At 44.0% G+C, this 72089-nt stretch overlaps 4 protein-coding genes across 4 annotated transcripts in view; 1 reads left to right on the top strand and 3 right to left on the bottom strand.

Moving 5' to 3' along the window:
- Positions 1 to 42011: 42011 nt before the first annotated feature.
- LOC125535167 (probable carbohydrate esterase At4g34215) lies at positions 42012 to 45101 on the top strand. The gene is made up of 2 exons (XM_048698214.1): positions 42012 to 42790; positions 44621 to 45101. The coding sequence occupies exons 1-2, from the start codon at positions 42077 to 42079 to the stop codon at positions 44849 to 44851; spliced, it is 945 nt and encodes a 314-aa protein (XP_048554171.1). The 5' UTR covers positions 42012 to 42076; the 3' UTR covers positions 44852 to 45101.
- A 641-nt stretch (positions 45102 to 45742) lies between these two features.
- LOC125535168 lies at positions 45743 to 50791 on the bottom strand. The gene is made up of 7 exons (XM_048698215.1): positions 50650 to 50791; positions 49459 to 49795; positions 48797 to 48875; positions 48007 to 48098; positions 47785 to 47921; positions 46946 to 47023; positions 45743 to 46158 (listed from the first exon to the last, which is right to left on the bottom strand). Exons 2-7 carry the CDS (start codon positions 49750 to 49752, stop codon positions 46113 to 46115), a joined length of 726 nt encoding a protein of 241 aa, XP_048554172.1. The 5' UTR covers positions 49753 to 49795; positions 50650 to 50791; the 3' UTR covers positions 45743 to 46112.
- A 1180-nt stretch (positions 50792 to 51971) lies between these two features.
- Positions 51972 to 56272, bottom strand: LOC125535166 (ATP sulfurylase 2-like). Its single transcript, XM_048698212.1, has 5 exons — positions 55635 to 56272; positions 53176 to 53581; positions 52837 to 53097; positions 52517 to 52603; positions 51972 to 52416 (listed from the first exon to the last, which is right to left on the bottom strand). Exons 1-5 carry the CDS (start codon positions 56174 to 56176, stop codon positions 52279 to 52281), a joined length of 1434 nt encoding a protein of 477 aa, XP_048554169.1. The 5' UTR covers positions 56177 to 56272; the 3' UTR covers positions 51972 to 52278.
- Positions 56273 to 66011: 9739 nt separating this feature from the next.
- The window catches only part of LOC125534755, a 7278-nt gene continuing 1200 nt past the window's right edge, over positions 66012 to 72089 (bottom strand). The window contains exons 4-5 of the mRNA XM_048697873.1: positions 71426 to 71733; positions 66012 to 66187 (exon numbers count right to left, since the gene is read on the bottom strand). Of these exons, the coding sequence (XP_048553830.1) occupies positions 66109 to 66187; positions 71426 to 71733 (387 nt within the window). The 3' untranslated portion in view covers positions 66012 to 66108. The remainder of the gene's footprint in view (positions 66188 to 71425; positions 71734 to 72089) is intronic.

The raw sequence follows: 72089 nt of genomic DNA, 5'->3' as shown, positions 1-72089 counted from the left end.
TGAAAGCATTGTCTTTTAAACTGGGAATAAATGGAATGGGGTTCCAATCTGCAGGAATTGGCCGTCTCTGCAGTTGGGATAGGTCTTCGGCCGGTGGACTTGTTGTACTTTTTGCTGGAGTGGGATTTTTCTGTGGTATAGCTGGTGCTATGGCAAATGAAATCGGTATACCTTTTGTTGGAGTGCAGGTCCTGTGTGGTGGGGCTAGTGGTTTGGCCACTGAAGTATGGGTACAGTCTGCTGGAGTCCGTCCTACGTTTTGTGTCACTGGTTGTACAGCCAATATAAGTGGGGTACTGTCTGATTTCTCCAGCACCACCATGTTTTTCAAGGACTTTGCTGGTGCTCCTTCAGGTTCAGCAATCACCCTCTTACTTTTTGATGTCTGATGCACAAGAACAGCATTTGAGTGGAAAAACATGGTATGATGACAGATGGAATATGTATTGATAATGGATGGGCATGGCATCTCGACATATATGATGAGTAAACTAAGAAGACGGCGGTGCAACAAAGTAGAAGAAATGCAAAACAACATATGCAAGATACCCGCAATCAATAAAACATTGCCAATTTAGAACAGGCACCTTGATGGGTGAACAGGACAGGCCATCTGCCTTTGACTCCTCGAGGTTAGAATAGTCATTAGGATCATATTCTGAACAAGAATCAACAGGTGGGGAGCGTATGAGTTTCATTGCATCCAGAATGGCACTTAATGCCTTGGTGCCAATTTTGTAAGTCATTGCGGTGTTTAGCTTCAAGAGTGGACTGTTGCTAGTGCGACACAAAGCAGCTACATAGATCATAGTGTAGATATAACGGGAAAACCTTAAGCATCAGAGTAAAATCAGCAAAGTGGAACTTGCTAGAATATATGTGCTAGTATTGCCAGTACGGCTAGAAAGGCTTCGGATACCAGCTCTCTTCAAGTGAAGGTGCGGTGCTGTTAATATCAGTGTAACTCTCAAAGGCGACACAGCTCCCCGCATTTCCTTGCTATTCTTATAGGACTCAAGTGGGCAGGCCACTACAAATCCTATTCCTATGTTTACAAGATCCTATGAATCAAAGAGGCTCAAAGTGTCCATCACAACTGACCATATAGACCTCTACACTGCAAATGTCCCTGCTCATCTTCAGTACAAGGAACATACTGTACTACTACCATACTCCCTCTGTTCCAAAATATAAGTCTTGGTAGAGATTTCCACCATGGATCACATACAGATGTATCCAGATACATTTTAGAGTGTAGATTCACTCATTTTGCTCCATATGTAGTCCATGGTGGAATCTATACAAAGACTTGTATTTAGGAACGGAGAGAGTACATATTAAAGAAGAACGGAAGAGGAACATGGTAAAGAAGAGCAAGCAGATTTTGGATAATAAAATGTTGGTTGCGCAGTGCCCACACATGATGAACCAGAGCGCATTAAGAATGCAACTCCCAGCTGTCTCTCGACCATTTCAGGCGGTTGGATGAAGATCATACGTCTCCTAACCCTTCTTCTTCCTCGTCTCTGATTCTTCCCATACAGAACACCGCACGGGCCGCCGGCCGGACCACCGGCCCCCACCGCCTATGTTCCTCCGCCACCCCCATCCCCCACCCCCGCCCCAACCCCTACACGCGTTGAGTTTTCTTCGTTCGGCAAGGCCCCACAACCACCCGAGCCCCTTCGATCGCACCGGCGAACTTCGGCGAGCTCTGAAAAATCGACTGACCCAATTTTGAAATTTAGTCTACTGTGATTTAACTAGTGTGGAATATAAAAGGGGAAAACCATAAGCATTGGGAGTATAGTGTTGAGCGTGCCATGGCGGATCTGAAGGTGCAAACCGGACAAAGTCAACTTCGCAACCAAGACAAGAAATCAGAGTAAAGCAGTGGTGATCTATTTTCTTGGTGCGATAAATAAGTTGAGCAGATACGAAAGAGTACCGCCTCTGGTGCGGCGCCGTGTACGCATCTGCTGAGAATTTGACGATGCTGCGGTAGCGATGGCTGTCGGTGGCGTGGAAGCAGATCTAGGAGGGTAGACGGTGGCAGCGGGGCGCGGTGGATGAGATGGTCGTAGGAGCAGCGCCGGCAAGGTGGACGACGGCGGGGATGAAGCGAGAGGACGGGATGCAAGGGTCCCGGTCCGAAGCCGTGGATGAGAGAGGTCGATCTCTTGTAATGGAAGGCGGCATCGGGGTATCAGCTCCGGCATAGTGGAGGAGGACGGTGGTGGATGGGGTGGCGGACGGAGGAGGGTGGGGTGGAGAGGGTGTTTTGGTGCCCACGGAGTACGAATGGGGAAAAGGGAGGTAGAGAGGAAGTGGGGAACCATGTATTCAGGGCACGCTTGTCTCAAATGCGAGGAAATTTACAAACTTAGCCCCCGTTTCAAATTTCTACTACATCACAGCAACATTAGTCGGTTGGGGATAGGACGGTAATCTCGCATACACCGAATATTTGCCGACGAGAGTTTGTTTTTGGCGCCCACCGTGTATGAATATGAATCGGGGAGGGAGTCAATTTCGGTCGAGGGCACACTGTGTTTTGGCGCCCACCGTGTATGAATCCGGGTGAGAGGCGGTTATGTCACGTTTGGGTGAAATTACAAACCTACCCCTATCGAAACCTATAGAAATCCAGCAGATAGGCTTTGCGTGGCAGGGATAGGCAGTAGTGATTTCCATCTCGTAGATTTTGGTTTCGGGCGGTTACTACGACTTTCCCCGCTTCGTTCAAATTTTGCAGAGTGCACGTTTACCGTGCCAACTCAATTCGAATCCCGTTTGTATTCTATATTTTTTTGGGCGGGATCCATTTTCAATTGGAATTTCATTATATATACATCATTTTTATATATACTTTCAAAAGCACAACAAAGAATTCTGCTCCTTTATATGTATAATATGATTTACAAATACAACGATCTCGAAATCTTAAGGTTGAATTTGAAAAAATTTAACCAAATTATGTTCTACTAAAATGTATGGATCAGTAATATCTACATATTAAATAACATAGATGTGCGTGAATTCATATGAGTATGCATGTTTGATAGATCCATTTTGGTTCGAGTATGGATTACATGTATCATCATCTCGAATTCAAATATTTGAATCCCTTTTTTGTTCACTCCTTTCACGCCCATCTCTCTCGCATGCATGCTCCTTCAGGAAGCTATCACTCTCTTTTCTCCAGCTCACCCGCACGCTCACTTCATGTTTCTCCTATCCTCGCAAACATGGTCTCCCGACGTCTCCCTTGAGAAGTGTAACACTCTCCTTATCATTATACATTACATGGTTTTCATTATCTCTCACGTCTCTACTGTTCTCTGGTATCACTCGGTACCTAAGCTTTCTTTTTCACCGCCACACACACAGTCTCCACTCGTCTTTCACTTTGTCTTTCTCTCTATGGGATTCTCTCACACACCCTATATGTCTCTACATATGACTCATACCACTAAAATTACTCTCTCTCTCTCCTGTACACACAACATTTGTTGCGGTCTCCTTTTCGTCTCCATCCCAGACTGACATTATTCATTTGTTTACCGATCAGACAACCCCGACTACCGTCTCCTCTCTCTCTCTCAGACACACACACAACTCCTGCTTCCACTCCCCTTCCCGACTACCGTCTCTCTCACACACACACAGAAAACTCTCGCTTTCGCACCCCGACTCGTATTTCTCTCACAAACATTTATCGACTAGCTAGCCTCTAGATAGGTTTATACACCCGCACACTCATGCTTCCACCATCGCATGCATGTCTCTCTCCCGCTCCTTGTATCTATGTAGATTTTTCTTCCCTTCTTGAGACACGCCCTCTCGATCGTGCACACACACACTATCGCCTCATTTTAAGCTGATACCTATCACACACACACTCCTTGTGTCTTTGTCACACATGCAATCCGTCCTCCTCCACTCTCCCTCTATCACACACACATGGGCTTTTTGCAACAACTAGCAAGATGCCCATGCGTTGCACGGAACATCAAGATGCATTTGTATGAGTAGTTTATCTTGTGGTGGAAAAGGATGAACGAGGGAAGGCCTTATTTACAAATGTGGAGAGGGGTGTGGGTATCTTTTTGCAAAATTGCCATAGTTTCCTTCCTATCCGTCAGATATAGATCGGACGGCCTATATTGCAGGATGGTAGGCACACGATCATCACCGACAATGATTTTTATAAGAATAGGGATAAAAATAGAGTTGGTGATGATGGTGGGCCTGCCATCCTGCAATGTTGGTCGTCCGATTTATATCTGACGGATAGGAAGGAAAATATGGCAATTTACCCACACTCTTCACCACATTTGCAGATAAGGCCTTCCCTCGTTCATCCTTTTATCCCACAAGATCTTGATGTTCCGTGCGACGCATGGGCATCTTGCTAGTAAGAGTAGAAATTAGACATATACCACTTCTCGAATCTTGAAACCAACAACATTCCTCCCTTATCTCATCAAAACCGCCAAAGGAATATATTTTGAGTGAAACATAACATATTTTTAGTGATATACGTATTTCAAAACTAGACTTTTTTCTATCAAATCGGTGAATCTGTATTAATCTACTTTGATCGTGTGGCAACGCATTGGCACATTGCTAGTAGTTATTATAATTTTTTGGACACCAGACAAACGGTGGAGTACATATACGAAGAGAAGAGGCGCACGCACGCAGTCGGCCTCTCGCTGTCTCGCACACATGAGTGTTACGTAAAGGCGACGTTAACAAATAAACCCTAAAACCCTAGGTGCACGATTGCTGCATTCGCGGGTACCGGGTATGTGGTGGAGCACCTTTGTAGGAATAGTCAGCTCGCGTGATAATTTGATCCGTAGGAGTTGATGGTCGGGACCACAGGTGAACGACTTGGAGCGCGGTGGCTCGCCAGTTGCCACAGATCAAGTAGCCACGTTTAAAATATCGTTTTTTAAGCGGGGTTAAGAGTTCTGATTTTCAATGGCGCGTTATAAGTGGTAAGTAGTTTTTAGAACGATTGGTATGGAGCAAAAATGGAATCCATACTACTACGTACCTCCTTGGCGTATGGTTGTATGGTTTTTTTGCGATGGAGGTTGTATGGGTTTATGTTGCGAGATGTTTAACCTAGTAGTTCTAGGGCAAATACTATGGTTTAGATTTAGATGCTGGTTTTCAGTAATGAAAATCGGAAGGGGAAACCCTTCTTTGATTAAAAACACTACTACCTCCATTCTGGTTTACTAGTCCCCATCGTACTTTGGGTCAAAGTTTGTCCACGAATTTTACTTGTAAAATGTGAATGGAAAACGAGATGCATGCATGAACACTAGTTACTCTAACCCCCCCCCCCTCTCTTCTTTAATTCTTTGCCATATCAGCATGTTTGCTATTCCCGTGTGCATGATACCAGCTAAGATACCACCATTATGGCCAGCCTTAATCATCGCATGCAATAATTTAGTGCACCTTGAAGTATGAACATGTGTGGGGTGTGTATGTTTTCAATGACTTGAGACTATACCTAGCCTGGCAAGCAAGATGAATTATTATGCACCGTTCCCCATACCTGCAGGAAGCCCGTTCGTCTCCAAATATTTTCCTCTCCATGTGTGGAAACAATATGCCTGCCAAACTCTCCTTCTCCCTCCGGCAGTCCCACCAATCCACCCCGTGTGAAAAAATCTGCATGCATGACTCTCCTCCCCCCACGCTCATCCAATCCGTTGTGACCAGCAATATTTCCACCCCTTCGCTCCCCCATAATTTACTCCAACAAATATGCCCACGTAGATGTTACTCAACTGCAAGTGCATTGGGTCACAGACATATGGGCCCAACAGGGGTCTGGCCCACATGTCAGTGATGCAATTGGACCTACAGTTAAGTCAGTGTAGCACAGTCCATATCTTACGTAGGTGTGCCATTGCTCGCTATAAATACTACGCCTCCCACGACATCGCTATCTCCTCCCCCTCACATTCACGTTCATCACTATCTCCTCCCCCTCCCTCTCACGTCGACCACCATGGCATCGCCCCTCCCAAGCCCTAGGAGCCCCTCGCTGCACCGCGCGGACGGTCACGCGTCGCCGTTCCGTTCCTCGCCGCCACTAGTCGAGGAGGACGCGTCGGTGTTCCGCTCCTCGCCACTACGCGGCGCATCACCGTTCCGTTCCTCGCCGCCACTAGTCGAGGAGGACACGTCAGCGTTCCGCTCCTCGCCGCGACGTAATGCGTCGCCGTTCCAATCCTCGTCGCCACTAGTCGAGGAGGACGCACCAGCGTTCCGCTCCTCGCCGCGACGCGTCGAGGTGGACGCGTCGGCGTTCCCAATCTCGCCAGCACATGCGCCGGAGGACGCGTTGGCTCCCCGCTACGAGGAGAACGTCGCGCCGCCCGCCAAGCCCCCCAGCCTTGAGGAGCTTTGGAAAGAAATGGATGTCGCCTTATAGGAGGCTTTGCCTCCAGCAGAGCGCGCCAAAATAGAGGCGGAGAAGAAGGTCGAGGAAGAGAATTGCACCGCGGAACAAGCTGCCTGGGAGGCCTATGTCGCGTCCGAGAGAGTCAGGCGATTGGCTCTTTGGCAGAAGGCTCGTGCGAGGGCCGTGAGGGTGGCGGAGGATGCCCATGCCGACGCCCTGAGTGCAGTCGGGCCCAAGCGCCTCATCTACGCTTGGTGGTACGTGGACCGGGTGCACGCTTCCAGCGAGGAGGAGTACCTGTTGGCGCCGGATCACCACACCGGTGAGATCACGCTCGACCGCCGGCAAGCCGCCAATGAGCACCTCGCGAGTTGCGAAGCTGAGGAAGAGGTGTTGTGTTGACGCGCTGGGAAACGGCCGCGCACCAGGGCACTCGTGGCGCGCCGCAAGCGCTCCTGTGAGCGCCGTGGCTTTTAGGAGGAGTATAATTTTTGTTTCGTAAGGCGATCTCATTAGTTTTGGGACGCAAATGATAAATCCCGAACGTTCAGGAATTTTTAGCGTCCTTAATTAAGTATGTAAAAGGGAAAGTTTGGAAACCTTGTGTATTCGTACGCATTTTGCAAGTACGTGCATATAGCACAAACTTTACTATATACTATTGCACTACACGTCTCTCTCGATATATGCTTGCAGACTGTGCTACTCCCTCCGTCTAGGTCAATAAGTCATCTTTGGTTGTGCACCGTGACCAAGAAGGAGGGAAGACTTATACACCTGGACGGAGGGAGTACTACTATTACTTATGTACATGCAAATGCACGTTTTAACATTACGATGCGGTTTTTGTAAAAGTAGAAAAACAACACTAGTCAAGCTTGTGAAACGATTCAATCCAAAACAAATGCAAAAATGCTCGTTTGATTGTTTACTTTTAGCTTCCTTCTCTATGGTTATTTCTCTGTCGTACTTTGTACGGAGTATCTCACTGGTTGGAAAGGCATGCAAATTCCCAAATGTCAGTGCATGTCACATGCACTACTCCATTCGTCTAGGTGAGTAAGTCATCTTAGGCTGTGCACCGTGACCAAGGAGGAGGAGAAAACGAGAAATGCTAATGTTTATTTGCTAATTAATAGTATTGCATGCAATGAACTAACCACTGCATGTTGTGTTTGATATCTCAAGTCATTAAAAGCAAGCACACTCTTTATCTCTTATTGGTTGATATGTCAAGAAACAAGAAACGAGGTAGAAGTTAATGCACCGCGCACAAGTGTTTTGGGATTATTTGGTTTTCGTAAGATGACTTACACACCTAGACGGAGGGATTACAATGGTGAGGAATAAACCAGTTAAATATTTGGTCAAAATTTAGCACAAATTACAATGGTGAGGAATAAACCAGGACGGAGTAGTAGTTTAGAAGCCCAAATAAATGAGTGAGGCGCCTTGTGGGAAAAGCTGGGGAAGCCGCCAAAAGAACTGGCCCTAGGAGTAGTAGCTAGGGATCGAGTGTGCGAGATGAACCGGAGAAAGTAAATGCAGAGAGATGAAATGCAAAAAAGACGAAGGGATGTGACGGTTGCTTGTCCGTTTATTTTACCAGGCCACTTATTACTGGGAGTGGTTGGGTTTTGTGATATGACGGCTTTACTGCCGCACCACGAGAGGGGTGAGAGGTGAGACTCCCGTGCAGCGCCGCCCTCTACACTTGTACTACATCGGTCGTGGTTTATTAGTCCCCCATTGAATTTGACTGAAGATTTAACTAACAAAATGTTAGTGCATGTCAACAAAAACTATATCATTGGATTCGTATTTGAACATAGTTTTGAATGATATAATTTTAGGTGACATGCATCAGCATTTATCGTACTATATATAATGTTAGTTCAATTTTTGGTCGTACTAATCTATAGTACTCCCTCCGGTCCTTTTATCTTTGTGTTCTATGCTCGGCCCGCATACCAGAGGGAGGAGAGAGCAGCAAAAATCGGACTATTTTGTCCCTGGTTTGCTACAGAAAGGACGCTGGGTAGTTATTGTGCGCATGCAACGATTGGCTCGACACCCTGTATTCTCGCGCCCACGTTCTCCTTTGTCCACCTCTCTGCATGCATGCGGTTTCTCTCTCTCCGCTCAATCTCTGCATGCAGGCGCATGCGTCTCTCTCTCTCTCTGTGTGTGTGTGTGCAAAATCTTCTCAGCATCCATGCCAATCTCTCACCCATTGCATGGCGTTTGAGCATGAAGAACGCCGAGGCAAGAAGAATAGCATCGTCGCTTGATATTGGTGGAATTGGAGCCAAAACAATTCATTTAATTTTGGTAGATGAAATCTTTCCGCCAAAATTTTCAACTCCCTCCTAAACTGAACAGCCCGCCATAGATTAGCAGCTCGACCAGCACCCGTACGACGTGCTCAAGCGCGTGGACGCCACCGTCATCCAGGTGCATGCTGCAGTCTGCGAGCGCGCCGTCTTGCACGAGTGCATCGCCATCCGCGGGCGCGCCGCACACCTGGAATACATTGCCTAGCTGCAACACATTGTCGTCAGTTAGCGCCCCGTCTTCCACAAGTGTGTCGTCGTCCACGAGCGGGAGCACGCTTCGGTACGCGAGCTCGATGTCGTCCATGTCAAGCAAGCTTTCATCCATGGTCTCACTAGGGTTGGCTATCCTACCACAACCACGATGGGTGCATTTCATCCATGGAGATGTACGGGATGTAGCAGAGATGGGAGAATGGGAAGGTGAGATGGGACCGGTGGGGACTCAGGAGGGGAGTAAGAGGTAGGCGGCTGGCTGCCTTGGGAAGGCACGAAGGACATGCATGGGAGAGAGAGAGAGATGGGAGTAATTGCAGGCATGCGTGCGAGCGAACATAAAGGAGGGGTAAATTTGGAAAGAACAGCCCCAACACGCTAATACGCAAAGCATTGCGGGAAAAATGGATTTTCTTAAACGCAGACTAAAAAGGACCGGAGGGAGTAGTAAGATGCCCGTGCGTTGCACCGAAGAGTGAAATGCATTGATCGGGGAGTTGTTTATTTTGACAAAGGATGTGGGGGTCATCTCATGTGTAACGGGTATCGATAGGTTTCTTTGAATATTATTTCATCTCTAGAGCTCACAAACATCCGGGTGAAATAGATAAAAAGGTATCTTTTGCAAACAAAAGCGTTCAACTATTCAACCTGCATCCAAAACTTGTGAAGAAATAACACTTATTGTGCTTTGCAAGAAATGATCTTTAAGAATTAGTTTTTGAGTATCGATTGTTATACATGTTGGCTACAGATGACATGGCACTTTCTTATAGTCAACAGTTGGCTATACTATTAAGTAATATTAACCATGCCCTTATACACCTAGATGGAGGGATTAAATCAGGATGACTTGCAAGCGGGTAGAGGAGCTGTAAGAAATGGTTCATCGTAAGTCTTTCACCAATACTGTAGTAAAAAATCATACATGGAAGATTCTAGACTAAACCATAGACGGATACACTTTTATTCATGCGCGATACTCCAATAGAGCAAGATCCTGCATGGAAGTCTCCACATGCTTAGATAGCGGATTACATTGAGCGAAGACTAATGATCAACATTTAACTTGATAATGCGTATGTCCAGGTGAACCTCCTTGGATTTCAAACAGGAAGGACAGAAACACATACGGTGCAACGGGAGCAGCACCGTTGGCGTTGAGGTTGTCGCCCATGTCCAAACACCATGTAGACACGGTCTTTGAGCATGGTTCGTAGTCATTCCACGCTCGGGCATTGAAGTTTGTAACTATTTTAGATTAGAATATACTACTCCTCCGGTGCTAGTAGTAGAGCAGAGTCCTACTCTACTACTCTACTCAAGCAAGTTAGGGCATAGCACTGTAGGGAGTACCAGTACTGTGATCACTCAAGCAAGTTGTCTGGCATCGACATGATCCTACGCTGCTGGTATGTGTCTCGTAAGTCAAGCGGCGTGTTGTAGTCATCATCACCTGTCCACTTCCTGCGGAATACAATCATAGTCACTGCAAGGTCTTTGAGCAGGATCCCAGCTTCTCTGGGCCTTCAGGAATTTTTGACTGGAGGCTGGTAAGTAGCCTTGGTACACGCTCTCTGTTTGTCGGACTGAATTATCCGATTAACTAGGAGATAACCAACGGTAAGGATCATGATGGCAGCGCGGTTTCGTTCATCAGGCAAAACGGTGTGTACACAGCGTACCATGCGTCTCTGCATGCACCATACCCTGATATGTGCCGCCACGCTCTGCAGCACAAAGTAGGAGAGAGGGTCACAAGTATCAGACTTCGACCTACTGGCTGGAATTTCCCCCTTCAGGCACCCATCTGGTTCAAGCCGTCAGCCAATCTCCACAACTTAATAAATAGTAACGTCTAACTGAGCCAGTTAGTTAGATGCGTACACTTGGTGTAGTAGGATCTTTATTTAGTTTGATTCATACACTTGTTCTTTTTTGGTAGCCCTTTTGTAATGATGGCTGATGTTTGGTTTGGAAGAGAGAGCTGCGTCTTCACTCTTCTGGCCTGCTTACTGCTTCTGTTGCACCCCCAGCCCTGGTTGCTGCTGCTGCTGTTTTCAATGTACAATCAGTAGTATATTTCGTCTGTTGGTTGAATAAATGTGTTGTTAGAACGACAAACACAATGTTTTGGAAGTCGTTGCACGGTTCGATCCTTTAGTGCCCCGTACCGTACGTAGCGCATACTATTTTTCGTACGGAACACATTTTCCACTTGTTGATAACATGCAGCCCACTGATGAAGGCCCAATAGAGAAGCCCATAATTAACTGGAAGGAAGGCTCTCACATGAATCCGGCCCAGGTACATGCTCATGGTCCCCTAAACATAAATAAGTAAATAAGTAAATAAATAAAGCTAAATGCTCATGCACCAGTTCTTTGGGAAAATAGGTAGCCCAGTATTTCTTTTTGAGGAATACCCAAGCTAGCCCTATTTGTTTTCTCCAAATTACTGGGCTGCAAATCTTTCAAGACGAGGGATGCATTCCGGCCTGGCTTAAGAGTATGGTCAATGTCTGTTAAAAGTAATATCAAAAGGGGTTGAAAATTCCAAAAAATTTATAGCAAATGGGATATAAGTTTCTTTTTTCGTTTTTGTTCTTCACTGATATCTTATACGTATTTCATTGGATTTAACATGACATAGTACTAATTTATTTTTAAATTTGTTTTAGTATGGCTATTAATTTTTGGATTAAGAATATTTCCTTCCCCAGCAAAAATTTGCGAATTTTCAAACTTTCCCACATATTTAGTTAATTTTTTGACCGTGGTACTGACCAGAAAATGGCCAGCAATTCTAAAAATGGAAAACAGGCTGCAATAAATTCCATATGAATTAGAAAATGAGTAAAAATTATAAAAATAATAGCAGATGGGCTGTACACGCCACAAATTTCGAGGCTGGCTTGTTTACGCAAGGCTTTGTCAGTGAACACACGATTCTAGCAGCAGTGACTGTTGGATGTCCATCCAACGGCCGACATGCTTCTTCAATCTTTGATCTTCCTGCTCCAGCCGCCTAAACTAGCGCCGGCGGGACTGCCTGCTCCCTCCTCTTGTGGCCCGCTGTGATGTCGTGCAGGCTTCCCCGACCCACCCTACTCCCTCCACTGGCCTGGCCGCACGCAATCAACTGCCTCCTTATTACGCAAAAAAATGATTCCTCCCACTGACATCTGGGGTGCACCGGTTGGGAGGCTGACCTGTGGGCCTACTAAGTTGACGCATACGCAGGGCTTGTCAACTTAGTCAACAAACAATTCTAGCAGCAGTAACCGTTGGATTTGAATCGAACGGTCCTGCTGCTTCTTCAATCGCTGCTCTTCTTGCACCAGCCGCCCAAACCAGCTCCGGGGAGACCGCCTGCTCCTGCCTCCAGTGGCCGGTTGTGCTGCCGTTGAGGCCTCATCGCCCCCTACTACTCCCACCGCTAGCCAGGCCCTGCGGTGATGGCATCCTCACACCGCAGCCGAACCAGTGAACCCTCGTACTCCTGTCCGCGTGGGCATCCACTGCCGCGTCTTCCCCAGCTCCGCGTCGTCCCCTTCCTAGGCCTCGCCGTCATCCACCGCCTTGGTGCTCTCGGTGCGGCGTGGTCAACGTGGTCAACGACATTCCATCGAAAGAGTATTGTACGTGGAGAGGCTGACAGTTGGGTCTACGGCCACAGCCCAGTTTTTTTGTGATTTACCAAGTAAGTCGTTTTGTCAGGCCTGTTGGGCTGCAAATCTTTCAAGATGAAGAGAGCTTTCATTCGGCTGGCCGAGAAAATGGCCCATCAGTAATGAGAAATGGGTTGTACATTTTTAAAACACATCAAACCGGCAATTAGTTTCAAATATCTTTTTCTTTATTTCGAGATTTTAAATTACATTAATTTTTATGCGTGGAGAATTTGTTGGATTTTATATTGATATACATTTATTTTTAAAATCAGTTTGAATGTGAGTCGAAATTTCGGGATTAAAAACAGTTCGGACCACACCGAAATATGCAAAATTTCGTATAATGTTTTAACCGTGGCCACAATATGGGCTGTAATGCTAACAAAAAGAATATGGTCCCCAAAAAAACCTTAATAATTAGCAAATGGACTGTAAATTATTAGAAATAATGGCAGATGGGTTGTATGCTGTTTTCCACAGATTTGAGGCTTTCCTAAAAAAAGTTGACGCACAAGCAGTGACTGCTGGATGGCCATCCAACGGCCGCCGTGCTTCTTCAATCTCTGCTCTTCCTGCTCCAGCCGCTCAAACAAGCGCCGGCGAGACTGCCTGCTCCCTCCTCCCCACGGCCGGCTCTACTGCCGCGCAGGCCTCACCGTCCCACCATACTCCCATCGTTGGCCTAGCCATCCCTCTACTCACACACACCTGCTGTTATTCTCCGGCGACGGTAGACGAACCAGTAAACCCTCGTATAGTCGTACTCCCCTCCGCGTGGGAAACAACTGTCGAGTCTTCCCTGCCTCCGTGTCGTTCCCTTCCTAGGCCTCACCGTCGTCCACCGCCCTGGTGTTCTCGGCGCAGCCTGGTCAACGTGGTCAACGACCGACATGCATCTGAAGTGGACTGTACGTGGAGAGGCCAACAGCTGGGTCCACAGCCGCACGTAAGGAAATGCCTCCTTATTACGCGCAAAATAATGATTCCTCCACCTGACATCAGGGACCCATCGAAAGTGCCTCTGTATTTCGTGAAAAAAATGTTTTCCCCCTGACTGCTGGGACCCACCAGCTACACCTTCGCACGCAAGGAAGTGTGTCCGGGCAAAAAAAATGATTCGCCCCCTGACTACTGGGACCCACCAGCTACATCTTCGCAGGCAAGGAAGTGCCTGACAGTCGGGACCCACCTGGTCGAAGCGTACGTAGCGTTGTCATTCTGGTCACAAACATGTACGTACATATATACTGGTGGATATAGAGGCGCGCACGTGTCGTAGTAGAGGCGCGTACGTGTCGTAGTAGAGGCGCGCACGTAGCATGTACACGTACGTACAACGGCCAGGGTGCAAGAGAGAAAATACGGCCACGTATGTGTACATACGGGCGGGGTCTCCAACGCCTACTCGCGCATACGTACGGCCAGGGCTCATGTAAATGGCTGGGTCGGAACGGAGAAACCGTGTCGTCGTCGTGTTCATAGGGAGGCAACGGAATGCATCGTGTTCATGGGGAGGCAACGGAATGCGTGGGAGCCAACTGGCTGGGTCGGAACGGAATGCGTGGTCGTGTTCATCGGGAGGGCTTGGACGGAACAGGCGATGGAAACGAGGCCTGGCGTACCGCACAACAGAGGAAACGGACCTCCTACGTTCGGAACAGGGTCCTGTTGATCGGGAGGGGTCTGGCGTACCACAAAACGGAGGAAACGGACCTCCTACGGTCGAAACGGGGGTCCTGTTGATCGGGAGGGGTGTGGCGTACCGCAAAACGGATGAAACGGACTTGTGTTGAAGCGCTACGGTCAAAACGGGGGTCCTGTTCATCGGGAGAGGTGTGGTGTACCACAAAACGGGACTCCACGGGATACTGTTCATCTCCACCGTCGACCTCCTCCAGCCTCCACGGGCTCCTATTCATCCAACCTCCACCGCGCGCTACTCCACCGGCTACTGTTCAACCACCCCTCCACCGCCTACTGTTCATCCAGCCCACCACACCAGGGGGTCCTGTTCAACCACCCCTCCACGGGCACCCCTCCACCGTCTACTGTTCATCCAGCCCTCCACCACACCACGGGGTCATGTTCATCCAGAGGCAACGCCACCGCTCACTGTTCATCCAACCCCCCCCCCCCCCCCCCCCCCCCCGCGCAACACTCACTGTTCATCCCATCGATCGGCTTCAGTTAGCAGCAGTAGCGAAGGAATTGCTCGATCGGGTTCAGTTAACAGCCATCGATCGATCGCTCGGGTTCAGTAACGCGTAGCCTGCAGTGCAATCGCTCGAGTTCAGTTAGAGCCCAACGCCTCGCTCGGGTTCAGTTAGAGCCAACTCCTCACACACACGCGCGTACGTGTACGAGAGAAACGTGCATCGCTCGCCCCCCGGCCTCCCACCGTAACTGGGAACTCCCTGAAATTTACCTCGCCCTCGCTTCTACCACGGTTTTTTCCGTCATGGAGGGCCCAAAGAATGTCATGCAGCTGCGTCTCCGGCCCGCCCAGGACGAAAAGCCCATTTTTTGTCATAGAAGTACGAGCCCACCACATCTATGATGATACTGGTTTTTGTCACAATTATCGTCATAGAAGTGTCATATGTATGACAGAAAAAAAATTCGTTTGGCCCGAAATGTCACGGATGTGTCTTTTTTTTGTAGTGTATATCCGAAAGAATTAGCACTGGGGCTGTAACTAAACGTTTCTTCAACTCCAAAAGGTTTGACCTTTTTTCCTGAAACTTTGCATGCAACATTTGGATGTGACTATGAATACAAAAAAATGTTACGATTCTTTTGAAATTTCAAAAATCATTTTCACACATAGGAGGATGTGCTCCCAAGAGCCAAATTGGATTTTCGGTTGTACACACTAGTGCAGAACCGGGCAATAGCACCGGTTCGTAAGGCCCTTTAGTGCCGGTTTGGTAACCGGCGCTAAAATGTAGGCACTAAAGCCCCCCCCCTTTAGTACCGGTTCAGCACGAACCGGTGCTAAAGGGCAACCACGTGGCACGAGCCAGCTTCGAGGGCAGGGAGCCCTTTAGTACCGGTTGGTGTCACCAACCGGTATTAAAATGTTGGGGGGGTGGGTTTATGATTTCTTTTTCATTTAATTTTGTGTTTTCCATTTAATTCTTTTTTGTTTGCTGGTATTTTACGATACTACATATTGTACACGTTATGCATATATATAAATAGAATTTCTAGTAGAACCGATCATAATATATATATATATATCATCGAATGTCTCACACAACCACCATTAATTAATTCACACATATATACACACATGTATATATATACAATTTCTCCTAATTGGTGCCTTCGGAGCCAGTGGCATTAGCCTAGCTAATTGGTGCCTTCGGAGCACGATAACAATTGGAAGTGGTTCATGGGGGCGGTAGCGGGTAATAGTATTCTCCTTTGGGATCTATGACCTGGTCGAGCAAAAATCCCGCTATTTCCTCTTGAATTGCTTCTATGTGGTCCTGTGCTAGGAGCTTGCCCCGCACCTCTCTGAACTGTTAAGAAGGAGATCAATATGCATGTGTATTAGTTGTCTGACTAGATATCGATAATGGTGTAAAAAAATTGAATAGTGTTCTGACAATCGATATCGTACCCACTCGTGTCTTTGAGATTTGCTCCTTTCGGATGCCATCATGTGAATGTTCTCGCAAACGTAGTATGCACATAGATCATTCCTCGGCTCCTGCTTCAGGGCCTTTACGAGAATGGAATTTGATCAGATAGTAATTAATCAAGCATGATAATTAAAGAGATGGCAGCTAGCTAGTACTACTTAATTACTTACCTTGGGTCGATACCATTTCAGCTTTTGTTTCCATGCGCCTGGAGTGGCCCTGATGAACTTTGCCCAAGCCCTGCCCCGCCGACAAAGAAAATGAATAAATGGGTTATTAAATAGTTGTTATCAGGAAATGACAAACTAATTAAATAGGCCGAGATATAGTTAATAATGATTGAAATTACCTATTGACTATCCCCTTCACGATGGTGTAGTCACTTGCTTTCTTAAGTAGCGAGTCTAGTACTTCAACTATTCCTTCATCAACTTTAATGATTAGCAAGATCCAGTGAAATCTGCATGCACACACGTTTGCATGTCTTAATTAAGCGGGCATATGTAAGCAAAAACATGTAGCTATAGCTAGTAGGGAAAAACAGAATTTGTAGTACAAGACAGTGTGACTCGCTAGAAGTTGTAAGGAAGTAGTATATCTTCATTGTATTTGAGTTCCTTGAAGAATTGTAGCATGCTTTCCTCTACACATTTTTCGTGATATGGATCTATTTTCCATGTGTATTCATTAATGGTATTTGGGTCAACGAACCCAATGCCATAGCCTCCACCTTTTTTCATTTCATAAATCTTCATCCTGCATAATACCACAGAAAAGAATATGGTGAGGATAATTACAGGTGATGATTGATCAAAATGATCACTACAGCTAGCTTGAGACTTAAATTATAGAAAGAAATCACTTACAGATAATACCAACTGACGATAGATTTGTCGAGTGCGTCTTTATTGTATAGCTGAAATAGTTCTGAATACTCAACGGTCATAGCTTTCTTATGGTAGTAATGCTCCTCGTTGACATTCACCATGAGGGACTCTCGATTGGAAATCTTGGTAATGTCCATGTACCATTGATGCAATTCATACATTCTCGTTGGGAGCTTATTGACCTCCTCTGGCTCGACCAAAGGTTGGCCCCGGGCATATTTCCGTTTTATTTCCTCCTCTCTAGTCGGCGACATGGGCTCGATATCGAGGAGTTGTCCAACAGTGATCCCGATCGATTCAGCCTGCGCAATATGCTCCTCGATTATTACCACATCGCCCACCCCGGGAACGTTAACGGTTTGCCCACAATAATATTGGGCGCGCCTACTCTCATGTGTTGTTAGCACAACAAGCGGGGGGATTGATTGCGCCGCCTGTTCTCCCAGCTGGGGAACGGTTTTACCGCTCCTTTTGCCAGCTGATTTGCTCGAGCTCGCCTCTTTCTGTAGACGTGCTCGATTTAACTTCCTGAGGTGGCGCTCATAGTCTGTGTCACAGGCTTGGGAGCTGGTGGTCTAGCCATACGAATGAAGTGGTCAATCTTTTCCACAGGCACTTTCTCCCTTGGCGGCGGTGGCGGTTTTGGTGCAAAATGGGCTTCCACCTCGGCCTTCGATATGGCTACGTTTTCCTCCTCGGACTTGTCGTAAGGCCTCTGCTGAAGAGGCGCGAGGCTTGGACCATATTGAAATCGCTTGCCTCCGCCTGTACCTGCAGTACTACCTCGACTTGTACTGCTACACACCATAGCTGAGGTGGCTCTCTTCCGTGATTGCTGAGGCGGCGAAGACGGCTGACGTGGCGGAGTTGGAGGAGGAGGAGTGGCCTGAAGTTGTGCCGGACTTGGAGGAGGAGTGGCTTGAAGCTGTGCCGGACTTGGAGGAGGAGTGGCCTGATGCTTTGCCGGACTTGGAGGAGGAGGGGCCTGAAGCTGTGCCGGACTTGGAGGAGGAGTGGCCTGACATGTTGGTGGACTTGGAGGAGCGGGAGTCTGCTGAGTCGATGGCGGACTGCGACGAGGAGTCGGATGACGCGGTGTCGGTGGCCTTCGAAAGATGATGCAATCCTTTCTCCATAGGATTATACGATGGTTGGCCTCTCCTAGTGTGTGCTCATCGTCACCTCCAGGAATATCAAGCTCTAGCCCCGAATATTAGTCCACCACCTCACCAACCAAGAAACGAGCATAGCCCGCTGGAATTGGGTTGCAACGGAAGGTTGCCTCGGGGGGATTTGTAAAAGCAAGGGCGTCCGCCACCTTCATGGATATGTTCTTCATTTTGAAGTGTAGCTCGTAGTTAGTGTTCTCCATGATGTCATCCACTAGGTAGCTATCCAGCAATGCGTCGCCCGGGGCGGAACCCACGCTGCTTCTCGGCATGGATGGATCGGTGCTATCCATTGGTGGATCATCCGCTAGCTGCTGAGACCCCCTTTGCTGGCTAAGTGAGTCGATCTGCTCCTGCTGCCGCTGGAATTTGATTGCCAAGTCCGTGTGCGCTGATTCTATGCCTTGAAGGCGTTCATAGTCTAGCTTCCTCTGCTTCTCCTCCATCTTCCTCTTCTTCTCCTCCGCAATCTTCTTTCTCGCACGGGTTCTGTAGTCCGCGTTCCAATCCGAAAACCCCTCATACCACGGAATAGCGCCCATGCCTCGTGTTCTTCCCGGGTGTTCAGGATTTCCCAGGGCACGCGTAAGCTCGTCGTTCTCTCTGTTGGGCTCGAACAACCCGGATCGAGCCTCTTCTATTGCAACAAGTAGCTTATCTTCAGCTCCATCCAGACATGCCTTCTTCAAAACTTTGCCAGTCTTCGGGTCCAACTCCCCCCCATGCGCATAGAACCAAGTCCTGCACCTGGGGGGCAGCTCAATGTTTCTGGAGTGACACCTGCATCCAGCATCTCTTTCTCAGACTTATCCCACTTAGGCATTCCCACCACATAGCCACCTAACCACAGCTTATGGAACTTATCCTTTTTTGCGGCATTGGCCTTGTTTATTCTCGATCGTTCCTTAGATAATTCCGAATCCTTGAATTTCACGAAATCGTCCCAATGAGCACTTTGGTTCTCTAGTGTTCCCTCGAATACTGTAGTCTTCCTTCCTCCTTGACGTACTTGGCCCATTCACGAATCTTGTGGTTCTTGAATGCAACCGCCATCTTCCTAAGAGCAGCGTCCTTGACTTTCTCCACATCTGCATCTGTGAAATGATCTGGTAGGGTGAAATGTTCCATGAGCATTTCCCAAAGCAAATGTTTTTGTCTATCGTCGACAAAAGTAACTCCTGGACGTGGCTTTGCTGGCTCTCTCCATTCTTGAAGGGAGATCGGGAGTTGGTCCTTCACAAGAACTCCGCACTGACGAACGAACTTGTCCGCAATCTTCTTAGGCGCGAATGGTTCGCCATTAGGTCTGATTGCCTCAATATTGTACTTTACGCCCTCCTTCAACTTTTTGTTCGGGCCTCGTTTCGTCCTATTGCCTGAAGATTTGCTCGATCCGGATGGCTGAAAGAAGAAAGATCGATTCGTTAGTATATCTTCAAGTCATTTAAAACATGTGATGATCACCAGATGCCTGCTTATATAAATATATATACCTCGCCGTCTTTGTTGTTTCAAGATCAACATTTTCTTCGTCATGTTCATAGTTCATGACTTCATCAATTCGGTCGTCGCGATCGAATATCATATCACCCTCCCCGGTGTTGTTTAGATATTCGGAGCCGTCATAATCTTCTTCATTCTGATCATCATCTGGCCCGTGAGGATTGCGTATGATATTGCACAGGGCCTCTTCTCCCTCTCTGCCGGTATTGTCCGCCATAGGTTTTGTTTAACTAATCCAAAAGAAATATATTCAAATTACAATGCATGGGTGCAATCAATTAATAAGGAAAAACTGAATCAATCATAGTACATAATAAGCATCATCGAATATAATCTCGAATACGTCGTCTCGAATAATAGATATAATCTCGAATACATCGTCTCGAATAATCGATATAATCTCGAATACATCGTCGGATCATGCGGCGCGGGCGGTGGACACCCAAAGAGAAGGAACCCTCACAGGATCATAGATGAAGTGAGATCCCTGAAGAAACTGCCAGGTATTGGAGAACCTGCCGCCCTCTAACGCAACCATGTAGCGATGGGCGTGCTCGTCCTCCTCCCTGACACGGCGACGTACCACCTCCGGCGGGGCCGGCTCCCTCCACACCGAAACTGGCCCACGCGAACGCCACCAAACGAGATCAGGGTCGACGACCGGGGCCGGGTTCCTCATCAAGCAGCGCCCCTCCAGGCAGCACCTCCCAGTGCCAGCCCGGCGGAGCCCAGTCCCGGACATGGGTCAGCCGGACGTCGTCGCGGACGGGTCGACGGCGAGGATGCGGGCCGGGCATCGTCGAGAACAAATACTAGCTATATGCCCGCAAAAAGTAACATTTTTTTAATGATTGGATTTTGATAACTAAAATTTCTAACATTTCTATATAACTAACATTCCTATAACATTTCTAACAATGCTATATAACTAACATTTCTATAACATTTCTAATATTTCTATAACTAAAAAACAGAAGAAAAAATTATAACATTTATATATATATAACTAACATTTGTATAACATTTCTAATATTTCTATAACTAAAAAAAGAAAAATTTCTAACTTTTTATAACTATTTCTATAACTAAAAAACAGAAAATTCCTAACAATTCTAACTTTTCTATAACATTTCTAACAATGCTATATAACTAACTATTTCTATAACTAAAAAAATAAAAATTTCTAACATTTTTATAAATATTTATATAACTAAAAAACTAAAAAAATGTATATGTGTGTGTGCTCACCGGCGAGGCGAGAGGCGACTGGGGGCGGCGACGGGGACGGCGACGGGCGCGGCGACGACGGGTATGGCGATGACGGGGACAGGGACGGGGCGGCGACGACAGGGACGGGCCGGGGCGGCGACGACGGGGACGGGGCGGCGATGACGGGGACGGGGACGACGCGGGACGGGCCGGGACGGCGCGGCGGTGACGACGGGGACGACGGGGACGGGGACGACGGGGCGGCGACAACGGGGACGGGGCGGCGACAACGGGGACGGGGCGGCGACGGGGGCGGTGACGAGGGATATGGAGACGGGGGCGGCGGGCGACGGGACAGAGGAGAAGAAGCAGATGAGAAACTGAAATTTTGAAGTGTTATTTATATAGGATGGACCTTTAGTACCGGTTGGAGCCACCAACCGGTACTAAAGGCCTGTTTTGGCCAGGCCAAACGGCGGGAACCGCACACCCTTTAGTACCGGTTGGAGCCACCACCCGGTACTAAAGGGGGTGCGCTGGCAAGGTGCTGTGCGGCAAGTTTACTCCCACCTCGCTAGCCGAGGGGCATCCGCACTGGTTTATAAACCCCCGTGCGGTAGCTCTCTCGAGCTCCTCTCCAAAGCAGGCCTACTGGGCCTACATGTTCTATGCTGCCTTGTGGGCCTACTGGGCCTTTGCGGGCCTGCATCCTGGCCCAATAACTGGTTGGGTTTCTAGTCGTATGCAGGCCGCTCTGGCCCAGTAGGCGGGCCTTTTTATTTATTTATTTTTCTTTATTTATTTTTGAGTTGTTTTTTTGTGTATTTAGAGTTTCTTTGTGAATATTTTTGCTTTAGGTACAAAAAATTACAAACTTTCTGCTAGTGCTTGTAGTTTTCAAATTTGAATAGTTTAAATTTTGAATTATTTGAAATTAGTGTGAATCACTAGTTTGTGAATAACTTAAATTTAAAAATCAGTAAAGGCATGAAATAATTTGTTTGCACATAAAATTTCTTCGCGTTTCAAATGCCAAAACACATAACTACCCTAACTATTACAGAGATTCCCTCCTGGGTGTGAAACACAGAAGAAAGTGATGATAGTGAAGTTGATCACATCCCAGATCTTTGGGTGTGAAACTTTTTCTTCGCGTGTGTCCCTTTGCGCCGTAACCATGGAAAATCTTCATCATTTAACGGGATGCTCGGGTTAATATTCACTGTGAATGGAGCAATTTCATCAAACTTTTCATAATCTTCTGACTTGTCTGTCTTGTCATCCACTCCCACGATGTTTCTCTTCCCAGAAAGAACTATGTGCCGCTTTGGCTCATCGTACGATGCATTCGCTTCCTTATCTTATCTTTTTCTTGGCTTGGTAGACATGTCCTTCACATAGAAAACCTGTGCCACATCATTGGCTAGGACGAATGGTTCGTCTGCATACGCAAGATTGTTGCGATCCACTGTTGTCATTCCGTACTGCGGGTCTTCCGTTACCCCGCCTCGTGTCATATTGACCCATTTGCACCGAAACAAAGGGACCTTCAAACCACGTCGATAGTCAAGTTCCCATATGTCCTGTATATAACCATAATATGTTTCCTTTCCCGTCTTGGTTTCTGCATCAAAGCGGACACCACTGTTTTGGTTGGTGCTCTTCTTATCTTGGGCGATCGTGTAAAATGTATTACCATTTATCTCGTACCCTTTGAAAGTCATTATATTCGAAGATGGTAACTGGGACAGCAAGTACAGGTCATCTTCAATAGAGGTGTCATGCATGGTACGTGTCTGCAACCAGCTGGCGAAACTCCTGGTTTGTTCACGTGTAATCCAGTCATCAGACCGCTCCGGGTGTTTGGAGCGTAGCAAATTCTTGTGTTCATCCATATATGGAGCCACCAAGGCAGAATTCTGTAGAACTGTGTAGTGTGCTTCAGTGAGAGAATGTCCGTCCATACATATTATTTGTTCCCCTCCTAGCGTGCCTTTTCCATCCAATCTGCCCTTATGCCGCGATTCAGGAACACCAATCGGCTTAAGGTCAGGAATGAAGTCAATACAAAACTCAATGACCTCCTCATTTTCATGGCCCTTGGAGATGCTTCCTTCTGGCCTAGCACGGTTATGAACATATTTCTTTAAGATTCCCATGAACCTCTCAAAGGGGAACATATTGTGTAGAAATACAGGACCCAAAACATTAATCTCTTCGCATAGGTGAACTAGGACGTGCGTCATGATGTTGAAGAAGGATGGTGGGAACACCAACTCGAAACTGACAAGACATTGCATCAAATCATTCTCTAACCTTGGTATGATTTCTGGATCGATTACCTTCTGAGAGATTGCATTGAGAAATGCACATAGCTTCACAATGGCTAATCGAACGTTTTCCGGTAGAAGCCCCCTCAATGCAACCGGAAGCAGTTGCGTCATAATCACGTGGCAGTCATGAGACTTCAGGTTCTGGAACTTTTTCTCTGCCATGTTTATTATTCCCTTTATATTCGACGGGAAGCCAGACGGTACCTTAATACTAAGCAGGCATTCAAAGAAGATTTCCTTCTCTTCTTTGGTAAGAGCGTAGCTTCCATGACCCTGATGTATGCCGTCTTTTCCGTGCATACGTTGTTGGTCCTCCCGTGCCTCAGGTGTATCTTTTGTCTTCCCATACACGCCCAAGAAGCCAAGCAGGGTCACACAAAGATTCTTCGTCACGTGCATCACGTTGATTGCGGAGCGGACCTCTAGGTCTTTCCAATAGGGCAGGTCCCAAAATATAGATTTCTTCTTCCACATGGGTGCGCGTCCGTCAGCGTCATTCGGAACAGGTTGTCCATCAGGACCCTTTCCAAAGACCACCTTCAAATCCTTGACCATATCATGTACATCAGCACCAGTACGGTGGCGAGGCTTCGTCCGGTGATCCGCCTCACCTTTGAAATGCTTGCCTTTCTTTCTTACGGGATGCCTGCTCGGAAGAAATCGACGATGTCCCAGCTACACATTCTTCTTACAATTAGCCAAATATATACTGTCGGTATTGTCCAAACAGTGCGTGCATGCGCGGTATCCCTTGTTTGTCTGTCCTGAAAGGTTACTGAGAGTAGGCCAATCATTGATGGTCACGAACAGCAACGCCTTTAGGTCAAATTCTTCCCCCATGTGCTCATCCCACGCACGTACACCTGTTCCATTCCACAGTTGTAAGAGTTCTTCAACTAATGGCCTTAGGTACACATCAATGTCATTGCCGGGTTGCTTAGGGCCTTGGATGAGCACTGGCATCATAATGAACTTCCGCTTCATGCACAACCAAGGAGGAAGGTTATACAAACATAGAGTCACAGGCCAGGTGCTATGGTTGCTGCTCTGCTCCCCAAAAGGATTAATGCCATCTATTCTTAGACCAAACCATACGTTCCTTGCGTCATCTGCAAACTCCTTCCCATACTTTCTTTCGATTTTTCTCCACTGTGACCCGTCAGCGGGTACTCTCAACTTTCCGTCTTTCTTACGGTCTTCTCTATGCCATCGCATCACCTTGGCATGCTCTTTGTTTTGGAACAAACGTTTCAACTGTGGTATTATAGGAGCATACCACATCACCTTGGCAGGAATCTTCTTCCTGGGGCGCTCGCCCTTGACATCACCAGGGTCATCGCGGCTGATCTTATAGCACAATGCACCGCATACCGGGCAAGCGTTCAAATCCTCGTACTCACCGCGGTAGAGGATGCAATCATTAGGGCATGCATGTATCTTCTGCACCTCTAACCCTAGAGGGCAGACAGCCTTCTTTGCTTGGTATGTACTCTCGGGCAATTCGTTGTCCTTTGGAAGCATATCCTTTATCATTACCAGCAACTTTCCAAATCCCTTGTCAGATACACCATTCTCTGCCTTCCATTGCAGTAATTCCAGTGTGGTGCCCAGCTTTTTCTTGTCACCTACGCAATTTGGGTACAACAATTTTTTGTGATCCTCTAACATGCGCTACAAATTCTTCTTCTCCAAATCACTTGCGCAGTTTCTCTCTGCATCGGCAATGGCCCGACCTAGATCATCAACGGGCTCATCCAATGCCTCTTCTTCAGCTTCTTCCCGCATTGCCGACTCGGCTTCTTCCCTCATTGTTGTATCATTGTATTCAGGGAACCCATGGCCAGGATAGTTGTCGCCGTCCTCTTCTTCTTCATTGTCTTTCATCATAACCCCTCTTTCTCCATGCTTGATCCAAACATTATAGTGGGGCATGAAACCGGACTCAAACAGGTGGACGTGAATGGTTCTTGACGTAGAGTAATTGCGACCATTCTTACAGCCAGCACATGGACAATGCATAAAACCATCCGCTCGCTTGTTTGCCTCAGCCGCAAGTAGAAAAGTATGCACGCCATTAATGAACTCGGGAGAGCATCGGTCATCGTACATCCATTGCCGGCTCATCTTCAATACACAGCACCGAAAACATCAAATTAATACAATACATAAAGTTCATACATAAAGATCATACAACACTTAAATGCAACAAACAAATAACTCTCTAGCTAAAGAATTTAAACGCAACAACAAATGCGATCAAGATCGCAACTAAGGTAACAATTGATCCAACAGCATAATGATACCAAGCCTCACTATGAATGGCATATTTTCTAATCTTTCTAATCTTCAAGAGCATTTTCTCCATCTTAATCTTGTGATCATCGACGACATCGGCAACATGCAACTCCAATTCCATCTTCTCCCCCTCAATTCTTTTCAATTTTTCCTTCAAATCCTCGTTTTCTCTTTCAACTAAATTTAACCTCTCGACAATAGGGTCGGTTGGAATTTCGGGTTCAACTGCCTCCTACATACAAATATCTATGTCAACTTGATGGGCATAATTTGTCATAAACACGAAATGCAATGAATAGTTTTAAAAGAGAATATACCACATCCGAATCATAACCCGGGCGAGGGCCGACGGGGACGGATATCAAAACCATGGCACTATGCATAACAAATAACGTATGGGTAAGATAATTATACGAGTAACTATATATCCAAATCACACAAACATCATTTTTTTATATAAAACTTCATGAACAAGAGGCTCACCACAAGGTGGTGCCGGCAACGGGACGTTGCGAGCAATCGACGGTGGTTACAACGGAGATTTAGAAGGTACTAAGTAAACCACACCTACATATGCAAAACTAAGTGTTATTTTTGACCTCAAATTGCATATAAATCAAATACTAGCACATATATATAATTCCTCCCAAATTACTAAACTCAAAAATCAATCACTATATAAAGCATTGCATGAGCTAATCTAGCAATGAGAGATGAAAGGAAAAATTTGCTAACCTTTGTGATCATTTGAATGGATGGGGGCCTTCAAATCTTGGGCAAAATGTGTGATGAGCTTGAGAGGAAGAGGGAAAAGAACAGAGAGGAGAGGGGAAAGGGGAAGAACAGAGCGAGCTCGGGTGGACGAAGGGTCTATGTAGGACGACCTTTAGTACCGGTTCGTGATACGACCCGGTACTAAAGGTGCTGGAGGGGCCCCGGACTGACAACATCCTGCCACCACTCACTTTAGTACCGGTTCGTGGCACAAACCGGTGCTAAAGGTTCGCCACGAACCGGTACTAATGAGAGCGGCCCGGCTAGCCGTTGGAACCGGCACTAATGTACACATTAGTGCCAGCTCAAATTCAAACCGGCACTAATGTGCTTCACGTTTGACCCTTTTTCTACTAGTGACACTTACTGATTTTGACAAACATATGTTATTTAGTGGAACCATGATAGTAGATCAAGCTTCGTGCAACCAAATACTTTTTGGATGCATATGAAGTTTAGCCATACATATTTATCTCATACGTTTCTGAAAATGTTTAGTTTTTGTGATGTGGAAGTGTTGATGCCTTATGATGAAAACCAGAAGTTATATATAAGAAACCTCACATAAGTTTGTAAGTAGTAGTAACAAATTAAAGTAAGATCATCTAAAAGAAAAGGAAGTTTCCATCACAGACATGGATGGACTCTGACAACCTTATGAGTTGCACAAAAAATAGAGCAAAGGAGAGTGTGACACTAGGGTGATACAAAAGCTTCATGAACAACAAGTATACCTTCGTCGGTGCATGTTGTTGTGCTGACAAGTGTGTGGGAATCATGAAAAATTACCCGAGTACAGAACTGAATCACACAAATAAAATTACATTCTACAAAAGTATAAATTCGTAAAATTCACGCCAAGTAATGAACTGTATGATTTTGATGCAAGTTGTTGAGTATGCAACCGTCATATTGACTAACTATTGTCCTCTTCATGAACATAAATGGTAAAATGATAAATAAATTGGTACTAACTACAAGCTAGAGCAGAAGTTGACTTTCAAGGACAAACTATTTATTGACACTTCATACACTCTACTATTCTCTGTTTAGTTACAACTAAACTTCATAGTCTTCTATTTTATACACATATGTCAAGTTATTTAGTAAATTTCTATAGTCTAAAACACTCCACCTAGTTCTATAGATATTTAAGGATATTATTTCTGATGAGCACTATAATACATTAAGGCCATCAATGCTTAGACCACATGAAAAAATTCTGTTGTGTCTTGCATGACCCCCCCCCCCACACACACACACACAAAACCAACATAAATATGCACACATTAAATTAGTGCGGAGAATACAAAAAATAGCATGTCTTAAAATTCTTTTATTTTAATCCACGTATGATCAGGAAATGATGGTCTTCCAATCTAGTGTTTCTCTGTTACTTAATTTGAATTTGCTACATCAAAATACACTACCAGGACTTAGTCAAAAATGAATTAAAACAAAATAAAAATGTTTAGTATAAATATGTGATCATATCCAATCAGTCGAAGCCAAAGACACTCCACCTAGCTCGAGAAGAAGAAGCTCCAATCAACTTAGTAGATTTCTAGTCTAAAACACTCCACCTAGTTCTACAGATATTTAAGGATATTATTTCTAATGAGCACTATAATACATTAAGGGCATAAATGGTCAGACCTCATGGAAATTTTCTCTTGTGTCTTGCATGACCCCCCCCATCCAAAAAACACACAAATATGTACACATTAAATTAGCGTGGAGAATCCAAAAATTAGCATGTCTTCAAATTCCTTTGTTTTAGTCTGGTATGATCAGGAAATGATGGTCTTCCAATCTAATGTTTCTTTATTAATTAATTTGAATTTGCTACATTAAAATACACTATTAGGACTTAGTCAAAAAATGAATTAGGACAAATAAAAATGTTTAGTACAAATATGTGATCATCTCCAATCAGCCGAAGTCAAAAACTCGACCTAGCTCGAGAAGAAGCTCCATAAAGTACGACAAGATGACTAGAAGACTAAGCTTGAAGAACTCACATCCCTCGATGCCAAGTAGATGATGTCCATTGATAGGCCGACAAATCAATGCGCGAGAGAGAAATTGTTGCAAAAACTATGTAGATTCACTATTGATATTGGAATCAAGATCTATTTTGACTTCTTTGTGTTCATTGTCCTCTTAATGTATTGTGTGCTTGGTAGAAATTAATATCCATCATGTGATGTAAAATGTGCTACAAGTTCCGGATTGATATGTTGTTGATCTATTGCTATGATTTGCTTGAAGATGGTATATTTGGATTATCCAACCTGTTAATGAAGACGGTATTGGTCTTTTGTTTTGGTTTCTATCATTTCTCTTTAAGTTCACCTTTTTTTGGTACTGAATTGTTGATTGTCCCTTCTCCTTATGGGCTTCTTTTTTAAATGCACTTCACTAAGCTTCGTTATGGGCTTCAGAGCACATATGATGAAGTTTGAATGTTGTGCCAATACTTGAATTGAGTGCATCTAAACAACTTATAGGAACATGGACAAATCCATTTATTGGATTAATGTCTTCTTTCTGTATTCATATGCACATTAAAAAAGAATCAGATAGTTCAAACTCAGGCCAATCACCAATGTAGAGGAGCCCAAAAGGTTGTGCCAGATTCCCTCTTTCCTTGAGATGCCTTCTTTGTTATGTAACTAAACAGATAGACTATCAACGAATGTTAGATTCTAAGAATATGATCATACTAACATTCAAAAAATCTGGTGGGTTGACCATTTTTTGCAATGTTACAAATAACTATTGAACTCAATTTTGTGTAAAAATATTCCATGGATACTTAGTGGCAAGTGCATGGACGCGAAATTATGGTTATGGGAACAAGTATTAACGGCAGCAGTTAAAGGAAGGGGCCTTGGTTTGAAGGTTGGAAGAAGTATATTTGCATCGGAATACATGCATTTGGAAACCAGTATCGAGCTACCAATATGATGATTAATGGTCTATGAAATCTTGAGATGGTTTATGTTTTTTTGAACGCATAGTGATTTTAGCCAATACACTTGTTTGATATTACTAGTAAGATGCCCATTATCGGTGTGAAAACCGGTAGACCTCGGGGTAGGGGCACCAACATGTGGATCTCAGACTAATGGTAACAGGAACAAGTAGGCGATGTTTACACAGGTTTGACCCCTCTTGATTGAGGTACAACCCTACGTCCTGCTCTTGTTTACACTAGTAGAAAAAGGGTCAAATGTGAAGCACATTAGTGCCGGTTTGAATTTGAGCCGGCACTAATGTGTCCATTAGTGCCGGTTCCAACGGCTAGGCGGGCGGACATCATTAGTACCGGTTCGTGGGCAACCTTTAGTACCGGTTCATGCCACGAACCGGTACTAATGAGGTTGTGCCGGACTGTGGTCAGGCTGGGGCCCCATGAACACCTTTAGTACCGGTTCATGGCACGAACCGATACTAGAGTTTCTTAGTAAGCTGATTTTTAGTCCCACCTCGCCAAGAGAGAGGCAATAGGAGTGGTTTATAAGCCGTGAGTGCAGAGACAATGAAGGAGAGGCGCAATGCTCACCTGCACGTTGCTTAGCTTCAAGCCTTTCGGAATAGCATAGATTGCATGGAGCTATGTGCAGTGCAGTCTACACTATTCCAAAAGGCTTGAAGCTAATTAACCAGCATTGCACCTCTTTTTTATTTTTAATAACTTATTTGAACTCTAGAATTTTTTTGCGTTCACTATGCAGCATTCAAAGCGACGTCATCAATTTCCAACACGTTCTGACATCATTTGCTGTTTTTCAGTCATTTACCAATTTGTTTAGAGAGCTAAATGACCGTGAAATTGAAAATCAGTACAAAATGAAGTCTGAAAATGTTGAAACTTGGCATGGTATCATCATTTCACCTGCATAGCATGTGCTAAAGAGTAGAGAGGGTCACGGCAAAAACTGGATGCACTTCATGTACAAACTGGACAATCTCTTTCGGAGTATCAGGGTTTCAGACGAGAACTCATCTGTTACACGGGCACTTCAATGTTTTTTAAACTTATTTGAACTCCAGAATTTTTTTGCGTTCATTATGCAGCATTCAAAGTGACGTCATCAATTTCCAACACGTTCTGACATCATTTGTTGTTTTTCAGTCATTTACCGATTTGTTTAAAGAGCTAAATGACCATGAAATCAAAAATCACTACAAAATGAACTATGAAAATGTTGAAACTTGGCATGGTATCATCATTTCACCCACATAGCATGTGCGAAAGAGTAGAGAGGGTCACAGCAAAAACTGGACGCACTTCATGTACAAACTGTACAATCTCTTTCGGAGTATCAGGGTTTCGGACGAGAACTCATCTGTTACACGGGCACTTCAGTAAATAGAAGAAAATAAATAAAGCACAAAAAAGACTACTCAGAAATAAATAGAAGAAAATAAATAAAGCAAAAAAAACTATATAAAAAATTACTCAAAAATAAATAGAAGAAAATAAATAATGCAGAAAAGAAAAAACTATATAAAAAATTTACTCAAAAATAAATAGAAGAAAATAAATAATGCAGAAAAGAAAAACTAAAAAAATTGTTGAATTAATATTAACTAAAAATTGTTAGATGAGATTTGAACTAGTTGAATTAATATAACTAGTTTATTTTTAGTAAGAAAATAAATAGAACTAGTTTATTTTTAGTAAGAAAATTTAGGTATATGAGATTATTTGAACTAGTTGAATTAATATAACTAGTTTATTTTTACTAAATGCTTAGCTGAACTAGTTCAATTAATAGAACTAGTTTATTTTTAGTAAGAAAATTTAGGTATATGAGATTTGATGATCTAATTAAAATATTACTATATATAGCTACTTTATATATTTTAGTAAGAAAATTAATAGAACTAGTTTATTTTTAGTAAATTCTTAGTTGAATTTGTTGAATTAATAGAACTTCTTTATTTTTAGTAAGAAAATTTTGGTATATGAGATTTGATGATCTAATCAAAATATTACTATATAGAACTACCTACTTTATTATATAGAGATTTGATCATCTAATTAACATTTTACTATATAGAACTAGCTACCTTATATTTTTAGTAAATTCTTAGTTGAATTAGTTGAATTAATAGAACTAATTTATTTTTAGTAAGAAAATTTAGGTATATGAGATTTGATGACCTAATCAAAATATTACTATATAGAACTACCTACTTTATTATATAGAGATTTGATCATCTAATCAACATTTTACTATATAGAACTAGCTACCTTATTTTTAGTAAGAAAATTAATAGAACTAGTTTAGTTGAATTAGTTGAATTAATTAGTTGAATTAATTAGTTGAACTAGTTAGTTGAATTAGTTGAGCTACTTTATTTAGGTATATTTTTCGTAAGTGCTTAATTGAATTAGTTGAATTAATAGAACTAATGAGTGTTTAATGTTTCACCTATGAACATAGGAATGTCGTCTGACGACGAACACGATTTCATTATGTGTGAATACTGCGAAGACCAGCGCGGCCTGTGCGGCAGAAATTTTCTAGTTGATGATAGGCGCTTCAGCATCAAGCTGGATGACAACTTCGAAGTGGATACAGTAAGTCGGAACGATAAGTCTTTTTCCGTAATTAAGCATGACTTATGCTTCATTTGCTTCAACTTTTAATTTTAATTTTTCACTATTCTACTAGCGTATCCCCTGCCATGCAAGAATTTTTGTCTTGGATAAGATAGGTTTCAGTCCTAACAAAACTATGGGGTAAAAAAAGTTTACTTGAAGACCGACCATGGTTATACCTTCAACGTCAAATTATACAATGCAGACACATACACCTATTTTGAATGCAAAACTTGGCAAGCACTATGCAAGGCTTATGCATTTGAGCCTGATATGGTTAGCACCTCTGATATTCGTCCGGAAGATGATATTGAAGGTAATATAGACATCTGGGTCGATGTGCAGACGCCTCCAGTTCTACCATTATGTGAGTTTCTCAACCATATTTATTTCTTTGATATTGTTTATTCAAAAATAGTTGACAAGTAATTTATATTGACAGCTTATTTCCAATCAAGCAAACATGTTCGGCGCTTGGTAGACAGGGCCGTCCACTATCCCGGGGCTGAACTAAACTGTGAGGAGACAAGTCATTATGTTTCATGGCTTGAGGATCTTGATGCTGTCAAGACAAAAAAATTCCTGCACTTAGAAATGTTAGTACTCAAAACGTGCGACCAATAGTGTCCGTACTGAACTACGGTCACATATATTTAGGAAGGATGGTAAGATTTCTACTATTTCTCCTCAGTGCATCTTTTGCATACATTATTTCTACTATACGATGTTCTTCAACAGGGACTCCCGATGAATGTTGTGCCTGATTGGATTGAGACTAAAGGTACCATGAATATTGTTAGCTTACGGCCAAGATATCCTACAATGCACTTTAGTGCATTCAGGTTTTCTAATAGCGAGGAATGCTTAATAGTAAAAGACTGGAGCAAAATTGTGAGCGATCACAGAGAAGTACTAGGGGGCAGCAATCAGAAGCGCAACCCATGATTAGGAGACAGGTTCATCTGCATGCTCCAATATGATGAATCAGGAAAGCTATACATGTTCTATGCTATTTTACCTGAGAGAGAGCAGCGGGAGTGATTAGCTAGTTCATGCTCTTAGTACTTGTCCTCTCATGTCCGTGTTCTTCGTCCTGAACTTAATCTCAAAGAGTGATTTGCTTTTGTGGTGTTATGAACGCTTATAATATCATTACCATGTTGAACTCGATGATATCTTTGCTTTTGGTGCAAGTGAATGTTTCTTCTTTAAGCTAGTGTTGGTGGTGATTAGATAGCGGTAATGACTATATGATGATTAAGTAGTGGTAATGAGACGACTATTATATGATGATTTTTAGCTAGCTATGAAAACTGTTGTTGGTGATGATATATATGATGCAAGAGTTTTTATATTATGATGACGATGATGATGAGTTATTATATCATTTATGAAAGAAACCGCAGATTAGTTTCAACTGGATGGATTCTAGCTAAGTGATCAACTATATGCCATATCCATATTACCTCGATCACTTAATTAGGTGATCAAGTATATATAATATGGATATGGCATATACTTGATGACTTATCTAGGATCCACATGCATCCAGTCAAACTAATCTGTGGTACTTTCACCTAATGATTTAACAACTCATTATAATGTAAAACAATCACTAAATTAAATTGGAAACACAAAATTAAAGTAAAAATAAAAAATAAAACCAAAACACACCCAAACATTTAGTATCGGTTGGTGTTACCAACCGGTACTAATGTCCTATGTGCCCTCGGAGCTGGCTCGTGCCACGTGGTTGCCCTTTAGCGCCGGTTCGTGCGGAACCGGTACTAAAGGGGGGGCCTTTAGTCCCCACACTTTAGTGCCGGTTACCGAACCGGCACTAAAGGGCCTTACGAACCGGTGCTATAGCCCGGTTCTGCACTAGTGTTATATTGATGGAGATGTATCAAGTACAGAGTTGATCTACCTCGAGATCAGCAGATGTGTTCTTACTCTAGGGCTAGGTGAACAAGATTGCGTTGATGTCCCCTCTATAGGCTAAACCCTATGGCTTATATACATGTCAGGTAGGGGATCTAGGGTTATAAGGTCGGTATCTTGGCGTGGAGGCGGCAGGAGAAATCTTGGAGTATACGACAAGTCTTCAGTAGATGAAGTCCTGATCGCTCCCCATCGTGCAGCTTGCGGAGTCCATCTTGAGAAGAATGAGGGCCCATCATCCCAACCCGAGGAGCATGGGCCGACCAGGTTAGTACCCCCTAGTCTAGGACACCATTAGTAACCCCTCAACTAGTCTTCGGCGACTAGGACGACATTGTTAGACTTCGGTCCTAGAGTCTTTGGCTCGATAGGTGAGTTCCTGTGAATGATTCCTCCAGCTCAATTTCAGAAAGTCTTCAGCCAGGTTAACGACCCTGTCGGGCAAGAGCAACCCATTGCACGTGGCATCTAATTTCTGACCTTGGTAACCACATCTTATGGGAAATTGGACCATTTATGGCAAAACATCGAAGCGTCGTCCCTTTCCCCTTTTTAATCGCAAGTCGGGTGTGCGGATTTACCACACACCCCCAACTCCTCTTTCCAAGCAAATCACGCAAAGCGTTCCCCTTCCCCTAGGTCCAGCCCTAAGAGCTTCTCATGGTGAGCGGCGCGGGGTCTTTGAACCGCCCTCACGGCCCTATCAGAGGCGAATGGGGCAGTTGCGCCGTCTCGTGCATCCAACTGGAGCGCCTGGCCAAGCAAGGATATTTGCCAGATTCAGATCTGACAGTACCCGCTCAGGATTGACATTGTAACCCACAAGTATAGGGGATCGTTTGTAGCCTTTTTCGATAAATAAGAGTGTCGAGCCCAATGAGGAGCTAAATGTAGAAAAAATATTTCCTCGAGTTCTATCGACCGCCAATACAACTCTACGCATGCTTAACGTTTTCTTTACCTAGAACAAGAATAAAACTAGAAGCACTTTGTAGGTGTGGATAGGTTTGCAAGATAATAAAGAACGTGAAAATAAAATTTAGGTGTTGTTTAAATAAAGAAACAATTAATTTTAGTAAAACGAGTGTGGATTGGTAGTGTTAGGATTTGCGGAATTGTCCCTTAGCAATTGACTACAGTACTAGACCGATGGCAAGTTTTTATGTGGGAGAGGCCACTGCTAGCATGTCGTCCCTTACATGGAATTCCATGCACTTGTGATTGGAACTATTAGTAAGCATCCGCAACTACTAACGTTCATTAAGGTAAAACCCAACCATAGCATTAAGATATATATTGGTCCCCCTTCAATCCCATACATATCAATTTCTATGTTTAGGCTGAAGCTCATATCACCCTTGCCCTCCAATGCATAGTCCTATCAACATACTACTAACCCTATGGTTTGATCCACACGCGTGCTCATATGATGAGCACCAAAGGACAGCAATATAACCACAAGCAAATTAAACCAACCATAGAAATTCACCAATTACCGACAACAAAAATCTACTCAGACATCATAGGATGGCAACATATCATTGGATAATAGTATGAAGCATAAAGCACCATGTTCAAGTACCGACAACATATCCTTGTTTTTGAGTTTCGCAGAAAAGGAATATCAAACGGAGTCCAAATGGAATAAAACTTTGCGATGATTTTTATTGGACCAGAAGACACCCTTAGGACTTGGATTCCAAGCCAGAAGACCCACAAGGCAGTGGCAAGGGTGGAAGGCGCGCCCCCTGCCTTGTGGCCCCCTCGGGACTCCCCTGACCTACTTCTTCGTCCTATAAATTCACATAAATTCCAAACCCTCAGAGCAAGGCACGAAAATACTTTTCCACCGCCACAACCTTCTGTACCCGTGAAATCCCGTCATGGGGCCTTTTCCGGCGATTTGCCAAAGGGGGATTTGATCACGAAGGGCATCTGCATCAATCCTATTGCCCTTCCAATGAAGTGTGAGTAGTTTACCTCAGACCTATGGGTCCATAGCTAGTAGCTATATGGCTTCTTCTCTCTCTTTGATTCTCAATACCATGTTCTCCTCGATGTTCTTGGAGATCTATCCGACGTAATCTTCTTTTACGATGTGTTTGTCGAGATCCGATGAATTGTGGATTTATGATCAGATTATCTATGAATATTATTTGAATCTTCTCTGAATTCTTATATGCATGATTTGATATCTTTGTATTTATCTTCGAATTATCGGTTTGGTCTGGCCAACTAGATTGGTATTTCTTGCAATGGGAGAGTTGCTTAGTTCGGGGTTCAATCTTGCGTGATTTCACCCAGTGACAAAGTAGGGGTAGCGAGACACGTATTCTATTGTTGTCATCAAGGATAAAAAGATTGGGTTTTCATCATATTGCTTGAGTTTATCCCTCTACATCATGTCATCTTACTTAAGGTGTTACTCCGTTCTTTATGAACTTAATACTCTAGATGCATGCTGGATAGTAGTCGATGTGTGGAGTAACAGTAGTAGATGCAGGCAGGAGTCAGTCTACTTGACACGGGCGTGATGCCTATATGGATAATCATTGCCTTATATATCGTCATAACTTTGCGCTTTTCTATCAATTGCTCGACAGTAATTGGTTCACCTACCGTATTATTTGCCTTCATGAGAGGAGCCTCTAGTGGAACCTATGGCCCCCTGGTCTATTTTCTATCATATATTTTCAGATCTATAAACGAAAAAATCCAAAAATATCTTGCTTCCATTTATTTACTTTTATTTTGTTTTATGTTTTAGCAATATTTTATACCTATCTCTATCAGATCTCACCTTTGCAATTGACCATGAAGGGATTGACAATCCCTTTATCGCATTGGGTGCAAGTGTTTTGATTGTTTGTGCAGGTGCATAGATTGGGGACTTGCTTGTACCTCCTACTGGATTGATACCTTGGTTCTCAAAAATATTTGCCTTTTTATTCGCCCTTTTAGCATTCGTCTTTTCGTTTGCTTTTTGGTTGCTCGTGTGTTAGATTGCTTGTTTTGTCACGATGACTCAAGAGAATACTAAGTTGTGTGACTTTTCCAATACCAATAACAATGATTTTATTAGTACTCCGATTGCTCCCGCCACTAGTGCAGAATATTATGAAATTAATGCCGCTTTGTTGAATCTTGTTATGAAAGAACAATTTTCCGGCCTTCCTAGTGAAGATGTCGCGTCCCATCTAAATACTTTCATTGAGTTGTGTGATATGCAAAAGAAGAAATATGTGGATAATGATATTGTTAAATTGAAGCTGCTAAACTCCAAGATAATATTATGGCTAATTATTCTCAATGTCACACCGAAAGATCCTCTACTAGTAAAAAGGTGCATGCGATTGAAGAAATTAATGTTTTGAGTGGAAAGATAGATGAACTTATGAAATTGTTTGCTAGTAAGAGTGCTCCTATTGATCCTAATGATATGCCTTTGTCTACTTTTATTGAGAATAATAATGAATCTATGGATGTGAATTTTGTTGGTAGGAACAATTTTGGTAATAACGTGTATAGAGGTAATTTCAATCCTAGGCCGTTTCCTAGTAATTCATCTAATAATTATGGTAATTCCTACAACAATTCTTATGGAAATTATAATAATATGCCCTCTGATCTTGATAACAATATTAAAGAATTTATTAGTTCTCAAAAGAATTGCAATGCTATGGTTGAAGAAAAATTGCTTAAGATTGACGATTTGGCTAGGAACATGGATAGAATTTCTCTTGAGATTGAATCTTTGAAATTAGATATATTCCACCCAAGCATGATATTAACGAGTCTCTAAAATCCATGAGAATTTCTATTAATGAATGAAAAGAAAGAACCACTAGGATGCGTGCTAAGCGAGATTGGTTTGTAAAAGCATGTTCTTCGATTTATCGTGAAAATAATGATGAAGATCTTAAAGTGATTGATGTGACTCCTATTGAATCACTGTTTTATAATATAAATCTTGATAATTATGGGACCGGAGATGAATCAACTTTAGCTAGAAGGCGTCCCAATGATTCGGAGTTTATAGATCTTGATGCAAAAATTGATAAAAGTGGGGTTGGAGAGGTCAAAACTTTAAGTTTGCAATGAACCCACTCTTTTAGATTTCAAGGATTTTAATTATGAAAAAAATTCTTTAATAGATTTTATTTCCTTGTTGCAATCCATGTTGAATTCTCCTCATGCTTATAATCAAAATAAAGCTTTTACTAAACATATTGTTGATGCTATGATGAAATATTTTGAAGAAAAACTTGAGTTGGAAGTTTCTATCCCTAGAAAGCTTTATGATGAGTGGGAACCTACCATTAAGATTAATATTAAAGATTATGAGTGTCATGCTTTGTGTGATTTGGGTGCTAGTGTTTCCATGATTCCGAAAATTTTATGTGATGTGCTAGGTTTCCGAGAATTTGATGATTGTTTTTTAAATTTGCATCTTGCAGTTCCACTATTAAGAAACCTGTGGAAAGGATTAATGATGTTCTTATTGTTGCAAATAGGAATTATGTGCCCATAGATTTCATTGTTCTTAATATAGATTGCAATCCTACATGTCCTATTATTCTTGGTAGACCTTTCCTTAGAACGATTGGTGCGATTATTAATATGAAAGAAGGAAACATTAGATTTCAATTTCCGTTAAGGAAGCGCATGGAACACTTTCCTAGAAAGAAAATTAAGTTGCCATGGGAATCTATTATGAGAGCTACTTATGGATTGCATACCGAAGATGACAATACCTAGATCTATTTGCATTATGCCTAGCTAGAGGCGTTAAACAATAGCGCTTGTTGGGAGGCAACCCAATTTTATTTCTGTTCTTGTTTTTTGTTCTATTTTTCAATCAATTTTTCATCTTGCCTCTGGTTAGATGTGTCTTTATGTTTTAATTAGTGTTTGTGCCAAGTAAGACCTTTGGGATGGCTTTTACGATAATAGTTGATTTGATCTTGCTCAAAAACAGAAACTTTTGTGCCCGGTAAAATAATTTTCATTTTTAACAGAAGAGTGATAAAATACTGATCCTTATTGAACAAGATTGATATACAAATTGGATATGTTCTCCTAATTTTTCAGAATTTTTGGAGTTACATAAGTATTTGAGATTTACAGATTACTACAGACTATTCTGTTCTTAACAGATTCTGTTTTCTATGTGTTGTTTGCTTATTTTGATGAATCTATGCATAGTATCGGGGAGTATGAACCATGGAGAAGTTGGAATACAGTAGATATTACACCAATATAAATAAAGAATGAGTTCACAACAGTGCCAGAAGTGGTGATTTAGTTTCTTATACTAACGAATCTCACAAGTTTTCTGTTGAGTTTTGTGTTGTGAAGTTTTCAAGTTTTGGGTAAAGATTTGATGGACTATGGAATAAGTATTGGCAAGAGCCTAAGCTTGGGGATGCCCAAGGCACCCCAAGGTAATATTCAAGGACAACCAATAGCCTAAGCTTGGGGATGCCCTGGAAGGCATCCCCTCTTTCGTCTTTGTCTATCGGTAAATTTACTTGAGGCTATATTTTTATTCACCACATGATATGTGTTTTGCTTGGAGTGTATTGTATGATATGATTCTTTGCTTTTTAATTTGCCACAATCATCCTTGATGTACACACATTTTGAGAGGGACACACATGAATCGTGATTTATTAGAGTACTCTATGTGCTTCACTTATATCTTTTGAGCTAGGCAATTTTGCTCTAGTGCTTCATTTATATCTTTTTAGAGCACGGCGGTGGCTTTATTTTGTAGAAATTGTTGAACTCTCTTGCTTCACTTATATTATTTTGAGAGTCTCTCTAAACAGCATGGTAATTTGCTTTGGTTGTGAATTTAGTCCTAATATGATGGGCATCCAAGAGGGATATAATAAAAACTTTCATATAAAGTGCATTGAATATTATGAGAAGTATGATTGCTTATAATTGTTTTGAGATATAAAGATGGTAATATTAGAGTCATGCTAGTGAGTAATTGTGGATTGGTAGAAATACTTTTGTTAAAGTTTGTGATTTCCGTAGCATGCACGTATGGTGAACCGCTATGTGATGAAGTCAGAGCATGATTTGTTTATTGATTGTCTTCCTTATGAGTAGCGATCAGGGATGAGCGATGGTCTTTTCCTACCAATCTACCCCCCCCCCTAGGAGCATGCGTCTATTACTTTGTTTCGATAACTAATAAATTTTTGCAATAAGTATGTGAGTTCATTATGACTAATGTTGAGTCCATGGATTATACGCACTCTCACGTCCTTCCACCATTGCTAGCCTCTCTAGTACCACGCAACTTTGCCGATGCATTAAACCCACCACCACCTTCCTCAAAACAGCTACCATGACATTTCCATATCCATTCTGAGATATATTTCCATGCAACTTCCACCGTTCCGTTTATTATGACACGCTTCATCATTGTCATATTGCTTTGCATGATCATGTAGTTGACATCGTATTTATGGCAAAGCCACCATTCATATTTTTATACATGTCACTCTTGAGTCATTGCACATCCCGGTACACCACCGAAGGCATTCATATAGAGTCATATATTTGTTCTAGTATCAAGTTGTAATTCTTGAGTTGTAAGTAAATAAAAGTGTGATGATCATCATTATTAGAGCATTGTCTCATGTGAGGAAAAGATGATGGAAGCTATGATTCCCTCACAAGTTGAGATGAGTCTCCAGACTTTACAAAAAATAAAAGAGGCCAAAGAAGCCCACCGAAAAAGGAAAAAAATGAAAGAAAGGAGAGAAGGGACAATGCTACTATCCTTTTTCACACTTGTGCTTCAAAGTAGCACCATGATCTTCATGATAGAGAGTCTCCTATGTTGTCACTTTCATATACTAGTGGGAATCTATCATTATAGAACTTGGCTTGTATATTCCAATGATGGGCTTCCTCAAAATGCCCTAGGTCTTCGTGAGCAAGCGAGTTGGATGCACACTCACTTAGTTTTTTTTTGTTTTTTTGAGCTTTCATACACTTATAGCTCTAGTGCATCCGTTGTATGGCAATCCCTTCTCACTCGCATTGATATCTATTGATAGGCATCTCCATAGCCCGTTGATACGCCTAGTTGATGTGAGACAATCTCCTTCTATTTGTCTTCTTCACAACCACCATATTCTATTCCATCTATAGTGCTATATCCATGGCTCACGCTCATGTATTGCGTGAAAGCTGAAAAAATTTAAGAACATCAAAAGTATGAAACAATTGCGTGGCTTGTCATTTGGGTTGTGCATGATTTAATACTTTGTGTGATGAAAATGGAGCATGGCCAGACTATATGATTTTGTAGGGATAACTTTCTTTGACCATGTTATTTTGACAAGACATGATTGCTTTGTTAGTATGCTTGAAGGATTATTGTTTTTATGTCAATATTAAACTCTCTTTTTTAATCTTATGGATCTGAATATTCATGTCGCATGTCATTTACATCCTTGACAAAAGGTTTGGAAAGTCCTCATCTCGGTTTGAGCTCATATGATCTCAGCATAAACAGTGAAATCTGAAAATTTTGAAGAAAATGTGAAAAGTGACGGTCAAACGGTCAAAATCGTAGGAGGAGCGAAGTGGCTTGAGCAGAAGCCAGGTTTTTAAAAAATTAGAGATACAATTCTGATCCATATTAATTGTCGCCGTATATCAGTGGTAGAGGCCAGAGCATAGTTGAGATTTGAGAGGGACAGAGAGAGCGTCGAGCTCGGGTGAGGTGGTGATTCGTCATTCTTTTTTTCGATGGCTGCTGTGGTGATGCCGGAAGCAGTTGACGAGCGTTGGTGTCAAGCTCAGAGATGTTCTACTATCTTTTCAGTATTGTCATGTCGGTTTTTACGTGATCTGTACTTTGTTCTTTATAATATGAATGAGACACGTATTAAGGGAACGTCCGAGTCAACCAACCAACCACCGCCCGCCCGCGCGTGCATGTGCTCGGCTCCAACCAAAACCCGCCCAACCCGTCCGCCTCGCTCGCCCGGCAATCCCCTCCCAATAAACAATACAATAATGAAGCCGCCGGCGCGGCGGCCGCTGCTGGGCGTGCTGGCGGCGGCGGCGGCGCTCTCCTGCCTGCTCCTCCTCGCCCCGCCGCCCCGCCTCTTCCCCTCCTCCTCCTCTTCCTCCACCCGCGCCCCCACCTCGCCCTACGCGCACCGCCCCAAGCTGCTCTTCCTCCTGGCTGGCCAGTCCAACATGGCCGGCCGGGGCGCGCCCACCTCCCCCCTCCCCGCCCCCTACCTCCCCCACCCCCGCCTCCTCCGCCTAGCCGCCGACCGCCGCTGGGTCACCGCCTCCCCGCCGCTCCACGCCGACATCGACACCCACAAGACCTGCGGCCTCGGCCCCGCCATGCCCTTCGCGCACCGCATCCTCCTCTCCTCCTCCTCCTCCTCCTCCTCTCCGTCCTCCCTCCCGGCGCCCTCCACCGTCTCCGACCCCGGCGGCGAGGAGGACCGGCTGGTGCTCGGCCTCGTCCCCTGCGCGGTCGGAGGCACCAGGATCTGGATGTGGGCGCGGGGCCAGCCGCTCTACGAGGCCGCCGTCGCCAGGGCGCGCGCGGCCGTGGCGGGCGGTGGCGGGGCGCTCGGCGCCGTGCTGTGGTTCCAGGGCGAGAGCGACACCATCGAGGTCGACGACGCCCGGGCCTACGGAGGCAAGATGGAGCGCCTCGTCGCCGATCTCAGGGAAGATCTCGGCTCGCCCAATCTGCTCGTCATCCAGGTCAGCGCACGCAAACACTCTCCATGTGCTGGCGTTAGCTGAAATTCAGCTCACGCATTAAAAAGTTGGCTCCTTTTTCACCAACACGCCACTGCAAAATCGACATTTTGGTATGAGAAATGTTAATCTTGTCAAGCACTATAAGATGATGCTCTTGCTACACTGTTTTATTGCACATTCATGTCAACTCTGGCTTGGAAAATCACTTGCAGAGCTTACACCGGCTGGAAGAATTAACCTTTGAGGTTATGTTACTACTAGTACTATATAGATGACCCAAACCCGACAAAAGCACCGCGATTTCCCTAGGAATTATTGTGCGCAACATCCAACTCATTCACTGTCATTATTTTACCACTGTCCTGCGTAGATTCTGTCTAGTCGTATGGAAATCAAGTACAGAGGCATACCAATCACTATGATATGGGGCATAAAACTAAGTTAGCAGTACCTCATGTCTCACATGTTTATTAATAAATCAACTCGTGGATTAGTAGTGGATTGTTATTATTAAAAAGACAGAGACATGAGTTGAAGCATCACCAAAAATCTATTACAATTCATTAGATGAAAGCTTCTCGAGTTCCACATGGGCATCAATGGAATGATTCATATATTAACTAAAGACAGATACATGAGCGGAAACATAACATCACCAAATCTCTATTACAAATGATTAAATGATCTTCTGGAGTTCCACATGGAATGGTTCAACCACTCAAACTCAATATCGTGACAGTGTAACCATGATAAGGAAATGAAATGCTGAGTTATTGATCCCCTGCAGTCAGTTAGGTTGACCCGTGGAGTTTGATATCGGTCATGCTGTGTCCAATCCAACGATTCGAAGTTGTGCTAGGATTTTGGACCGCTGCGAGACACGTGACTTGTGACCTACTCTGCCTCATCTCAGTAATGAGCCTCCCAGGTAGACTGGCCAATGCTCCATCAGAATTGGGATGACAACAGCCTTTAAGCTACCAGACCTTCCACAAACAATATATCCTGCGGTCCTACCTAAAGTTGCCAGCTTGTTGCATTTAAAATGGCACTATAACATAGTGCCAAACACGACCAAATTAGTGCTAAGCACTCACGGAAGAAAAGAAAAATCAGATGCTTCTACATTGCCCATAACTTGAAGCATTGTGCTGCAATCTATCTTGCCAAACTATTTTTGGATATGCCTTCCCCAAAGCAACAGCATACCACCTAGTGCCAACCTGCCTTTTATATTGCCATCGTTTTTCTTGCCTTTGACTCCATGTGATTATCTGTATGGTGTTTCTGATCAGATTACATGACTGCTGACCAGCTCAATATGTTTCTGATAATAATATATATGATACGCCAGTTATATTATGGCCCTACAAACATCTAACCAGGTGGTGGTTTTGTGGTCACTCCATTGCCTGTCTAGAATCTGTGACCCTGGTGTTATTTGTTAGTGTTGAGCGCCGGTCGCATCTAGAATCGAGATCAATGCTCTCTTTTTCACTATGCGTCACCAAAACATAGCAGAACTAGAGGGTACAATCATATAGAAGTGTGGCACACTTCTTGTAAATCTCATTTTTCATGGACAAGACTAGCATTTGTTTCCACAAGGCATAATAATTGTCTCTGCATTTGTACGGAATTATGAGCTTGAAAAGTTTATCAGTTGTACTGGTATAGTTTCTCCAGGCTTGTACATACATGATCTGGATTCTCTACACTCCACAATCCATTTAAAAACATTTTGCAAAAATATGTCAGTGCACTCTTCTTTGCCAATCCATATAGTGCAAGAAATAAGAATTCCCTATAATGGCTCTTTTTTCTTTCCAGGTTGGTCTTGCATCAGGGGAGGGGAATTACACCGACATCGTAAGGGATGCTCAGAGAAGTATCAATCTTCCCAACGTGATTCTCGTCGATGCCATGGGCCTGCCGCTCAGCGATGATCAACTGCACCTCTCCACGGAAGCTCAACTCCGGCTCGGTGAAATGTTGGCGCAAGCCTATCTCGAATTCGAGTCGTCGAGAGATCCCAAAGCTATAGAATCACTGCATCAATAACATTATCTGATTTGCTAGGTGTAGATACCATTATTCTTTGGGACATCCTGTTGTAGAGTGTAGATGAATGTACAAACAAGGGAAGATCTGCCCACAGGCGCACTGTCGCTCACTATACCGCAATAACAAACGGATTCCTGTACAAGTTTAGCTCAAACTGTTGCGCAAGTGATGTACATTTGGGAGAAGAGAACAGAGCTCTGTTTGTTGGAACTTGGAATAAAGCTGAAGAGCATTTGTGGTGGGATTCTGATAACATCCCCATTAAATTTTATCATGCTCTGATATTTTTCTCATTCAGTAGTTCCAAAGCAGGGTATAAACTTCCTGAAAGCACCGTGCACACATTGGGCACCAGCAAAAAAACATCGAATTCAGTACAGAAATTCCATCCATACTTTCTGAAACCAAATTGCAATTTACTTTCAAAGCATCCTTTTAAAAAAAACTACTTTCAAAGCATCCTACCTTACAGACATGATGAATTCATTCTTCTGTGATATAAGACTGCTTGTGAACACTTTAGTTCTACATTCAAAATTCAAGTATCTAAAAAAGATTCCCTGTGATGGTTTGAATATTTACTTACTGCTGTGATATGGCATGTTAGCCTTTATGTTCTAGAACATGTCTGAAACCAGTCACATGTTTAATACTCCCTCCGTCCCATAATATAAGAATGTTTTTGACACTAGTGTAGTGTGAAAAACGTTCTTATATTTTGGGACAGAGGAAGTACTCCATCCCAAAATGTAAGACATTTTTAAACACTATCATAGTACCAAAAAATGCCTACATTTCAGGACGGAGGGAGTAATTTTCTAAAATGATGACGATATCAATGTTACAAAGCTGCGAAACAGGATTACAGATCTTTACAAGGTGAAGCGATTCAGAAAACAATAAAATCCAGCATTGCCACTTGAAATAGATCCAGCATTACATTACATCATGGCTGTCTGAGGTACTGAAGGAACCAATCAAATCGTTGCACACGCACACACAAAAACAAAAAACAGATGGTACACTTCGACATACAGGAAACATTTTATTCTAGTGCTCGGCGGAAACAAATGCAAACTCCCACAAACAATATTAGACTCAGACAGAACAATTTTAACAGCAGCATAAGCACTGCAGGGCCAAACCACAAACATAACAACAATCCTGGCGACGGCAGCGACCAATCAGCCGCAGCAGAACCAGGAGACTCCACGCCCGCTTCAATAACTTAGTCGCAGAAGTACAAGCAAAGCTATTATTATAGCGCACCCGGATGAACCGAAGACTCTTTCGCAGTTTTGCATCTGCAACACAAGAGATATATTCCCCGGTCAAAACCAAATTCCATAAAACAGGAGACGGTAGGCACTGAGAACGGTTAAAATGAAGAAGACAGGATTGATGCTGAAACATTATTACGTGGAAAACATAAACCTAAATTTGATCGAAGTCCTCGCAAATTTCTTTCTACCCGTACACATGGCACAGATTTCGCTTGAGTTAAATATGAATCAGATTTGACATGGCTAAGGTTATTGGATCTAACTTGACCCACAGACGAACACCTATGCTGCTGGCATGGAGGATGTGCGACTATGCTGTTTCAATTATCCCACCAAGATAGACAATGACAGGAGGGGTGCACGCCAAGTGATCTTTTTTTCATACAAGACAAGATGTGACTCTCTAAACATAGTTATGTGAGATGAAGCTCAACGCATGGTTTTGTGATATTTTTGCCATTATGTTGGCCTCGTAAATTTTGCTCTACTTCAAGGAATTATCAGAACAGATTTTATTTAAATAATATTAGCTACCATGTATCCATTATCAGTTAATCAAAGAATAAACCAATCTATGTCCACTCCCCCTTCTCCAAGTCCTGCTCTTGGAAGCGTGGCTGGCAGCAAGGCACCACCCTCCATCTTGAGTCCAGGATAAACTCAAACAGATCCTAAACAGTCCCTATCTACCCCACCACTTGGCAAATGCATTCTATAAAGGGGAAAAGAACCTAAGGGCAATTTCACAAAAACAATTCAAAAATGGCCTAGGCCACAAATTTGAACAAAAGAGGCCAGGACACAGTACCTGTTACAAAATGCACGAGATGCGTAATTATGATTGCTGCAGTTGGTGCACAACCAGTCTCCTTCACGCCATTTTGCTCTGATAAAGTGCAAGAACATATGTACTCAGCTAGCTTATTCATGTCAAGTACAAAATTAATAATAAAAACTTGCAAAAGGCAGTACTTTTAGGGATACATTCATTTGCCAATGGTCAATCAAGATTGTGACACTGGGATTCCATATAGTTCAACTAAAGAGTTAGTCCAAAACGACTAGTGTCTCCAGTACCCATTTGTTAAGTTGTACTCCCTCCATCCTAAAATAAGTGTCTCAAACTTAATACAACTTTGTATTAGAGTTAGTACAAAGTTGAGACACTTATTTTGGGACAGAGGGAGTATTATGCTACCAACATAAAACGACCATGCAAATAATCAGAAAACAAGAAGACATAAAGGGACATAATTTTGCCAACCACTCCCAAATTTATATTTAAACACATGCACATGCTATCTATTTAACACCCACTAATTCTCAAAAAATTTGACTAGGTCTATTCATGTATAATTTCCTTCCACCTCACACATGTAAATTTAATCATTAACAGACACAGATTCATAATCTATTTTTTCAGTTCCTATAAAAAAGATATTCATATCTTCAAACCTGAAAACCCTATTCAAAATTATATAATTCGCTATTTTAATTATATAGGGGGTCATATTTGAACTGCTCTCCATTTGTCATCTCCCTATAGGTTGTTACACCCATTAGGATAGCATTCTAAGACAAGTATAGTGGCCTACTACATGAGTTTAATTTGTAATATGAGCATCTATAATTTATGAGAAGTATTACCCTTTACCAACTACACCAGACATCCCTGGAATTTGTCCAGATGCCATTGAGTTTCCATTGTCATATGCAGAATAAGTTGTCTGGCCATTATTGTTTCCAGCACCTTGACCCATAAATAAATTATCTGAGCCTGCTGCCTTTAATCAAATTGGAAATGAATCAATGCCATGTGATAATCAGGTAAACAATCAATGACAAGTAAAAAGGCCCACAAGTACATACTGAAAGTGGATAATTAGCATTTCCAGGATTTAGCCTTTTATTATCCCAGTCATTGGCAAGCTCCTCTGATGCCAAACGCTTATTACCTAATGCTGAAACAAGAAGATTTTTCAGTATAACTATTAGAGTACATGTTGATCCCAGTTGCAAAATGTAATGAGAGTTGTCACTGTGATACTACATGAAGCACAAGAAAGAATGTGTAATGTGGTTAAGTAAAAATAAATGATAAAAACTAAGTTACGTAAATCATTGATGCTACAACAAGAGATTTCAGGCTAACTATCGGACTTCATGTTGTCAATCACAAGATGTAACAATAAGGCCACTGTAATACTACATGGAACACAAGAAAGAATGCATAATGTGGTTAAGCAAATAAACGATAGAACTAGGTTCGATAAATCACTATGGCAGCCAAGCCAACAGATCCAGAAAACAGTAACAAAAAACCAGAATATGGCTATTATCAACTTCTTTTTCGAGAGTATTGCCGACTTGTGTTGATCACGGAGAAGTTGTACAAAGAAACATCTGCCTACAGTTACCCATTAATCGGCAGATGATAGATGTATCACATGTGAAAAATAGTACTTTTGAATGTGCATGTACTACTAGACTAATTAACCTATTTCTAGTGGCAAAGAATAACACAACCTTTTGAAAAGGCAAGTATATCAGATAGTTCCCTAATCACTGGAATTCAAGGGGGGGGGGGGGGGGGTATTTTTTTCATCAGTTAAGAGTACAAGTTTAAAAAATGTAGGACATTAGAACAGAGATGTCTTACTTGAAGAACTATCTGCTCCTGTGGATTTCATGGTTGTAGAGGCCATGCCTGATGGGACAGGTGCATTACACTCTTTGCACTGTAAAAGATAAAATAACAAGGAATCAGGTCAATCACATTGTACACTCAATGTAGAAAAGGCATACTGCAGAGAAACCAAAACTAGAGTTCATGTCTAAGGTTCAGTGTGAAGTTGCTACACTATGTTGTTGCTTAACTTATTTTATAATCTACTGCAGAAAAACTAGCCACGAAGCAGAAAAAAGTTGGCTAACCAAACAGTAAAATACGAAAAAACAAGTTGGAAAAGCTAGATTATCATAATCCATTGCAATGCCAAACGAGCCTAAATTGACAATAAACAACGGGGATGGAAAGTTATCTGCGTAATATGCAAGTGAACAAAGAACAATTTTAAGAATAAATGCAGAAGTAGGTGAAGGAACTTAGATGATAAGAAAAGCAACAAGATTGCACATATTAAAGGCTCTAATGATGATCTGAGAGGTGGCAGTATCAGGGCTAAACTAGAGTTAGCCACAATCAGCATAATACATAAAAGCCCATTCTTATTACAATTCAGAAGGCAGGACAATATTTACCAACAACCATCATGATCGAGAATTAAGATATGACAGACAAGTATATTAACATGTGATCACCTGAGCACGAGATGAGTAGTTATGGAATCCACAGCTGCAGAGCCAGTCACCACTGCGCCAGTCCTTTGGAACACCTTGAAACTGATTAGTGCTGTTGCCGGCGAAAGGCCAAGCAGACGATTGCATACCATATCTACCAGCCATCCCATAAGGCCAGTTTGCGTTTGCAAGTAGCTGCTGCTGCATAGCTGGATTGCCAAAGTTCATCTTATACCCAGCATTGGCAATCTCCTGTACCCTGGCCATATAATCTGCATAGGCTGGCATCATTCCTCCCATTGATAACTGCGGCATCGCTGCTTCCTCCTTGGGCAGGTTGCACTTCTTGCAGTTCTTTCTGGATGCATAATTATTGTTACTGCAACCTATTCATTCATCCATTTGCCGCATAAACCAACCACCACCACCACGACCACCACACCAGGCAGCACGACAACGCACATCCGAAGTACACGCACACCGAGGCAACCAGCCATCCCGCACAACACCCAAAAAAAGAAATAAGCACACACACACTAGTCATTTACTCAGTAAAGCTGCTGGTACTTGTCTAATATCATCTACAAACATACATATTTCAATGAATAAAATAAATAGGACCAGTAATCAAGAGTTCCAACACGAAAGGTAAGCAATTACTTTGTACAGACTTTCCAAACTCGCTTCATGACAACTGTGTGCTCTATACTTGAGCCACAAAAACAAAAGTTGCATCAATGACACATGTTCACTATTCAGCACCAACTTGTTACCCAAACCTCAGTAGCAAGCCGAAATATACACATAAACAAGATAATCAAATAAAGCATAAATGATATGCCCCTTAAGCCTCCGACGCGATGTGCTGAGGGAGATCACAAGCTTAAATTAACCAGGGCACCCCGAGAGGCACCGCCGCCACCGGCAACCATCTATCTCACTTCCACATCCTAGCTAACTCATGGTACAACACAACGAGAGCCCAGGCCACCTCCAGGCTAGCTCTACCAGCCTGATTGGTTTCCCTTTCCGCTTGATTTCAGCTCTACATGAGCCTAGATGGGGAAGAGCAAAAACCAGGGATGCCAGCCAAATCAGGGCCCTCAGCCTCCTCTAGTCCATTATCATTAGAGCAGCGACGAAGGAAGGGAAGATTATGATTCTACCTAGAGAGGTTAGGGGAGGCGTGGGTGTGGGGTTCGGGGGCCGTACCGTTGCAGATCCAGTCGCCGGCGCGGGGGAGCCACTTGGAGTCGCGCGGCGTGTTGGGGTCGACGAGGAGTCGCGGCTGCTTGCAGCGGTTGCAGAGGGAGCGGAAGGCGTAGTTGCGGTTGCCGCAGCCGCCGCAGTCCCAGTCGCCCTCCCTCCCCCCGGCGCCGCCCGACCCGCCCGACGAGGACCCCGTGCCGGCCATCGCTCCGCTCCGCTCCGGTCGCGTCTCCCGGCGGCGGTGGGGTTGGGGGTAGGTGGGGTGGGGTGGTGGCGGAGGTGATGGGGGATTTGATTCGGGAGTGGGGAGGAGAGGAGATTTGGGGGTGGCAGCAGAGCACGGAAGGGATCCGGGGAGATGGCAAAGGTATATTCTTTCTCCCTACTCTTTTCTCGCTGTCCCTCTCCGGCCTCGCCAGGGTGTACTGTAGGGTTGAGAATTTCCCTTCTCCTTCAGTCAAATTTGTAAAAAAAAATACCCTAAAATCTTTTGTGCATTATATTTTTTAGTTTAGAGAGCTGGATTTTGTACAGATTGCCCGGGTCTAGGTTTCAAATTCAAATTTCTCATCTTTTTTGTAATTTCAAGTCTTCATATTATTTTGTCTCCGGGACCGGCTGTCGGGTTGACGGTCCATTTTCTCCCTTTTTCTTGTGTAGAGGCTTCAAAAGGACTCCCTCTGTGCCCTTCAAGTCTCTAAAACGTCATATATTAATTTACAAAGGGAGTAAATTGCAAGATAATTTTGCCGGCACAATCCAACATGTCCAACAATTGAACAAGGGCCAGTGCCACAACCCAACATGTCCGACAATTGAACAAGCGCCAATGCCGGACATGTTTGGTTGCCCTACGCATTTTGCCACGCTTTTTATGCCACAAGTTTTGTGGTGGCCAAATTGGTCGTGGCAAAAGTTGGTTAGCAACGGTGTCTATGACAAGCGGCGTATGCGACTAAGAAAGTGTGGCATGCTATGACCGTGGATACAACCAAACCCTTTTCCGCACTTTGATAGAAAAAGTGTGACAAGGTGTGGATGCCGACCCAACATGTCCTTCGTTACACTCCAACACACTTTCCGATAATGGTCTAATGCCATCATCACTTACCAAAGACTCAGCTTATTTGCAGATTCTTTGATAATTATAAGTAATTTTTTTGTTTAAATCCTGAATCGGGAGGCTTTGTCGAATATAGTACAAAAACTAAACTGATAAGTTGGACTGTCATCATCTAATAATCCACCGCAATGCCAACTCTGCCTCTCCGTTGTGTCATAATATGGAGATTAATTGCTGTCTGATCTTGGATGAGCTCCCACAATTGCAATGAACTTCTTTATTGGCTAGTCGGACTGTCAGAGTCATCACAGGATAATAACAGAATTTGCAGTGCGGTTACAGCTCAATCTGTCAACATTTTGAGTCTCAGTGCCAAGCTTCAAAATCTTTCTTTCTATTTTGAAAGAAAAAAATTGAACAGTTGGAAGATCTGATGGCATCAATAAACTAGCGACCTACAAAAAAACTTAAAAGAAAGGGCAAAAAAACGAACGGTTTGACAATCCCCTGCATTCACCATTCCTCACCGGCGAATCAATGATCTCAAAGCCATGCAGCAGCAGCTTGTCTCATACAGTAGCAGGAGCAGGAGCAGCAGCAGCTCCTTCAGTTTGCAAGCTATTGTAGTAGTCAACAAGAACCTTCCACCCACCAGGGCACATGAAACCATCAGGAGGGTTCTCTCCGGTTTTGGCGAAAGTCCGCATCTGATTGATTTGTAGGTTAGTTGTTAGCAGCAGGTAAAGTGTCTCCAGTTTGGTACCATAGAGCGACCATTTCTCCCCTGAAAATAAATGAAACGCTTACCTTGGTTCCTGAGATGAACAGAAAATCTTGACTGCGTGAAGGTTCAAAGAAAGCCATCTTCTTCGCCACCGTATCGTATGCTGCTACCTGGAGCGATTCAAAATGTATATGTGAATCTAACAAGAAGTGGCACGAGATACAAATGAGTGATACACCCAAGAGATGATGAAACACTGAAGATATATGTTAAGGGCATTAGAATTAAAAGGTGGAAACAATTTTAATAAATTACAAGCATTGAAGTTGATCCAACTAAAGGAAAACAGGACAACTTTGACAATATTAATAAATCTGAAAGGACGCATCTATCCATCAAATACCTTGAAGGGCAATATGTTGAGTTTCTCCAAACCGGGGGCCATGCTTAGGACTTTCTTCCCATGGTCTGGGTTGTACAGATCTCTCTTCTCTGTTGGATGGCCCATGCCAGCTGGATCACGACCCACTATGTAGAAATTAGCACCGGCATTAATTCTTGCCTTCGCATGCCACTGCACTTCTGTTGGACCAGCATAATGCATTGGAGAGGGGAATATAGACACAATGGTGGTCTCAGGGTCAAGGACTCCATCTTCTAAGACCTGTCATGCAGTAGGATTTAAGGTTTGCATTTTGCATTAACCCAACTGGAAAATAATCTGTGTAAATAAAATGATTACCTTGCTGTGTTGTTCCATTCTAACAGGCAGCGGGACATCATCAGCTTTTGTAAAACCACCCAAGGGGTGTAGCAGTAGAATGGGATTCTTGAAACCCATTTCCAAGAGACGCCTTCTAGTGTCATTCATCAACAGTGCATGCCCATTGTGGACTGGATTTCTCAATTGGAACGCAAATACAGCATCAGCCCCACGCTTGTCGAATTCGTCCCTAAGTTGCTGGGGTGAAAGCCTGTAATGATCGAGGCCATCGTTATATTTGATGGGCTGCAACACCTCCAGATCACCACCAATCAGCCAGTTCCCAGCTGGTGTTATCGCCTCATCGACATAAGGTAAGCCAGGCGCGGTTGTCCCCCATGTTCTTGCAATCCTTTCTTCTTTATTGTGAGGGTATATCTCAACACTGATAAAACGATAATGTACATATTAGTAAAAGGCCTCGTTAGAACTGGACGCAAAAGTAATACCACGACGAACAAATTTCATTAGTCATGAAAGTTGCCGCCACAACATTAGTGAAGTTTCATCATGGTATATGATCATATATATGATTGGTGGCAACTACCATAGCCGCTAAAGCCCCTTAAGAAGGATACTGTTCTAAAGTGAATCATGAAGGAAGAAAAAAACAGAGCGTAACATTGATATGGATTTGTAAATGAAATCTTGACATGATGAAAACCTCATCATGATTACTATTTCATGGTTCACAAGTAAATCCAAACAAAAAGCTTCTTACACACATATGATGTGAGGGAATCAGCACATAAATGTGTTTTTGTACAATCAGATCTATTATAAAGTCTGATGGTTAGATAGCCCAAAATATTTATGCGTTGAAGTTAATCAAAAGGGTTATGATGATTTGCTTGGGCATATTCGTTGCTAGCATGTCACAGACAGAAATGTCTTCGGCATAACCTCACTTCAGAACACCCAAAGCAGGAAGTGATTTACCTTCACTCAAAATCTACCCTGAAGTAAAGCTATGCGAGCTTAATTCAACCAAACCATATAGAAGTCATTTGTACAGGGGTTCAAGAAGTGGTGCCCACTGACCAGGTCCCAGGCCACTGACTGATTTTTACCCAAAATTCAGAACTGTCAAATTTGGTGTTTTGCTGCGATTTTTTATGTACACAACAGGATATGTTGGTAGGTTAAAAGTCGTAGGAAATTCCAAACAAATTGATGAAAATTCGAATTCAAGAAAAATTGACCAGTCAGTCATCGAAACTGGTGGGTGAACGGTAAATCTCTCCAAATTATATTTTCGACCTGATTTCTGTATAAGTATAACTGCAACGGTAATTCAGAGCTACTGCAAAGAAAGGATTAATGCTTCGATGGTCTGGAACAAAAATAGTTCAAATACAGTTCAATGGGATGACTTAATGGTGCTGATAGGATTCCTTCATACTCAAGAGAAAGACCAAAAAGAAATGTCACAAGGAGAACATCACATGTGTCAATTTCTACTTTTGAAGTCAGCACACAAAAAAATTCATTGTTCCCATAATGACCTAATAATGAATACGCATAGATACCTTTAACTTTAAAATCAACAGTTATTTCCTTCCCACTTTATTATGATAAAAAGAAGAAGAATTGGCCAGACACATCATGTTACATCCAAAAAGAAATGCTGTAGCGATTGATGACTGGTCGCATAGGCACATGGGGCTGCTAAATTCATGTTGTTAATTAAACACGAGGTCAAATATACATCAGAAGGCAATCCTTATGCAATCACTATGAGAGTGACATGAAAGGGACAGCACTGTCAAGGATGGCAGCATCTTTTTGTTCAAACATTCTCATCCATTGAGCTTTTGCTAAGCTGCTAGTGGTGCTAGGTGCCATGGTCCCCCAAACCTGCTAAAATGTGGACTAGAACGAACAGACAGCAAAGCTAAGATGCTTCACTAAATTTTCCCACAATGATAAGATGCTAAATTCCCCCACAATGGAAGGACAAGAGTGTTTTCGGGCGACGAAAAAGACAACAGAGGCACCATATTCTTTGGCCGTGAACTTGTGATAAAGTCTCCAAGTACTACCTCCGTCCTGGTTTACAAGTCCCCTTTGTATTTTGTGCCAAATTTTGACCTTAAATTTAATTCGTAGAGCCAACATTGCATCCCACATTCTCTAAATTATTGGAAATAATTCAAATCGTCAATACATATGAAAACCGACGCCTGCAAGGCCACAAAAGTACACACCTTCTTCCAATTGTCAATTTGCAAGCCCAATAAACTTGGAAGGAATTTTTGCCAAGTATTCAATGTTGTTTTTGCACGAAAGCTGCAGCAAATGTTTTCGGTCGAGCCAAGAACCGTGAAAATGGAACGCACGTGAACTAGGGGACGGATGAAAAATGGGCAACCGTAACGTAATCCACACAACAGCAAGAAACTGAGAGGTAGAGATGAGAGGAGGAGGCAAGAGCGGACCTGCGGAGGACGGCGAGGAGCTGGCCGTCGGGCCCGGCGAGCGCGACGTCGGGCGCGGCCCCGACGCGGTCCTTGGCGGCGTCGTCGAGGGCGAGCACGATGGGGAGCGACATGTTGGCGAGGCCGCCGGAGGGGAGGCGGAGCGAGTTGAAGTGGAGGCACTGGAGGTACTCGTGCTCCCGCATGAAGCCGCGCAGCGGGGACGCCCAGCCCTCGGCGAGCACGTGCGCCCACTCCACGTCCACGGCGGCCAGCCGCACCCGCGGGAGCGCCTCCGCCTCGGCCCGCAGCGCCGCGCGGCGCTCGGGCGGGGCGACCAGGTCCACCAGCGCGCCGCCGTCCGGGTCGATGAGCGAGCTACGGATGGCCGACATGCCGCGACGGAGCCCGGTGCGCGGGGAGGGCGCGGTGGCGAGGCGGAGGCGGGGGTGGGGGCGGAGTGGGTGCGCGAGCGAGGCTGTGGCGGTGGCGCGGCGGCGCGGGAGGGGGGAGGACGGGGAGGGGTGGTGGAGGTGGGTGGGAGTGAGGAGGTGGAGGGCCATGGCTGCCTGCTAGGTGTTCGACCGACGCTCCGGTGCGGCGCGGCCTCCGAGCGCGCACGGGCGGGTTGATTTTTTCTTTTGTCTCGTCTATCTATCCATTGGCTATGTGGAGTATTTATATTGTGTGGGCATGACATGGTTTGGATTTGATTTTGACCGCACCATGTTTGTGTTGTGTTGACCCCGAATGTTTGGAAATGTTTTTATATCATTTGATTAAAAAAGTGGGCAGGATTCAAGGATATGCCAATCAAGGTGATGTAATTGAGGATTTGACATCATTTGACCCTAGTTCTTTGGAAATGAGTTATGAGAATCAAGAGAGCATAATGTCTTTGGGTGATTGCCTATCAAAGGGATTCAATTCAGGATTTGACATTTTCTACCTGACGCGGGAGAATTATCATACATGGTGTATTTGGTATGTGATGATCAAAATCGATCTTATCTGTCATTTGGTCGTGATTCTATTTTAAATGTTCGTCTGAGCGTCACGATTTTTGATTGGACGGTAGGAGATGCATAGAATGTTGGTTGCATTGAATTTATGATGGGTAGTGTCACACTTGAAACGAAAGCACACCTCCATAAAATTGGAGCCGGCGTACAAGTGAGACCCCATAGAGAAAAACATGAAATCAAAATATTAGCACCGGAAAAAATTGACTGTTTGGATCAGTGGGAGATTCGCACGTCTTTCATGGTGAAGATGGTCTTCTTATTCTCGAACAAATTTATTTTGTTTATCTTTTCTACTGGCGTGGTGATTTGATATGTGTAGATGAACGCACCAAACTCAATACTTGTACAAATAGCGAGAATTGGGGTCCTTAATCCCTCTCAATCTCTCTTTTAATTTTATGATTGAGAGAGGTGTTTTCAAATTCATATCCAAATAATTGTCATGTCATAATATTCTCAGTTTCATTTTTTTTATGATGTGTCTTTGTATATGAAAAATGGTTACTATTTAGGATGTGCGATGATCCATGTTAAGCATTCATGGCTGAGTGGTTAAAGCGCCCAATTCATAGCTGGTAATTTGCGGGTTCAATTCCCGCTGGATGCACATGAACGCCGAAAACATGCATCTAAAAAAATCATTGTCTCTACTACTATAGTGTAGCAGTTTTGAATTTGGATTTACCACTTCCCTCCTAGCTTCCCGCCAAAACACTTTTGAGGTGCTTGGAGCCGTTGATTTCCCACATTACGTTGACATCTACCGTTCATCAATCGTCAATGCTACGTATCCAACGGCTAGCATGTGTCGGATTCGCCTCTCCTGCCGTGAGTCGCAGGTCCACACTGACCCAGCTGCGGGAACCACCTAGAAGCTATACGATATTTCCCTTAAAAAATATAGAAGCTAGAAGGCTGTTCCAGAAACTTCCCTGTCTGCGGTTTGGCCGGTCCCAATGGATGGATTTTTTTAGCTTGACCGAGCCGGTACCTGTCTTGTCACATCACTAGGAGTACTACGATTTTGATGTCAAAAAAAGGAGTACTACGATTCACCCGCCGTAGAGGGTATGCGGGCAATTAATCTAGCTAGCGTGTACAAGTCACATTTTTCTAAGCAAAGAGAGAGATTTCTACCAATCCATAAACATAGAAGAAACTAAATAGATGCTTCACATTATTCTAATATGCTCACCATCTCATACTTCATCCGCTCCTAAATATAAGTCTTTTTAGAGATTCCAATAAAAATTACATATGGATGTATATAGACATATTTTAGAGTGTACAATCACTCATTCTGCTCCGTATGTAGTCCACATTGACATCTCTAAAAAAGATTTATATTTAGAACCGATGAAGTATTTTAGATGGTAAAGGTTTTATTAAGCAAGGCTAAAGCTTTGCCTTTTCATTAAATGAGCAAGGAGTAAAGAGCATGTACAAGGTCGTATTCAAAAAGGAGCAAACAGATTACTCTCCAGGAAATTCGCAAAAAAAAAACTACTCTCTAGGAATGATTGCCCCTAAGTGTTTCACCCTGGTGATATACCACAACCTAGCCTCTCTCTTGATATTGCCAAATACAGACGTAGGCAAAGATGCAAAATTGTGAAAAACTTGAGCATTCCTCATTCAAAATCTCCCATGACACGTGCTTAAGAAGAAAAGCCATGGCATCGTTTGGTTGCTTACTTGAGTCAACCATTTTGGTCCACCAAAGGTGGGTGGAGTTGAATGATGCCAATTTCGAGGGTCGAGGTCCTTTTTTCCAAGCCAATCTTTAATCATGCACCAAATTCTTTGTGTATATTCATTGGAATAGGATGTGTCCCAAGGTCTCCATGTGACAATTGCAAAGATGGCAAAAGCTACAATTAGGCTATCCTCTTTTTTACAATTTATCATTTGCCAAGCAAAAAAAATTGCACTTCAAAGGTGCCCAAGCTTTGCAAACTGTGAGCTTGATCAAAGACGAAGGCAAACCAAGAAAATTGGCATTGGAAGCCGAGACAGTGAAGTAGCAAGCATTGGAGGTGAGCTTTCAAATATGAACATATAAAACTCTCCAATGTGCTTCGTGGATAATCCATCAGTCAAGCGCGTGCTTTACAGGTTAGCGTGCAAAGCACGGGTATATAACCACGTCTACTGTAGGTGTCTCTTTCAATTTTTTATTCCTTTCTGATTGGCCACGTCTACTGTAGGTGTCTCTTTCAATTTTTTATTCCTTTCTGATTGGCGTTGTTAATACATCATACTGGTCTTGACGGACAACGGAGAGTAATCTACCATGTTTTTGGCTGGAGGTACCGCTGTAGCGCTGATTTTTTTGTCAATTTTTTAGCGGACGATGTGAGTGTGACACAACTGGAAGATAAGAGAATGGTGGATAAATGATTTGCACATCCCTAAACTGAGATGCAAATACACTAGAATAACAAAAAAAAAATAGATACTCCAAGTCCTTTGTAATTCACAAAAAAGTCCTTTATAACTCCTACGGCGAAAATATATGAATGAACCATCTGCATCCAAATTGAAGTGATGTTTTTAATTTGTTCGTGTCGGTTTGAAAACGCAAGTTGCATTTTTCACTGAACTAAAAGTACACTTTGTGAAATCGGCCAGGCATAAGAGCGAGGAGCAAGGAGCAGCCTTAGACAAAACCAAGTTCCTAAGAGAAAATATAGTAGGACGACATAAGAGCTACTCCCTCCTTCCATTTATATAGGGCCTAATGCAGTTTTTGAGGTTAACTTTGACCAAATACTAAAGCAATAATATATGACATGCAACTTACACAAAGCGCACCGTTAAATTTGTGTGTGAAAGGAGCTTTCAATGATATAATTTTCACATTATGCATGTCATGTACTATTAATCTTATCAATAGTCAAAGGCGGTCCTAAAAAACATATTAGGCCCTATATAGATGGAAGGAGAAAGTATAAGAGTTGCCACTTCAGATTTATGATGAGGTTGGGGGAAGAGAGAGGGGGAAGCAAGAGAAGGGACGGGCAGCACACTTAAAGTTCAACACAAATTGTGAGAGAAGGTGGAGCCAAGCATTAATGACATGGTAGTACCTAAAACTGGAGTAATTGTATGAGTGGGATTTTAGATTGGTTATACATGATGCGACACATAGTGAAAGTACTTTTTTCAGGTCAAGCCCAAATGCACCTGGTACGAACAATGAAAACGATAAAAACAAAAACAAAAATCTTTTTTTGGAAAACATTAAGAAATATTTGGAGTGCTTGCAAAGTTTCACCATGGAATCTCATTTGTGGAAGTCGTGAAAAAAAACCGATGCTAATGGTTGGTACTGTTTCCATAAACATGACTTCATGATGAAACTTTGCAAGCACTCCAAACATTACTTAATGTTTAAAAAAACATATATTTTTTTAAAAAATATTTGTTTACCATTTGTTCGATTTAACTGTTTAGTACTCCCTCCGTAAACAAATATGAGAGCATACTTTAGTGATCTAAACGCTCTTATATTAGTTTACAGAGGGAGTAACTGGGAGCATATGAGGTCGTGAGTAGATACTCCGCGTCCGGCATAGAGATAGAGCTAGCAACGGGCTCTATCTCTTAGGGCATCTCCAGCCGTTTGCCCCCAAGGAGGGGCAAAAAATCGCCCCCTGAGGGCGCGCCGGCGCTAAACCGCGCACTGGGGGCGTGATGCCCCCCAGTCGCGGCGCCCACGGTTAGTCAAAAAAGTCAAAAACGGCGCAAAAACGACTCAAATTCAACGCAAACATCGGCGAGTTCGTTCAAACTTAAACATATTTTACAAAAAAGAAAAAAACTTCCACGGGCTACCCCCGCCGTCTCCCTCGCCGCCCGCCCACGCGGTTTTACATGCCGAGGAGGCTGTAAAACCGCGTGTAGTCACCGCCGTGTAAGTTTTTTCAGGTTCAAGAAAACAAAACAAAAAGTCCCGGGCATGCCCCAAGCCCCGGGCACCCGCATGTCCGGCGGGACCGGGTACTCGGCCTCGAAAAGGAGGCGAGCCTCATTCTTGTGGAGATGGCGGCGGCCGAAGCCGTTCGCCGCCGCGCCGTCGCCTGGGAAGCGCTCGGCCATGGGTGCTGGAGACGGCGAGAGAGAGGAGAGGGAGGAACGACGACGGCGAGAGAGGAGAGGGAGGAACAACGACGGCGAGAGAGTACGAGTCGCCGAGTGCGCTGGGGCGCGTCTTACATAGGCCGAGGCGCCGCCCCGTGTGCGAGCCGCCGTGAGCACGCGTGGCGGGCGAGGGAGGGCGAGGGACGCGCGTCATCCGGCCTTCACTGCGCATCAATGGCGTAGGCTGACCGGCGCGGCAGCGCGGCAGCTTTGGCATTGATTCGCTGCGGGAAACGAGGCGATGAGGACGACGAAGGGGCGAGAAGAGGTTAGAGTCGCTGACGCGGCGGGCCCGCGGCTGTTTCGCGCCAAAACAGTTCGCCCCGGCGCCCCCGGACGCCCCCCAGCACGCCGGGTTCGGCATGAATCCGCCGGCGCTGTTTTCGGCCCAAGCCGGCGAAAATCGGGCTCCTGAGGGCGCGACTGAGCCGTTTTTTGGCGCCGGTGCGAAAAAAACGTCTAGGAAGGCCTTCCTGAGATGCGGCTGAAGATGCCCTTAGTAGCCTTGCTCTAACAAAGATTGATTAAGTACGTACGTGTCCCCGACATGTTGTGAACTTACACCGTCCATGGCAAGCAAGCTGGAGCATTTGCAAGAGGATCATGGGCTCATGGCATCGAATGGAATCGATGGTGTAGCTCTCCTCCGAGCGGCCGGGTTTGGGCGTTTGGGTGACCCTCCGGCCGGGACGGCTATGGCGCAGCCCAAGTAGGGCTGTCCCTTGGCACTGGCCAAACGACGGGCCTCTTGTGCCGTTGTGCTGCCCGTGCCCGTTGAAGCTGATGCTCTCGAGTCGAGTCGAGTCTCGATCGTCCTCAGCCCCAGGTAAAAGGGGGAGGCGATCTGCCGGTCGATTCGCGTCCACGGGCTGATGAAGAAACGGCCGGCGGCAAGAGACGGATGGGGCGAATAAAGATAGGTAGGTTCCTTCGGAGTCCCTTTTTGTCGCGCGAATGCGAATCCATGCTGCGTCACTTTCAGGTTCAGGGGCGCGCAGCTGCAAGCCTGAAAAGAACGGTGGCCTCACCCTCACGCGCTGGGTGCGCTGCGGCGCGGCGGGATACGACAGGCATGACCATCAGAGCCAGGTGACGCCGATGATGCCCGTTTGGTTTCTTCCGATAGGATAGCTAGGAGGAGCACACGGCTTCTCCTTCCATTAGCAACTCTGCGTTTCTTTCAGGTTCAAGAAAACAAAACAAAAAGTCGGTGTTCCTTTGGTGTTGGCTGGTCTACGCGGTGGTTCCGCCAAGAGCTGTCAGGCCGCGGTTCCGACCGAAACATTTCGAGCACGCCGAAACATCCCGGACTGGCTTTCTACTAGCGCAAAGCTAACAGAGTGATCGAATGCTATTTTGAGTATTCCTTTCTTAACGCTCTTATATTTCTTTACGGAGGGAGTGATAAAGTTTTGAGCACACAATAAGTTTTAAATCACGACGATCCCAAAGAACAACCAATGCTCAAAGCGTCTGGAATACAAATACTGCCTTTGCTGAAACACGAGCTTCAAAAATTAGATTCCCTAGGTTGAAAAACGGAAAGATGCGTCCTCAAACTCGTTGAATCCAACGCTCTACCTCCTTCAAGACCGGAGCATGTATAGTTGTTGCACCCCTGTTGATATTTGTGATGGCCTTGAGACACTCGGAGCCAATCACCATGTGTCGAACATGAAGATCCTGGGTGAGGGCCAACGCCTCATTGCATGCATGAGCCTCTAGGCTAGCAGGGTCTGCTAGGCCATCGAAGATAATGGGCCCATGCACCCAAAAACCGGCCTTCCTTGTCTCTGCATACTGCCGCAGCTGCTCCCATGCCCCCCATTCATCTTCACAGCTAGACCCTCCGGAGCAAACCATTTGCGAGTTCTTTGGCGTGGAGCTGGAGCCCCCGTGGCGCGTGTTGCGCGAACAACAACAACCTCCAAGTCCTGCAAATAACAGATATGGTGATGAAGCTCATAGTCAATGGAGGACTTTGGGGACTTTGGAATTCATTGTCATGGGTCGCTCTTCTCCTTGCCCACCAATTTGACCACATCGTAACAAGAACACGAGCTAGATCATGTTGGTTCATTGTGTCAAAGAGCCAATTTGACGTTCATGTTGAAGAGGCCTCATTAAAAACAAAAGTGTTGAAGAGGCCAAAATGGAGCACATCTGAACCCACGGGAAAAGAAGTGCAGCGGCCCGGACAGCCCAAGGAATTACACTATTATTTTCTATTTTTAACACAAGCATGGGCTAATTGAGGAAACTTCAAAAATCCAACATTATTTTCCTCTATACGTTCTTCATTCGATTTTGTAAAATAGCATAGCTTCTATTCGACCGGCCTGGTAGCTTCGTTCTCTCTACCCTTGTTCTTCCTTCGTTCTTTCCTCTTTTCTTCTTCATTCATTCATTTTTTACTTTTATAATTTGGAACTTTTTTAAGTACACATATTACAGAAACTAATTTACTTATATTTCTACAACATTCATCACACATTGAAAAAAATTGTCACATTTCAAAAAACATTTCACGTGTTCTAAAAAACACATAATTAAAAAAATGTTTGCACCATTCAAAAAAATGTGTGTGACATTAAAAAGGTACATATTTCAAAAACATGCTCGTGACATTTAAAATAAACAAATTAAACGATGTTAAAAAAATCACATAACTTAAGAAAATGTCTTGTACTATTCAAGAAAATGTTCATGGAATGTTTAAAAAGTTAACACATTTTCAAAATATGCTTGGGATTTTTTATAATATGTACAAAAAATTTCACGTAATTTTATAATTGTTTAGTACCTAAAAACGTTTTATCGTGTATTGGAAAAAAAATCTTCATCATGTACTTGAAAAATGTTCAGTGTGTATCACAAAAATGTTCCGTGTGTCTAGAAAAAATGTACAATGTGTATTTAAAAAGTTGACATGTATTTGAGAAAAGAAAAAGGAAAAATAGAAAAAAGAAGGAAAAAAGAACAGAAAAAGAGAAAACCGAAAGAAGGCCTGGTGAAAACCATAAATAAAACACATATAATAAAACATGGAAGCAAGGCAGGGCTACGTCTCGCAGCAAGCGAGGTATAGCGGTGACGCACGAGCGTTACAAATCCAGTTTCTGAAAGTCGAAAATTGTGAAACTTAAAAAATCGAATGTTTCTGAAGATTGTAAAAGTTAATTGTTTTGTATGAAGATGTTTGAGGTTGATGCTATGCTCAAGTAGGGATGCAGGGCTGTGTCCCGTATAGTCACGCAAAAGTAACAATTAGTTCAAAACTAAACCAAATCGCTATAAAAACGCACAACTAAGCTGATATGTTTATACTATGGAGCGGGGCAGTTCGGGCACCACCCTGCATCCCTACCCTCAAGTATCTCCTTGTCGATATAGACTTTCGAGGCGCGACCAATGAAGTGGAGGAGACTATAGAGGCCAACTGATAGAGGCAGCCATCAAAGGTGCCACTGATCTCATTTCCAACCAGCTCCGAATTGATATCAGTCAACAAATTGTGGATGGATCAGATGATGAAAGATGAGGATGATGAGAGCGTGGAAGGCAACTAGCATAGGGACACAGAGGGTTGGGCAGAGAGTAGTGCCGAAAATATTCTGTATCTGCACTTCAAAAAATTCATCGTGTAGGCAATAGCCAAAGCAGGAAAGATACCAACGGGAAGATCCTACTTGTGCAAAAGGATGTGAGCTATAAAAAAAAATCTATGACTTTAATTAAGAACTGCGTATTTTGTTGAATACAAAATTATCCATATAATTAAGTCATAGAATTCTTTCATGCTATATATGCTGAATTGTCTCTGATTTTAGGGCAACCCAAGCACTGATTTGGAATGTAGTATGCAATTTCCTTACTTTGTACTAAATAGGAAGTATGCAATTTCCTAGGAAAGGAACACCACCCTACAGCAGCAGCAACTACTGTGTTCTCTTAATTCTATCTGCAAAATTTCCTCTCCTATAGTCTCTGTAGTTGGGCCAATATTTGGCCCCTTTGGTTATGCGATTCTCTATCAGGCTGTCAGGCTGTCAGCATATATTTCCTTCACTTCTTCTGATACGGTATTTTTCTCAGGTGATGAAAGGATAGGATTGTGGCATTGAAAGCCGGTATGACCGCAATGCCTGAACTGAACTGAATTGAATTCAGCTATCAGTTAGTCCTCAAACTGGTACAATGTATGTTTCTATCTCCCGGTGAACGGACGCGGGAGAAAGGGAGAGGCATCCTCCGTCCTGCCCAATTCCATACAATTCTCGAAAAGTTATACAAGCAGTTCATTTTCTGCATTTTCCGTGCGGCATACACATGCATGCAGTTCATGTTGGCTTTTGATCGCTAGATCAATTCCCAGAGAGCAGCAGCACTCGTACGTGCAAAGCTAGCAAGCTAGCTATCACCTTGATTGCTGAACAGTGCCCAGCACATGCACGTCTAGCCGCAGGCTCCTCGTACGTGAACTTCGAGCTAGCGATCGATTCTCTCTTCGGCGTCGACGGAACTCTCGTGCGTGAACGTAGCGACAAGAAACAGATCGAGACTGGTTTGGTGATAGCTACAGGAGCGTGTCGCTCCTGGGCTTTTTATTGCTTTTCTTCTGATCGGTGTTACAACGTCGGGGGTACAGAGATATATATAGCATCTAGCCCTAGCCAAACTACTATACGTATCCTATACGGGGACTGCCTGCAAGTCCTTTTCGGACAAGGACTACTAAGCCGTGTTTAGCTCTAACAGTTCATAGTACTCAAACTCTACCCAGAACCTCAAAAGGCCACCTGCTATGCTGCAGAAAGTACCGAATAGGCCAAAGGAAACAACCCAAATAAAATGTCAACATGAAAGTAGCATTATAGATCAACCAAGATGGCATCGAAATGTTGTGCAAGCAAAGATTATCTAACCTAGCTCTATTAAGATAGAAGGGATAAAGCAGCAACCAATAACAAATTAAATTCTGTCTTGCGATTCGCTGCTACATGCAGAGCAGGAAAAGCACTTTCAGATATGTGCAAGGCATGAAAAGGAACGGCAGGGCTTATATTTAAAGTCACTGTCCATGCAGTTCAAAGATAGATAGATAGATAGATAGATAGATAGATAGATAGATAGATATGTGATCACTGCAATGCATGGCAAGACCATATTATGCACAGATATCACAGAGTTCACATCAAGCAAAAATACCGATTCATGGTATGTGTGATTCCACCAGAAATCAGGTCACAAATTTGAGTGGCGGCTAGCAAATGAAGCAGATTGCAGATACCACACATGATCATAGTTCAGCACATCCCAAAATACTTCTACTGCCCTAGGCTGATGATCTTCACTGGGAGAAGTTCCTCGGATGGAAAATAACTCTCATTTTTGAAACTCCACGCTGTGCGATGGCGGAAAGCGTCATACCTCAACTCGAGGGGACGCCGTACGTGTTTATAGGCAGGGGCGCACCTCCCTGATAGCGCATACAGTTGAGATTACATCTTGAAGAAAAAGCTAGATAGAGATAAGATTACAAAGAGAAGATAAACTCTAGCTAACTACCTAACCAAACTACCAAGATATGCATGGCGCAAGATATGGATGCGGTAGCCTTGTCACGTACACAATACGGTGTTTGACACCCTCCCTTAATCACAACTTCATCAAGTTGAGATTATACTTGAAGTTCTCAAAGCTTCGTATGGGCAAGGCTTTGGTAAACCCATCTGCAATTTGGTCCTTGGAATGTATGAACCGGATGTCTAAGAGTTTATTAGCAACTCTTTCTCTGACAAAATGAAAATCTATTTCAATATGTTTTGTTCTTGCATGAAAAACTGGATTTGCTGAGAGATAAGTTGCACCCAAATTGTCACACCACAGACATGGAGCTTGAGTAGTTCTCACACCAAGTTCCTTAAGAATGGATTGCACCCAAATGATCTCTGCAGTAGCATTAGCCAGTGCCTTATACTCTGCCTCTGTGCTAGACCTGGAAACAGTAGCTTGTTTTCTAGCACACCAGGATATTAGATTAGATCCAAGAAACACTGCAAAGCCACCAGTGGAACGTCTATCATCCAAACATCCTGCCCAATCCGAGTCAGAGAATGCACTAACAAGAGTGGAAGATGACTTGCTAAAATTAAGACCAATGCTCATAGTATCTTTCACATATCTGACTATACGTTTTGCAGCAGTCAAATGAACTGTGGTTGGTGCATGAAGGAATTGACACACCTTGTTGATAGCAAAGGAAATATCAGGTCGTGTGAGAGTTAAATATTGAAGCGCACCCACTAGGCTTCTGTATCTTGTGCTGTCTTCTAAGCTCAAGGGTTTTCCTTCTGTGAGAGATAGTTTTTCTGTACTAGACAAAGGAGTAGTGGTGGGTTTACAGCCTTGCAACCCAGCTTTTCTTACCAAATCATTTGCATACTTTTCCTGGGAGAGATGAAGTCCACCCTTGTGCTTCTTTACTTCAATCCCTAGGAAATAGTGCAAGTCCCCAAGATCCTTTAGAGCAAACTCAGTACATAAGTCCTTCAATAGTCCTGTTATTGCCTCATCAGATGAACTTGTGACAATAATATCATCAACATATATAAGAACAAATATTGATGTATTGAACTTATTGTAAATAAACAATGAAGTGTCAGACTTTGAAGGAACAAAGCCAAGCATTTGCATCTTCTTGCTAAGACGAGAATACCATGCTCTAGGGGCCTGCTTCAGTCCATACAATGCTTTATCAAGCCTGCATACATGAGAGGGTGCATGTTTGTTTTCAAACCCAGGAGGTTGTCTCATGTAAACCTCCTCTTCCAGAACACCATGAAGAAACGCGTTCTGAACGTCTAACTGTCGAAGACTCCATCCCCTGGAAACAACAATAGATAGGACAAGGTGAATGGTTGCAGCTTTTACAACTGGACTGAAGGTGTCCTCATAATCTATGACATATCTTTGTTTAAAACCTTTAGCAACTAGCCTTGCTTTGTAGCGATCAACTGTTCCATCAGTCTTTCTTTTAATCCTAAAAACCCATTTGCAATCAATGAGATTTTTACCTTTTCTTGGAGGAACTAAATGCCACGTTTTATTTTTCTGTAGTGCCACATATTCCTCATGCATTGCCTTTCTCCACTTTTCATTACCAAGAGCCTCCTCAAGTGTGTTCGGCTCACCTGGTTCACCTGTAGAACAGATCATACCATATTTTGTTATGTGCTTGTAATTAACTGGCTTAGTTACCCCTGACTGCAATCGTGTGCGGCGTTGTAATGTGACAGAATCATTCTGTGCCACAAAAGATCCAGCGGAATCCTCCTGCACCAGATCCGAGGTAGATCCGCCTGCGCCAGCAGCTTTGGCAGGTTCTGCAGCTGAGCGATCTTCTGTGGCTTGAGGCTGAGGCGTTGAAGACGAATCCGGCGCAGAAGATCCCACCCGACCAGTGGTCACGGGCTGGCAGAGATCTGCGCCTGCCGCAGCCGGGCCCATGCCAGTCGATCGCCCTGCGTCGCGCCGCTTGTAAACAGCCGGCTGGCTGCCGAAACGCGAGCCGACCGGGCCGATGGGAGAAGAGCGTGTGGCAGTTCCTGATTGGCGCGGGCTGGTGGAGCCGCTACCGCCAGCCACACCTGGTCGCGTGGCCCGCGCGGAGCCGGTCGCTGCCGGCGCGCCAGATGCTGTCACGCCAGGACCCGAGGCGGATCCACCTGCCGCTGCTGCCATGTTGGATCCCGAGGCAGATTCGCCTACCGCAGCTGGTGCGCCGGATCCCGAGGCGGATTCGCCTGCCGTAGCTGGCGCGCTGGATCCCGAGGCGGATCTGCTCCCTCCATCGTGACACATGCGATATGGACAGTGCGGTGCACTGTTTTCTTCATTTTCTTCACTGTTTTCTTCATTTTCTTCACCATTACAATCTCCTGGAGCATCACAGAACTCATGCAGATGGTTATGAGGGTTAGTCAACAAATGATCATTACCATTATTATCGTGCCCCCCTTGATCATAACTAGAGAGGTGAGGTGGAAGAAGAAGAATTTCTTTGCGAAGTAAGGCACCGGCGTTAGGATGTAGATCAGCAAAAGGAAACTTTGTTTCATCGAAAACAACATCTCTAGAGATGTAGGTACGACCAATAGAGATGTCCAAGCACTTGACACCCTTATGCTGAGCACTATACCCAAGAAACGCACACTGTTTGGAGCGAAACATAAGCTTACGATTGTTGTAAGGGCGAAGATTCGGCCAGCAGGCACATCCAAACACACGAAGAGATTTATAATCTGGTTTTGTGTGGAGAAGTCGTTCTATGGGAGTTTCATTGTTGATAACTCGACTAGGTAGCATGTTGATGATGTGAACGGCAGTAAGGAACGCTTCATCCCAGAATTTTAAGGGCATCGAAGCTGCGGCCAAGAGAGCAAGACCAACCTCAACAATGTGCCTATGCTTACGTTCTGCCGACCCGTTTTGTTGGTGAGCGTGAGGACATGGCACATGATGAGAAAATCCTAGTGTTTGGAAGAAGGAGTTCAACTTTTCGTATTCTCCTCCCCGGTCTGATTGGACAGCAAGAATTTTCTGTCAAATTGGCGTTCAACAAGCGCCTAAAATTTTTTAAAGACTTGGAACACATCTGACCTTTTTTTAAGAAGGTAAAGCCAGGAAAACTTGCTATAGTCATCAATAAAGCTAACATAGTATGTATGTCTACCAACGGAGCTTGGGGCAGGACCCCACACATCGGAAAAAATCAACTGCAAGGGTTGAGTAGAAACACCGGTGGACACAGGATAGGGAAGTTGATGACTTTTTGCTTCCTGGCAAGAGTCACAAATGGTTTCAATATTGCGCTCACCAACAAACGGAAGCTTATTCTTTTTAAGTAAACGATCAACTAAAGAAAATGATGCATGTCCTAAACGGTCGTGCCATCTTGTGGCTGAAAGCTTGATAGCACCACAAGCTCGTTTATTGTATCTTCGAAGCTCCGGAATCAACGGATAGAGGCCCCGAACGCATCTACCTCGATAGAGAGTTTTCCTCGTGACCTGATCCTTGATCAAAAAGAAGAAGGGATGAAACTCAATATAAACATGATTGTCAAGGGTGATATGATGGACAGATAGAAGATTCTTGTCGGTGCTAGGAACATGCAAGATTTTCCTAAGATGAAACTGTTTACGTGGGGTACGAAAAACGGAATGACCAATGTGACGTATCCTCATACCTGCACCGCTTGCGGTGTGGATCTGGTCCTTGCCATGATACTTCTCCTTAAGCGTGACCTTCTCTAGTTAGCCAGTGAGATGATTTGTCGCGCCGCTGTCAAGATACCAGCTGGTATCTACACCGTATGAGCCGTCAGCAGCAACAGCGATCTTTTCTTCATCTTCAGAGGAAGCCTCGTCCTCATCAAACCGGTACCAGCAATCCCTTGCCGTGTGGCCCGGCTTGCCGCAGATCTGGCAGCGTACCGCGTCCGGGCGCGATCTGGAAGACCCGCCGTGGCGGCCCCTGGTGTTGGTGGAGTTGGTCCGTCCGCAGGAGTTGGACCCGCCGCTGCTGCCGCCACTCCCTTGCTTGCCCTTGGAGCGAGGCGGGCCACGATGACGGGAGTAGCCACCGCGCCCACACACTGCTGCGTTAGCGGACGACTTGAAGCCGCCTGATCCCTGGCACTGTGCCACCCTCTGATCAAAGTTACTAAGCATTGAGAAAAGCTCATCGAGGGATACCAGGGAGGTTCGGGCGTCGAGGGCGGAGACGAGTGGCTGGTAATCCATGTCGAGGCCGTGGAGGATGTAGGAGACGAGTTCATCGTCCTGGAGAGGCTTCCCGGCGGCGGCCAGCTCATCGGCGAAGCCGTGCATCTTGGCGAAGTAGGTGGCGACGGTCTTGTTGCCCTTTTGCGCATTCACCAGAGAGGTTCTGATGTTGTTGACGCGACTGAGCGACTGTGAGGAGAACATCCCCGACAGTGTCGTCCAGAGCTCGCGCGCCGTGGTGATCGCGGTCACCTGCACGAGCACCTCCTTGGTGAGGTTGTTCAGCAGGTACCCGAGCATCTGCTGGTCCTCTCGCGCCCAGGTGACGTGGAGAGGGTTCGGCACAGTCGATTCCTTCCCATCTTTGTCCTTGGTGGGGAGGATCCTGGCCGGCTCCGGTGTAGCGCCGTCGACATAGCCGAAGACGCCCGCGCCCCTCAGCTGCGGCGTGATCTGCGCGCGCCAGAGGACGTAGTTGGTGCGGGAGAGCCTCTCCGTGACTTGGCCATCGAGGCTAGTCTGGGAGGCACCGGAGGAGGACGACATGGTTTGCACTGGATGGAGTTTTAGTGTTTAGACATTGTGGAAGAGAAGGGCTCTGATTACCATGTGTGATGGCGGAAAGCGTCGTACCTCAACTCGAGGGGACGCCGTACGTGTTTATAGGCAGGGGCGCACCTTCCTAATAGCGCATACAGTTGAGATTACATCTTGGAGAAGAAGCTAGATAGAGATAAGATTACAAAGAGAAGATAAACTCTAGCTAACTACCTAACCAAACTACCAAGATATGCATGGCGCAAGATATGGATGCGGTAGCCTTGTCACGTACACAATACGGTGTTTGACACACGCTTTGCCTCCTTCAGGACCTGTACCCAGATGAACACCGACGAGTTGGCATCTACTGACCTCAGAAGCTTGCCACGCTCTGGAAAACGCTACATCTTCCCGAAACGGTGTGAAGCTTGGGTTCGCCATGATTACCACTGCAGCCTCCAGCGCCTTTGCACTCTTATGGAGCAGCTTGAGGAAGGCAACCTCGCCTTGTTCCCCTCGGAATTCACGGAAATACATCACTTTGATGCGCGACATAGCACTGTCAGTGGGACCCACCTTGAAATTGAGCCTGAGATTACCAGTGTACTGATTACATTTTCTGGACTGCAAAAACAGATTAAATTGGTCAACTGGTGTGGACATTTGGTGAATGAAGAAAGCTTCAACATATGCCGTGAGGCAAATATTGTGCATTACCTAAATGCTGTAACAGACATGTGGGAGAAATGACAAGATATACGCAATGTCAACTGTGGAAAAATACATTTTCTACCAAATGTCATAACATAAACAGATCACATGCAACCCCCAGAATTATTATTGTATATCTAGGCTATGCGTGTTGAGCAAGGCTTGGCCTTTAAGCTGCGACTGCTCAATAATGTCACATATCAGATATTACATGACTATCTCCAGTCATGTAACATTTACCTTATTCATAGTTCATACCCTACTTGCTT

This window comes from Triticum urartu, chromosome 2 (assembly GCF_003073215.2).
Source record: "Triticum urartu cultivar G1812 chromosome 2, Tu2.1, whole genome shotgun sequence".
Taxonomy (NCBI): domain Eukaryota; kingdom Viridiplantae; phylum Streptophyta; class Magnoliopsida; order Poales; family Poaceae; genus Triticum; species Triticum urartu.
The sequence above is the reverse complement of the archived record's forward strand: the minus strand, read 5'-3'. Positions and strand labels throughout refer to the sequence as shown.

Excerpts from the sequence above, each read along its gene's own strand:
- LOC125535166 (XM_048698212.1), bottom strand. The coding sequence starts at position 56,176 with ATGGCCCTCCACCTCCTCACTCCCACCCACCTCCACCACCCCTCCCCG. Across the intron at positions 53,582-55,634 it reads CTCCTCGCCGTCCTCCGCAG|TGTTGAGATATACCCTCACA; the intron begins GTCCGCTCTTGC and ends TCGTTTTATCAG. Across the intron at positions 52,604-52,836 it reads TCAACATATTGCCCTTCAAG|GTAGCAGCATACGATACGGT; the intron begins GTATTTGATGGA and ends GAATCGCTCCAG.
- LOC125535167 (XM_048698214.1), top strand. The coding sequence starts at position 42,077 with ATGAAGCCGCCGGCGCGGCGGCCGCTGCTGGGCGTGCTGGCGGCGGCG. Across the intron at positions 42,791-44,620 it reads CCAATCTGCTCGTCATCCAG|GTTGGTCTTGCATCAGGGGA; the intron begins GTCAGCGCACGC and ends TTTTCTTTCCAG.
- LOC125535168 (XM_048698215.1), bottom strand. The coding sequence starts at position 49,752 with ATGCCGCAGTTATCAATGGGAGGAATGATGCCAGCCTATGCAGATTAT. Across the intron at positions 47,024-47,784 it reads TCTGGTGTAGTTGGTAAAGG|AGCAAAATGGCGTGAAGGAG; the intron begins GTAATACTTCTC and ends GCACTTTATCAG. Across the intron at positions 46,159-46,945 it reads TCTCGTGCATTTTGTAACAG|ATGCAAAACTGCGAAAGAGT; the intron begins GTACTGTGTCCT and ends CTTGTGTTGCAG.